This window comes from Humulus lupulus, chromosome 9, assembly GCF_963169125.1.
Source record: "Humulus lupulus chromosome 9, drHumLupu1.1, whole genome shotgun sequence".
Classification (NCBI taxonomy): Eukaryota; Viridiplantae; Streptophyta; class Magnoliopsida; order Rosales; family Cannabaceae; genus Humulus; species Humulus lupulus.
This window is the reverse complement of record NC_084801.1, coordinates 75,877,598-75,949,686: the sequence shown is the minus strand read 5'-3', so window position 1 is coordinate 75,949,686 and position 72,089 is coordinate 75,877,598. Positions and strand designations below refer to the sequence as shown.

The following is a 72,089-nucleotide window of genomic DNA, read 5'->3' as shown; positions in this document are numbered from 1 at the left end:
GCAAATTAGCATTATAAAGAAAGAAGAGAAGCACACAAAAATACATAAAAGAAAAGATCCAGTAAAATGGACAACTTACAGTGTGTTCTTCGACGAAAGAAACAAGCAACGTAGAAGGAGAGTTCTTGAAAAGGTCCTTGGTGATTAGGTTTTCGAAGGTTTCGGTGGCACATGTGTGGGATTTTATGAGAAAAAGACGAAGGGTTTTTGAAGTTCAGAAGAGAGAAAATTAGGAAAAGTTTCCAATGAGAGGTGATGAACACTGAAAATTGCCAGCCCTATTTATACGTAATAAGCATAAAGAAAGGTGGACTGTCCGATCAAGCTAATGTGAGATACGAGGGTCGTGTTTTGAAAGATTAAACGGCGACAAAAAAGGTGGCCAAGCCATTTAATGCTATCCTTGAAATCCGAACAGACGCCAATCGCGGCGTACCACGTGTGTAGTACTTAATTATTGAACAAACATGGATAATCGCAACAGAAGTTTAAAAGTCCCCACCGTGTCAGTCAGAGGATGACGTCATAAGACACGGGCAGGGACTTGGGGGGCAAATGTACGCCCTGATATTCAGCCCAGATCTTTTGTGCAGCTCGAGTACAGCTGGCTAGCTAAGAACAGTACTAAAGGGCCCACAAGTTGATAATAACACAAGTGGAGGAATACGAAGCATTAAGGCACGAGTTGGAGATGGATATAAAATACAGCATCCTGGGCACGAGCTAGTGTTATATTCAGGTTGCAGTACTCTGACAACCTGCCATGTCCAAGAGTTTATTAAGCTAGATACGTTATAGATAAACGTGCGTGATCAGACATCATATGTCTGTTTATCCCTAAATTCACGAACACGTAATATAAACGTGCGTGTTCAAACATCACATGTCCGATTATGCCAGGCGACCCATGATCATGTTTACCTAATGATTAGACCTTACCTTAATATATATTGTAATATTCATCATTTGTAGAAGACAGGTCACAAAAAAGGATGTATATTCATGTGATGACCCCAACACCTATCCTAGGATGGTTCTTCTATAAATACCAAGACCTTGGGTAGAGAAGGGGTTGGGTTTTTTCTGTGTTATACAAATACTCTTTCAAAATATAGAGAGATATACAGTAATAATATGGACTCGTGGATTAGGGGGATTTTATCCTTCGAACCATGTAAAAAAGGAACGAGTATCCTTACTATATCATTCTAAGCATTCTTAAGGGTCATTATCCTTACTACGGTTTATCCTTAAGCACTAGTTTATTTCAGCTAATTTATGTAATCTGCCGTTGGTGTAAAACCGCGTCAACAAAGTGTATAAAACCGAAAATATCAATATTTATGCCACAAATACCCCTTAATATAAACTAGTAAATAGTGTCACACTTCGCACTGTTGTTTGGATATATATGTACCGCTCAATTCTCACAACTAAATATTTAATTGTTGGTTTTATTTGCTTTTGTTTAATTATCAACTCTTTTAACTAAATACTCTAATTAAAAACTAATCAATTTATTTATTTTAAATTCAAATATTGTGTAAACTAATAAATGAAATGCACAAAAATTGGTACATTATATGTAAATGTTACATAGTGGGTATCCATGATTTTTGACTTTTTGGACTCCACAATCAAAACAATATTGACAATACTACAAGTTATAGTGTAAAATAAAGTTGTTACTCTAAATTTTGAAGCTCCTTCATATAGATAGGGAGTTTTAATCTTCACTCATGATAAAATGCTTGCAAAAGATTCATTTGGTATTTTATTTCATACTGTTTGTAAATAGATATACATATTAAAAAAATAATTAGTTCTTATATGTGCTCAAGTTTATTTTACTTCTAATTGCACGTATAAGAGTCCAACAATTCACAAAACAAATCTATCTATGTATTTAGTTTCTTGGACCAAAAAAGATGATTATCATAAAATATTAATTAATAACCATAAATTATAAAATGTTGAATTAAAAAATGAGGAAAAAATTAGAAAATGGACAAAGTGGTTTAGAGATATTTTAAAGTGTCGCATCATCTTTTTTGTGCTCTACATAGATATAAATATAGATATATTATATATATCGTTTAAATGAAATTGTAAAATAAATAATTCCAATTTAAATTATATACAACGTTAAGATATATTCTTGTAAGTATATTTACCTTTTATAAAAACATAAATAATTCCAATAAACTTTTATATATTTATATAAAAGAGAGTGTTGACCCTCGTTTTGGCCAACTGACACGGAGTCAAATGCTTGATGTGATTGAAAGTATTGAATAAGATCTAATGGAAAGAAAGATAGACAACACAACAATTTATAGTGGTTTGGCCCCAATAATTGGTAATGACCTACGTCTGCTTAGGCTATTATTGATATTGATTCTCAAAGGGGTGATCAAAGAACTAGGGTTCTATGAGTTTCACAAAACTTAGAGGGATGAGTAATACAACCGAAAGATAATAGCCAAAATTCTCTTCTAAAGCATAAACAAAAATTAGCCAAAAGTCCCTCCCTTGAGTTATTTCTCTCTATTTATAGGCTCAAGGTGAGTTACATGAATCAATCAAAGATATTTTTACCTAATTAATCAGATAATTAGGTATAAAGGGAAATAATCTCGGATGATTACAACTGTACAATATTACAAAAAAATATACAGAGTATACGAGCAGTCTGGTCGTATATAAAACTTAAATGTTGTGTCAGGGGAACATCCCTGATCGATGGTCAAACAGAATGTAACGCCCTACTTCCTTAGAGCCGTTACTAAGTGAGTTTTTAAGACAAAACAGTGTGCAATGAACTCGCTAACCGAGGTTTTGAAACAAAAGTGTGACTAGTTAAAAGTTAAGGCTGTAATCTTAGAAAATGCGTCGTTTCATTAAAACTTCTATTATTAAACATTTGGGATCCCAAAATAAGGTTTGAAAACTAATTACATCTTGAAATAAGGTTACAATTGAGAAATCATAAAATCATAGGTTATTACAGCCATTTTTGAATAAACCCCCAACCAAAGCAGTCGGGCAGGCCAAACATGTACGCGTCGCTTCACGCTCTCCGTACTCATGGTTGGTTGACTCAGTCCTTGCAACTACCTGCCACACGGAGCACCCGTGAGCCGAAGCCCAGCAAGAAAACCCAAATAACACATAACATATGCAAATCAAATAGCTGGCATAATTCACTGATAAATAGGAAAACCATCATAATAAACAAACACGGCCATGCCGCCCCCAAGGCCTTACCAAAGCCTGGAGTTTCGTCTCACCGCGAGGATAACTCATGTATCCCTTGGGTCCCACCCTGAATATAAGCATCCCATGTGCTGTGTGTTACTTTCGGCCCCACAGCCGCCCCGGCCTACGCCGTACTCGGCCCCACGGCCGCCCCGGCCTACGCCGTACTCGGCCCTTGCCGTTCAATTCATCATAATCACACATATAGTACATTCAAAATAAACATTCACACACATCACGGTTCATTTAAGGTTAAGAATTTACACGTAATACAATCCGGGGCCATGCCCTACAATCACACAGTGGGGCCATGCCCTAATCTCGAGTGTTACGGTTTTCTTACCTGCATTCCGAGCCTCCTGATGCACTAAAACCGCGAGCACGGTCCTCAAGCACGAGCCTCACCAACAACCTAGTCACAACACACAAGAAACATCCCTCATTACTAATCAACCCAAAACCACTTCCCGGGACCAATCCCGCACTCTCGGGACCTCTAAAACCTTAAAACAACACCCCGGAGACATCCCCCGAACCCCCGGCGCAAAGGCCTAAAATTGCCTAAAAATGATGCCCTGAAATTAGCCTTGTGCCGCGGCACCCATCAGTCAGAGGCTCCCTTGCCGCGGCACGAAAAACATGTGTCGCGACACGCCTTCGCAGACCCAGAATTCTGGGTTTTCTCCTGCGTTTTCTCTGAGCTAAAACCTTCCCAAATCAACCCAAACTCACACCCAAGCCCCAAAACCAACTCAAGACTCCAAATAAACCATCCAACAACCCATAAACATCACCAAAGACATCTGAACACCCAATCAAATCCCCAAAATCCACATCCTTGATTTCAATTTCAGAAAAATAAAAAACTCAAACATCAAACTTAACCCATGCTCAAATCTCTTAACCCGTAACATAATGAAGCCTTAAATGTGTATAAAATTCCTTACCTCATATGGAGAATCCATCCCTAAGCTTCCTTCATCTCCTAGGTCTCCAACTTCTCCTTCTCTTCTTCTTCTTCTTCCTCATGCCCTAGCTTTTCCCTCTCTTTTCTCTTCTCTTCAAACTCTATCAAGACCAAAATGGTTAAGCCCCAAACCGTGTACCCCATAAAACCAGCTGCCATTTATCTAATTCCCAACCAAATGACCATTTTGCCCCTCCTTGCCTATCCTTTCCTACCTAAACCTCAAGGGCATTTAAGTCCTTTCATTTCTATTTCATTTCTACCATTTTCTTTCTAAAACTTGTTACTCTCAGCAGTAACTAATGGTTACCCAGGTTACTAAATCTCCAATAACCATTACCCGCTAAATCTCAACTTAACCATAAAATTCCCGAGGTACCCCTAGGCTCCTCCCGAGCCGGTTATAGAAATCCTGTTGTGACTCTTAAGTTAACTAGCTCTCTAGGACCATCTCGGCACGTACATCACAATAATAAAACCACACCCGCGCGGTACAAATCACAGAATACAATTATCACATATCAATACAGTTATGCCCAACATGGCCAAAATTACAATTACGCCCTTCTAACACGATCCGGGCCTACATGCATACTAGAAAACATAGCCATGCATCTCAGTTAAACAAATAGCCAAATAACATGCTTTGAAATCATAACCATGCATTTAACTCACAAAATCATACATAAATCCCAACCTGCCCTCCTGGCACACTAATCAAGGCCCTTAAGCCTTATTAGCGAATTTGGGTCGTTACAACTATCCCCTTCTCATAAAAATTTCGTCCTCGAAATTTACCCAAACACATCAGTCGGCAACCTGACCATAATCTCCAAGGTCCATCGCCTTACTTTAGTTCCTACCAATGCTCTTTCAGGAGAACAATCTTGGCTCGCAAGATCTCGTCTAATAGCCATACCATGATAGCTTCTTGCTTACACCGTAACCCTGCTGAAACCTCAGGGTCTGCTTAGATTAAAATGACCAATTCATTGTCTTATTCTTGATTCTAGAGTTACTCAAAAGTCATCACCTCCACCAGGTGGGATCAACTTGTAGGCCCCACTGGCCTAACCCTTAGTACAACTTCGGAATTTTATGTTGAATCGAGAGTCAGAACTCTCTTTTCTTTCTCTGAACACCTTACAGATCCTCGTCTGTTATTACGCAGAGATGCAACTCTTTCCTTCCGGAGCTTTATTTCCTCATAATTTAACCATTCACAAGCTCTCTACCCTTTCAAATAGGCAGACACTCTTGCCTTAAGAATTCCAACCACTTGTCTGGCTTTCACTCTGAACCAATGCCAAAACGTAGTATTCACTAACCTTCACCTCTTACCATGTCCTATGTCGTGTTTCATTAACCAGACACCAGCAACTGCTACCACGACTAACTCATCAGGGATTACGCTTCCCTTAATACCTCCAGTATTCACCTACTCAGCGCTCAATTCTTTAAGATGTCTGATAAACTTTTAGACTGCCATTCCACTTGCAATCAATTGATAATTCCAGGTTCCCACTCTGCTCTCTTCGTTCTCTAAATCCATTCCAAAATTTAAAATACTATAGGGTCTCCATTCAATATCATCAACGTTCCATCCCGAAACCAGTTCACTTGACCCAACTACACTAACTCGATCAACTGAGCTAAAACTTTTCGTATGCGGATACCTCCCTTAAGGTCTACTGTGGTCTATTCCCGCGATACACCACCACATCACTTAACCCCTCAGGGTCCAAAGGAAATCACTAGATCTTGTCACCCGCTCAACCCTCCCGGTACCGCGTACCCTAGGAGGTGGAATGATTTCCATTCAGAATTCTCATTCATAAACCGAATCTAATTGGATCCTTCATCCATTCCTGGTATCCCAACTTGTACCACCTTAGCAGGGTCCTTCCCTGCTTCAACCGAAGCCGACACTTCGGATTCCACAGCTCAGTGACACTCACCAGCTAATCATACCTACTAGCGTTACGCCAATCTCAGTCGTCGCCTTGTCCGTTCTATTACAGTCTATGGTGCTATCCCCTGACTGACACACGCCTCACAGCTAGGAGTTCCACCCCCCAGTTGTATCCCCCCTCGCTCAATCGAGGATTTCAAACACTGATCATCTGTCTGTTACTTTTCACCACCTCTGTGTCTCAACGCTATCTTTCTTGCTAATACCCAATACTTAAGTACCTTATGCCATGCACAACAGTCGATTTAACGCTCTAAGTGTATCAACCATGATCCATTCAGTCGCCTTCCGCAAGGTTCAATCCATCCTCGCGTCAATTATTCCTGGGCGTGCCCAAATCGTGAGGCACTCCCATAATTCCATAACCCTACCATAGATCAGGTCCTTTATGCAATCACTCTATACTTAACCAAAACATACGCATATTCCAGCATTACCAGATACTAAACAATCTTGCCTTGTCTTCTGAATTTCTTTGGATGTGACACCACTCAGTCTGCCTAATCTCGAGTTTACTGTTCCCCTCGTCTCTGATGTAGTTGCCTCTCGGAGATGCTCGTGCAATAGATGACGCGCTTACCAGTCTTGTTATGCCTTCAATTCTTCGGACGTTCTTCATTAGCTTCTTTGTTACTTCAGATCAAATCTTCTCATACTTGTCCTTTCTTCTTGTAGTTCTAATCTGAGTACTCCTGACGACACTCAAACTAACACTCCGTAGAACCTTACCTGAGACTCTGCCTCCTGGGTGTAAACGTCTTTTGCGTAGTCACTTGCTCACCATTTCCGTCTGGGAGTAATCCACATGCACTGCTCGTGAGCTTGAAGGGGACTTGCCCACACCGTTCATGAATTCTCTGTCTAAAGAACTTACCTGTGCTACTGTAGCTTGAACCATTCCAGAATCTTTGTTACCAACTCCTCACACTCTAGCCGGCGCAAACTAGACAATCCACAAAAATGTCTCTATCCTTGGTTTCCAACTGGCAATAACCAGGTCGTAGATCAACCCTTGGGGACATCGTCCCATCTTGTATCCAACATTGTACTTTTCGTCCTAACCCGACGATACTAGCAATCCTCGCAGTATAACACACTAGCTACACCAGGCTCAGATTCCTTCGATTGCTCCAATAGACTTTCTGTCGGCCAAAACCGTCTTCTACAACATCCCTTAAACCAATCCTATCTGCCAGAGTTTCTAATTCCTTCTCAATAAGTATTACTGTCCTCGGCCTCTCAAATGGCACCTTTGAGGCAACCTCTCTATGTCCATCTCCCTCTCGGAACATTCTCAACACCGAGCCCTTCCAGTTCATTACATGCCCAAAGCATAAGCTCGTCAGTTAAATACTCATCCTTGAGGACTCAGCCTCTAACCTCGAATGTATCGATGCATTCCAGTTCTCCGTTTCCCGCACCATGGGAAATCCATCCTAACATCCCGAGTCATTCTACGTAGAAGTCATGTCCTCACCTGACCTCCTCTCAGGTGGCATCCTCTTCCTCATGTGCATACCAATTAACCTCCTGGTTCCTGTCGCCATCTCGATAACTACCTTTTCGATCAGGCTTCTCTCCAATCTTAATCTAGGTGCCCAAGCACTGTCTGGAATCCTTTTACCTAAAAATTGAGAATCCGACCTCGCTGCGTTCTATCAACAAAAGTACCGTCTTATCAGTCAGACTTTTCCCCTTTTTTCTTGGCAAACCAGAAGCCACAACCCTATCCGGGGTTCTTTTAACTTGATTATCACGAGTCTATCTTTACCAATTCCATCAAAGGAAGCACTGCCCTTGCGGCTCTAGCACTCATGCTCTAATCATCAACCATCAGTCCCTCGACATCATGGCCCTCTCCGCCATCCACATACATACGATAATTCCTTATATCAGGGCGGCCCAAATTCCCTAGACTATTCCAGATCTCATATCCTTAAATGGGTCGCCATCCAATTCCGGATACATCCGTCAGTATAAATTCCCAAATGAATTATCCAATTCACCAAACCCATTGATCTAGGCTGTTGTTACCCCTAACAGTCCAAACCAGACTTATACATTTGCCCGTCTCCACGGTTCTAATCATGTCTTTAAAATCTCTTCTAACCATTCATCATCTAGGTTCTTTCCAACCCAATAAGCCAGTACTTCAGCCCGAGTAATACTTCCAAGCAACTCTCTGCCTCAACATTTAACATAACCCTCTAATCAGGATCTCTCATTCTCTTAACCAAGGGTGGAATTAACTCTGCTCACCTATTGATAAATTCCTTGTCAACTCGAACTCTCCTCAAAACCCGAGGTTAACACCCTTTAAGCCTTTCATGTAATACCCTTATCTGTCCATACCTCACAGTAGACCAACACTGGTAACCTTACTGTTAAAACATCGAAATCAGCTATTTCCCCAGAGAAATTCGCTGTACACTTATCCCATCTCGACTAACAAACTCCACAGCTTACCCACACACTAGTGACCCTCTGTTGCTGCATCCAGGGATAACTGGAGATCTCAACTCCAACTTATATCTAGAATCCCCCTCTCAACACGATATCAGGTCCCCATAACCCTTCAAGGAACCAACAATACGAGTTCACCCGTCAAAACTGACCAAACTCCTGAACTCAGAGGTTCATACCCTGAACCAACTCACAACTAAATCCAACTGACCACAGTTATCATGCACACACAAGCATATAATAGGTTAAATCCACAATGTCATACATTTAGCCACCAAATTTAATCACCACTAAGTACATCCATACTTACCATGCTTCATACAAGCCAATAAACAGATATAACTAATGAATTAATCCAGAAAATTAACCACATACACTCAATATGCGAACCATTATGCCAATATTCACCCATATGCATAATAAAGTCATTCAGCATGCATTAATCTCAACATGCAATAGTCAAGGGCCAGGCCCTATCAGTATCTCATACATATGTTATCTCATTCCTCATGCTCCATATCAACAAGCAGGCAAACAGGGCATTTAAACACATATTCAGGCATGTCAATCAATCATACCAACCAACCCTGAGTCGAGCTTGTCACTGACAGCGAGCGTACATGTTCGGTCAATCTCCAGAACCAATAAACCTTGCCTCGCTCTGATACCAAGTTGTAACGCCCTACTTCCTTAGAGCCGTTACTAAGTGAGTTTTTAAGACAAAACAGTGTGCAATGAACTCGCTAACCGAGGTTTTGAAACAAAAGTGTGACTAGTTAAAAGTTAAGGCTGTAATCTTAGAAAATGCGTCGTTTCATTAAAACTTCTATTATTAAACATTTGGGATCCCAAAATAAGGTTTGAAAACTAATTACATCTTGAAATAAGGTTACAATTGAGAAATCATAAAATCATAGGTTATTACAGCCATTTTTGAATAAACCCCCAACCAAAGCAGTCGGGCAGGCCAAACATGTACGCGTCGCTTCACGCTCTCCGTACTCATGGTTGGTTGACTCAGTCCTTGCAACTACCTGCCACACGGAGCACCCGTGAGCCGAAGCCCAGCAAGAAAACCCAAATAACACATAACATATGCAAATCAAATAGCTGGCATAATTCACTGATAAATAGGAAAACCATCATAATAAACAAACACGACCATGCCGCCCCCAAGGCCTTAACAAAGCCTGGAGTTTCGGTTCTCACCGTGAGGATAACTCATGTATCCCTTGGGTCCCACCTTGAATATAAGCATCCCATGTGCTGTGTGTTACTTTCGGCCCCACGGCCGCCCCGGCCTACGCCGTACTCGGCCCTTGCCGTTCAATTCATCATAATCACACATATAGTACATTCAAAATAAACATTCACACACATCACGGTTCATTTAAGGTTAAGCATTTGCACGTAATACAATCTGGGGCCATGCCCTACAATCACACAGTGGGGCCATGCCCTAATCTCGAGTGTTACGGTTTTCTTACCTGCATTCCGAGCCTCCTGATGCACTAAAGCCGCGAGCACGGTCCTCAAGCACGAGCCTCACCAACAACCTAGTCACAACACACAAGAAACATCCCTCATTACTAATCAACCCAAAACCACTTCCCGGGACCAATCCCGCACTCTCGGGACCTCTAAAACCTTAAAACAACACCCCAGAGACATCCCCCGAACCCCCGGCGTAAAGGCCTAAAATTGCCTAAAAATGATGCCCTGAAATTAGCCTTGTGCCGCGGCACCACATCCTTGTGCCGCGACACCCATCAGTCAGAGGCTCCCTTGTCGCGGCACGAAAAACCTGTGTCGCGGCACGCCTTCGCAGACCCAGAATTCTGGGTTTTCTCCTGCGTTTTCTCCGAGCTAAAACCTTCCCAAATCAACCCAAACTCACACCCAAGCCCCAAAACCAACTCAAGACTCCAAATAAACCATCCAACAACCCATAAACATCACCAAAGACATCTGAACACCCAATCAAATCCCCAAAATCCACATCCTTGATTTCAATTTCAGAAAAATAAAAAACTCAAACATCAAACTTAACCCATGCTCAAATCTCTTAACCCATAACATAATTAAGCCTTAAATTTGTATAAAATTCCTTACCTCATATGGAGAATCCATCCCTAAGCTTCCTTCATCTCCTAGGTCTCCAACTTCTCCTTCTCTTCTTCTTCTTCTTCCTCATGCCCTAGCTTTTCCCTCTCTTTTCTCTTCTCTTCAAACTCTATCAAGACCAAAATGGTTAAGCCCCAAACCGTGTACCCCATAAAACCAGCTGCCATTTATCTAATTCCCAACCAAATGACCATTTTGCCCCTCCTTGCCTATCCTTTCCTACCTGAACCTCAAGGGCATTTAAGTCCTTTCATTTCTATTTCATTTCTACCATTTTCTTTCTAAAACTTGTTACTCTCAGCAGTAACTAATGGTTACCCAGGTTACTAAATCTCCAATAACCATTACCCGCTAAATCTCAACTTAACCATAAAATTCTCGAGGTACCCCTAGGCTCCTCCCGAGCCGGTTATAGAAATCCTGTTGTGACTCTTAAGTTAACTAGCTCTCTAGGACCGTCTCGGCACGTACATCACAATAATAAAACCACACCCGCGCGGTACAAATCAAAGAATACAATTATCACATATCAATACAGTTATGCCCAACATGGCCAAAATTACAATTACGCCCTTCTAACACGATCCGGGCCTACATGCATACTAGAAAACATAGCCATGCATCTCAGTTAAACAAATAGCCAAATAACATGCTTTGAAATCATAACCATGCATTTAACTCACAAAATCATACATAAATCCCAACCTGCCCTCCTGGCACACTAATCAAGGCCCTTAAGCCTTATTAGCGAATTTGGGTCGTTACACAGAATCTCTGCCAGGTGTCAGCCACGTGTTGAAAATATTTGCCATGCCATCCACACTTGCTTTTTGGATAACATTTGCCCTCCAAGTTTATTTATTACGACCAGCAATAAATAAAGTTTAGGAAAATGACCCTTCGAGTACCCCACCAAATCTATCAGAGTAGTTCGTGCCTCCTTGAAAAAAGTGACCTACTCACGTCCAATCATGCCTTTTCGGTTACCAAGTAAACTTTTGATGGCTATCACGCTTCCCCATGCTTCGAAAAAAGGGTAACTTATGATTGCCTCTTTTTAACATTTCTCAGACAATATATATAGCCTTCAAAATTACTTTTTCACCTTTTACTAGCTATCTCTTTGTCAAGACCTCCCAAGATAGAACCCACAAATTTCTCCGAAGATCATCCTTCCTTGTTCCAGGAATCTGCTGCTCGCACGCCTAGAATCCAAGTTTCTCCAGGACTTCTCAATCTTCGTATAGGTAAATTTCAGAACTTTCTCACCCTTTACTATGCTGTGCATGTCTGTTTATGCTAGCTTTTTAGGCTCTGAAACAGTGTCGTGTTCCTGGGTTAAAATATAGGAAAATTAGACGTTTGCCTATTGATGTTAGATATGGTAGAGCATACTTGCTTTGTAGGGGATATGAATCAGTTTGATAGTCGAGATCATAGGTTTAGGACATAAAATCGAAGTAAAAATTCGATTTTTAGGCTAGTTGAAAAACTGGGTTTTTCCGCCCTTACTGGAGTTGAAAAAGCTTTTTCGGAAAAAACTTTTTACATTCACTTTTTGATATGTTTTTCAAAAAGTTCGTATGAAAATTTCAATTTTATGCTATTGGTTGTATAAAAGTTAGACTTTTATACATGAACAACGTTATTCTAACCAACTTCTTAGGCGCTTCCTCCTCACCTCCCCATTTTTTTGTTCGCAGCTTTTAATGCCAGATTTGTGGGGAGGTGAGAGGTCGATAGACGAAGACTTGCTTGCACAGCTGCTCGAGGGTGAAGAGCAACTAGCTCAGTGAATTCAAGAGATTCCCTTTTCGGGAATTTCACCTCCAAGACCTCAACCAACTCCTGTCAGCATGGGTCGTGCCAAGTCTACCGCCAAAAAGAAGAAAAACCCTTCAAATCCTCCAGCCCAGCTTGGCTCGCAGGCTGGGGTTCCCTTGACCAGTGGTCGGGATAATAATGCTCCTGACCCTCACATCCAAGTCAAAGCCCATCCTCGGTATTCAGTTCTTCCCGACGTCGAGTGGTATCTTACCTCACTTAGTCATGTAACCCCTAGGATGCTAGCCAACTACTTTAGAAAATACGGCCTTTCTGGGGTAACCCTCAAACTCCCTACTATGAACAAGTGGACGAATTTGACTGGAGGCGTTTTTAGCGCCTGGTCGAGATATCACATAGAGACTGGGGCTACTCTTCCTCTTCATCCATTCTTCTAGGGGGTGGCGAACTATTTTGGAGTCGCCCCCTTTTAAATCACACGAAATGGATATAGAATGCTTGCTGCACTCTATATCCTTTATAATCACAAAAAATGGCCAGAGCCTACCCCTCACGAGGTCAATTACCTTTTTGACCTTAATTCCAACCCCCAATAGTCTAGTATGGGGTTCTTTCACTTTTGTCACTAGGAGACTAGCCGAACCTTTCTGAGTGACACAATCCACATTTCAAACGTGGGGAAATACAGTTAGGAGTATTTCCTCACGACTGACAAGGTCGCGAATAACCTGGCCTTCACTCGAGGAGGTAAAAATCTTTTTCCACTGGTCGCTGTTTTTACTTAGCATTTTTCCTTTCATTTTTCTGAAACCTCTTGTGTTTTTTAGGCATGGTGTTGAGGTCTGCCATGTTGGCCAGCATGACGGATGTTGAGAATAGCGTCAAATCTTTGGTCACCGAGGCCAACTTGAGCCTAGTTGGCCTCCTGGCCCCTCATTAGGATGTGAGGGAATTCGCAGAAGGAAGTGCCACTGCCGAGGAAAATCCTGAGCCGCAACTGCTAGTGTCTCCTCCTCGACAGAGACAAACTGGGGTTACAATCAGGGAACTCGTTGGCACCCCCCCAGCAGAAAGGTCTTCTGGTCCCAAAGGAAAGGGAAAACAAAAGGCGACCAAGCCCGTCATAGACTTAGATGAGTCCTCTGACGAAAATGGTACAGTTATTTCATTCCTAGATAGCTTGCCAATTCTTTGTCACTTATTTTACGGGGACAAAATTTTTACATATACTCCAAACCTAGGGCCAGAATTCTTCATGCCAGAGAGTGAGTGTATGATTAGTAGAGTCAATAGTATAGCGACCAGTAGTAATAGCTCAGTTATTGGACTTTACAATTTTTCTTTATTTCTTTTCCGATGCAACATCATTTGTCATCTATTTTTGGTTCGCTGTCTGCATGTTTACTTTTATTGCAGAAATGGCCTCTGCCAACATCTTCGACATCTACAGCACTCAGGAAGAAGAAGAAGTCCCCCTGGTTCGCAGGAGGATGTCGTCCAGGTGACATGATGGGGAGTCCAGCCAAATGCCCTCAGCTAAGAGGAATCGAGCCTCGGGCCCTTCGACAGACGGGCCTCTTGCCCAGGACACCGAACAACATCCTCTCGAGCAGGAGCTTCCACCTTCAAACGCTCCAGCTGCCAAAGCTCCATCACCCCCAGCCCCTACCAAACAAACACAACAGGCTGGGGGGGGGGGGGGCTTCTCCCGGGACGAAACTGTCACACCGTGCCCTGAGGTCTACCAAGGATCGCCTGGCCAAAATCCTCAAACATGACCGCTGCAAAGAGGCCATAGCAGGGACAGAGGAAATGGGGGTCGATCAGATCATCAACAGGGCCCTGAATGAGACAGCCAGTGTAATCATCTTACTTTTCTTTACTTACAATCTGATTTTCCTTAAGTCTATCTAACACTTGTTTTTTGCGTAGGCCATGCTGAATTTAACGGCTACCCGTCTACGCTCAAGTACCAGCATCGAGCAGTCTCGTGTTCGGGAGTTGAAGTTGATGGAGGAGCTTAAAGCCGCAGAGGCAAGGCATGCGAGGGAGCTGGAAGTGGTGACCCAGCAGAAGGACGCTTTGTTCGCAGAACTGGTGGAGAAATAGGCCTCTCTGGAAAGTGCTAGAAAACAGAGAGAGGAGTACCAGGAGGCCAGCCGAATCCACTAGCGTGAAGTCAAAAGGCTCAAGGGGGAACAGCTCGCGAAAGACAAAAGCATTGCCAGCTTAAAGAGCCAAGTAGAGCAACTCAAGCTCACGAATGCCAAAGACCTGGAAAGGTACAAGAACGCAACACTTCGATGCTTCTACGATTTTTGGAAGCATAACCAAAGTGCCAACTTCGACTACCTTCCAGAGGATGCTAGGAAAGCTGAGTTGGCTCGCTGCACTGCTCGCCTGGCTGCAGAAGAAACGGCCAGAATTCCTGCTTCCCCTGAAATTTCGTTGGCCACGAGGATGGATGGAGGGGAAGCTGTAGAAGAAACGGTCAACCAAGATGTTCCCCAAGATCCTTCTACTGCCCCTTAGCTAGTTTTTTCCTTGTTTTCTTTTTCTTACATGACCCACGGGTCATGAAGTTAAGACAATATTTATTTTCTTATTGCTGCACGGGCAACTTTTTCTTTTAAACTTAACATTTACATCTGAGCAGTACTGCTCGCGGTGTAAAAGGATTCTTATGATATTATAATATTTTTACTTTATTATAACATCTGTTCGCATGAAAGAACTTAGCATAGTACTTTGGTTTGACTTATCAAAATATAAAATTTTGAAAAATACTCTAAGTACCGTAGCATGCTTTCACTTATTTTACTCATGTGTTTACATATCTTTTGGTATGCTTTGCTTCCTATGTACCTTATATGCCCCCCAAGTGATCGAGGAGCTTTAGGTCCTTGGTCACTTGCCTTGACCAAAACCTGTACAAACATTACTGCTCGGTATATAACATGAAAATTGTAATACAACAAAACAACACACATAATGAGCAAATACTTGTAAAAAATTACAAAGTTTGGCAAGAATGACTGGCTGCGCACAGTCCCTTATAATTCTCCAATTAAATGGACTATACATGTCTTTACGAGTGATCTTAAAAGAGATCTTACACTTATAAGCGATTAGCCATATCTCATGACTAACCCTTTTTCAAAAACTTGTAAAAGGTAAAAATAAATACAAGCCCGTCCATTAAGAAAGACTGTTTACTGATAGTACTTGCGCAGGTGTTCTCCATTCCAATAACGTGGAATGAGATCTCCATTCAAGCGTGAAAGTTTGTAAGTGCCTGGATGAAGGACTTCTTCAATTTGGTAAGGTCCTTCCCAGTTTTGTCCGAGTACTCCAGCAGCTTGGTCGCGGGTGTTTAAGAAAACTCTTCGAAGTACCAAGGCCTTGACGTTGAACTTTCTTTCCTTTACTTTAGAGTTAAAATACCGAGTGACTTTTTGTTGGTACGTAGCTACCGAGCGACTAGGTCTAGGGACTCCATCAACAATTGGCTATTTTGGTCTTGGTCGTATGTTATTCTGCGATGCGAGGGTGGATCTAACTCGACAGGAAACATGGCCTCGTACCCATATGCTAAAGAAAATGGAGTAAGACCTGTTGATGTTCGGTGGGATGTTCTATACGACCAGAGGACTTCAGGTAACTGTTCCGGCCATGCTCCTTTAGCTTCCTCGAGCCTTTTCTTCAGGGTATCTTTCAATGTTTTAGTTACTGCTTCGACTTGCCCATTTGCTTAGGGGTGAGCAATTGAAGAAAAGCTCTTGATGATGCCATGCCTCTCGCAGAAGTCTGTGAACAAGTCACTATCAAACTGGGTGCCATTGTCCGAGACAATCTTTCTTGGCAATCCATATTGACAAACAATGATTTTGATAACAAAATCAAGTACCTTCTTTGTCAGTATGGTTGCGAGCGGCTTAGCCTCGGCCCATTTTGTGAAGTAGTCGATAGCTACCACTTCATATTTCACACCACATTTCCCTGTAGGCAAGGACCCGATTAGATCTATACCCCATACTGTGAAGGGCCATGGACTTTGCATTTGCTTTAACTCGTTGGGAGCTGCTCGTGGGATCTTGGAAAATCGCTGACACTTATCACACTTTCGCACGAACTCTATCGAGTCCTCATTCATCATTGGCCAAATATCCCTGCCTTAGAATCTTTTTTGATAGGCTTTGCCCCCAGCGTGGTCTCCGCAGAAGCCTTCATGTACCTCCTTCATCAGCTCTTTAGCCTTTTCTAGTGTAACACATCTAAGCAGTGACAATGAGTATCCTCTTCAGTATAAAATACCGTCGGCCAGGATATACCTTGCAGACTATCTCTGAAGGGTCCTGCCTTTGTTTCTGTCTACTTGTAGTGTGCCATTCATGAGATACTCTAAGTACGGTGCCATCCATGTATCTGCTAACTGGATCATCATACTAGTTTCGTCTGCTCGTATGCTTGGTGCGCACAGCCGCTCAACTGACACTATATTTAATGTGTCAGCATCTTTTGCACTCGCAAGTTTGGCTAAGGCATCCGCGTTTGAATTATGATCTCGAGGTATTTGCTGGAGGGTATATTTTTCAAATTATGCCAACAGATCCTTTGTTTTGTTCAGATAAGCCACCACTTTTAGGCCTCGTGCTTGGTACTCCCCTAAGACCTGATTCACTACCAGTTGTGAATCACTATAGATATCCAGCACTTTTATGTTCATGTCTTTGGCTAACCTTAATCCAGCTAGTAGGGCTTCATATTCAGCTTCGTTGTTCGAAGTGGTGAAATCAAACCTAATTGCGCAGTGAAATCGATGCCCTTCTGGCGTTATCAATATCACTCCTGCTCCTGCGTGGGATTCGTTTAATGATCCGTCTGTGAATAATTTCCACGATGGAGCTTCAACCTGAGGCTCAGGCGCACTAGGCTTTTCACCCTGCTCGTTATCTGGGAGTTCAGTGAATTCAGCAATGAAGTCAGCCAAGACTTGTCCTTTTATTGCTGCACATGGTGAGTATGTTATATCGAATTGCCCGGGTTCGACTGCCCATTTCAACAAACGACCTGCAGCCTCTGGCATTTGCAAAACTTGCTGAAGGGGCTGGTCAATCAAGACTATGATTGGATGGACTTGGAAGTAAGGACATAACTTCCTTGAGGCCAAAATTAGACAATAGGCTAACATTTTAATGGGGGAATACCTCGATTTGGCTCCGATCAACCTCTTGCTCACATAGTATACCGCCTTTTGTACGCCTTCTTCTTCTCTTACCAACACCGCACTAGCAACATATTCGGTGATTGCCAGGTATATGAACAAACTTTCCCCATCTACAGGCTTTGATAAGAAGGGAGGCTACACCATGTGGGATTTTAAGGCTTGGAAAGCCTATTTGCAGTTTTCAGTCCACTCGAACTTCTTGTTGCTTCTAAGTAGATTGAAGAAAGGAACGCACTTATCTGTTGATTTTGAAATAAATCTACTGAGCGTGGCAATCCTACCAGTCAAACTTTGCACATCTTTGATCTTCATTGGCGATTTCATATCGATCAGGGCCTTGATCTTCTCGGGATTAGCCTCGATTCCTCTCGAATTGACAATGAACCCCAAGAACTTCCCTGATCCTACTCTGAAGGAACATTTGAGAGGATTTAGCTTCATCTAGTATTTGTTCAGAACATTGAAACACTCTTGTATATCCTTCACATGTCCTTCTACCTTTTTCGACTTTACCAGCATGTCATCAACGTACACTTCCATGTTTATCCCGATCAACTCCTTAAACATGTGGTTAACTAGTCACTGGTAAGTCGCACCAGCCTTTTTCAATCCGAAGGGCATTACTTTGTAATAGTATAGCCCTATATCGGTCCGAAAGCTAGTGTGATCCTCATCAGGGGGATGCATACTAATCTGATTGTACCCTAAGTATGCATCCATGAAGGAGAGGATCTCATGGCCTGCAGTTGCATCTACCAGCTGGTCGATCCTTGGGAGTGGGAAGCAATCTTCAGGGAAGGCTTTGTTAAGGTCTGTGAAATTCACGCAAATCCGCCATTTGACATTCGGCTTGGGAACTAGCACTAGATTAGAGATCCATGATGGATAAAACACCACCCCGATGAACCCATTCTCCTTCAGTTTTTCAACTTCTTCCATTAAGGCTTTTGATCTGTCTTTATCGAGCAGCCTTCTTTTCTGTTGCACGGGTGGAAAGCTTTTGTCAACGTTCAGGACATGGCCGATGACTGCAGGATCTATCCCAACCATGTCATTATGCGACCAGGCGAAAACTTCCTGGTTCTTCCTCCAAAATTCCACTAGTGCGTATTTCGTTGTTGTCTCTAATTTTTTGCTGACCTTCACAACTCTGGTTGGATACTCTTTGTCGAATTGGACCTCGTCAAGGTCCCATATCTTCTTCAAAATCCCCAAAGCGAGGATCTAAGTCTCTATCCTCACTTTGGGCAACAACCTATTTGGTGACTTCATCACCTAATTGGGCCTGTACATTAATGGCCATTTGCAACTCTTTTGGGGGAGCAGTCCTCGACATACCCTTCTTGGCCTTAGTGATTGAGGCATTGTAGCACTCCCTTGCTTCCCTCTGGTTTCCCAATACGCGTCCTACCCCTGCGTCTGTTGGTAATTTCATGGCTAAGTGACATATACAGGTGACGGCCCGAAGGTCGACCAGTATTGGCCTTCCAATCACTGCATTGTAGGCCGAAGGACAATCAACTACTATAAAAGTAGTGATTAATGTCCTGTTGGCGGGCGCAGTACCTGCTATCACGGGAAGCCTGATTGACCCTGTTGGAGCGAGTCCCTCACCAGAGAAACCACAAATTGTTTGGTTGCAAGGCTCCAAGTCCTTTGTGGACAACTTCATCCGTTCCAGCGAAGATTTATACAGGATGTTAACTAAACTTCCTGTATCAACCAGTACTCTTTTCACCATCATATTAGCAATCTGAACATCCACGACCAGTGGATTGGAATGTGCGAACCGGACATGTTGGGCATCATTATCATAGAAATTTATTACATCGTCCTTTGTTCGAGCCTTTTTCATTGCCCGATCCTCCACAGTCATCATCTCAATGTCCTGGTCATGGCGTAGGGTCTGAGCGTATCGTTCCCTTGCCTTTCCGCTGTTTCCCGCGAGGTGTGGGCCTCTGCAGATGGTGAGTAAGGTGCCTGCCACAGGATCAGGTTGTAAAGGTGGCGAGCGTTGGCGTGCAGGCGCCTGCTCGTTGCCATTCGGAGCCTCTCGTTGGGAAGCTCCTGCAGTTCGCACGTATTTATTCAAGTGGCCTTGTCTAATAAGGAACTCGATTTCATCCTTCAGCTGGTTACACTCATTCGTATCATGTTCGTAGTCATTGTGAAAGTGACATAACTTGGTTGTATCCCTTTTCGAAATATCCTTTCGACTGGGAGTGGGTCTTTTGTAGGGTACATTGAAACTTGTGGCTTGATACACCTCTGCTTGAGACTCAACAAGGGCAGTATAGTTGGTGAACCTTGGCTCATAACGGTTGCCCTTAGGGCGCTTACTCACGGAGGTAGAGGGTTCGTTATGGGGTCGTTTCCCCCCATTCTTGCCATTGCCATTCCCGTTGCCATTGGGCTTTGACCCATTGGCGGCTTTGGCGGGGTCTTCAGTCCCTTTGTCCTTATTTGGGGGCTTTCCTTCGCTGGAAATTGCATCCTCGAGCTTCATGTATCAATCAGCTCGATCCAAAAACTATTGGGTAGTTTTAACCCCATGCTTCTTGAGGCTACTCCAAAAGGGCGTACGGCGCCTAACTCCTACAGTTAGGGCCATCATTTTGCCTTTGTCTCCCACTGTTTTGGCCCCAGCTGCTGCTCGCATGAAACACTAGACATAATCTTTCAGTGGTTCTCCTTCTTGCTGGCGTATCTCGACTAGCTGGTTTGCCTCAGTGGGGTGCACACGACCCGCGTAGAATTGTCCGTAAAACTCCTTTACGAACATCTCCCAGGATACTATACTTGCAGGAGGGAACTTAAAGAACCACTCTTGTGCAGCATCATAAAGTGTTGTAGGGAAGATTCTGCATCAAGCGTCTTCTGACACCTTCTGAATGTCCATTTGTATCTCAAACTTGTTGACATGAGATACCGGGTCCCCATACCCATCAAATTTTGGAAGTGTGGGCATTTTAAACTTACTGGGGGTTTCAGCCATGGTGATCCTTTGTATGAAAGGGGTGCCCCTTCTCCTATCATACTCGATATGTGATATTCTTCCCCCTTCTCCTGTCATACTCGATATGGGACCAAAGAAGAACGGCCCTAAGAAGACTGCTGGCAGCTCGTCTTCTCAGCAAGCCAAGGGAAAAGAGGTGGTCATGGATTCTCCAATCCTCGTTTTTGGTCCAGCCGTGGAGCAGGAGCTCGAGGTGGGGCTCGACGCTTTCATCGAGGCCGAGAGGATCGTCTCGAAGATCACCAGCCATGGGAAAGTGAATAAGATATTCCTTTCCCATAATATTGAGATTGGGAGGGGTGCCCTAAATGCCCGACCTCCCCTAGAAGGAGAGCGGAGCTGCGCGCCGCTCGATGAGGAATACGCGGCCTGGAGTGATGAGCACTTCAAGGGTGGGGCCTTCCTTCCACTGCACCAGTACTTCGTGGATATTCTCAACTACATGAAGTTGGCTCCTTTCCAGCTCCCCCCTAACTCATATCGTTTGTTAGCGGGGTTGAGATACTTATTCCTGAAGCAGGAATGGGAGGTCCCCACGCCGGCGGACATCCTTTACTTTTTCTGCCTTAAGGCTAGCCTGGAGCAGAGGGGGCGAGGCGACGGGTTCTATTATCTGACCCATTTTCCAAACACGGCTACGGTCATCGAGCTGCCCAGCCACCCCAACGACTTTAAAGACGAGTTCTTCATGTCCAAGGGGTTTCGCAATTACGAACATCACTATTTCAACCGCCCTCGTAAATACCCTTTACTCTTAGCTCGTAAGTTAATTATTAATTAGCTTCCTTTATTAGTTCCTGACTTAGAAACAATCATGCAGCCATTTTCGCGAGAACGGTCAAGTCTGTGACCCTTGGGGGTCAATACGAAACATTGGCGAGGCTGCCCCCCGGCGAAAAGGACTATCGCCAGCTCGTGTCTGACGAGATGATGCTGGCATGCAAGCTAATCTCCCCAGGCCAAACTCTGGCCTTGAGGAGATCGCGGGGCCTTCCTCCAGCTCGCGAGATGAGGCCCATCCCCGAGGAGGAGGCTGAGGGAGAGAAAGAGGACGAGGAGGACGAGGTGCCCCTCGTGCGGCGGAAGCGGGCGCTGGAGGTCGCCCAAGAAACAGATGTGGAGAGGGCCGGTCCGGAGCAGCAGCCGGCCCATCCGGGAAAGGTAATCCTTATATGTTTAGGGACTTAGATAGGGCCACTGCAGACCTTCCGTTAGCTAGGTTCAATCCCAGCCAGCCCATTCATCGCCATCGAAGTGACCTAGACCATGACATAACCTTACTCCAATGCGTCCACCAGCTCGTGCTGGATTACGAAAGTAGCCGCCCTAGGGGCACTGTAGTCGTAGATAACACCATTGCTTTTAGGTCGGTCTTTTTTGAGGAGTATGGGACCAATCTTCGGTCGTGGCCCTCTCTTTGGGAGGGTATAGTAGCTCCGGGTCTTAGGCAGTACGTAGAAGAGTCTAGTCCCGAGCCAGATTCGGACCTAGAGCCCCTTCCAGCATGCGAAGTCGTTATCCTAGATTCCCTCGCACCAGCTCCGGGGCTGGTGGTCGTGACCATAGATTCCTCCTCTAGCTCGGAGGGTAGGATCCCTTTCAATATATACTTGAGATCTGTTTTCCCTTTTATTTTTGTTTTATTGCATAAACATTTTCACTTGTATATTAATGCTTTGTCTTTGTTTTGCCAGAGGATATGTCTCAGCCCGGGAGCAACGATCTGCGAGCTATGTTCCCTAGAGGGAACCCTTCCTCTGGGGCCTCTGGGCCCATGGTGAAAAAGCTTTGACTAGCAAAGAAGGCCATCGAGAGTACCTCTAAGTCCCCTACAAAGGGGAAAAACCAGGCTCCGACAGCTCAGGAGAAAGTGCCTCCGCCCCCTCCTGTAATGAAGATGCCTCCTCCTCCCCCGCGAGTTCCCAACCCTGATCGGGAAATGGAGGTGCCCGTCGGGACCTTGTCGACCATAGCCTCCGAGGTGCGGGTTCCGGTGAATCCTCGGGCTTTGGAGAAGATCCCCGACGTCTTTTGGGGAATGGTCTACGAGATGGCGAGCTACACCGTGGACCATTACTACAATGCCACCGAGGGGGACCTGTGGGCGATCGAGACGAGGAGCCCGGAGAACGTGATGGAGTCTTCGCTGGGGATGGCCCTCACGATAAGTTGGCCTTGACATTGGTATTCCTTGCTCATTATGCATCACAGTTTTGTTTTTTCCTCTAAGGCAATTGCCTTATCATCTTTTGGTCTTGCAGGGTGCCTTGGCTCTCCATCGGAGAATATCCCGATCTAGGGCTCGGCTCAAGGATATGAGGGGCAAGCACCAGAAAACTTTGCCTGCCATTAAGACTGCCCAAAAGTAGGAACAGGATGCCAAGGATGCCTTGGCGACTGTGCAAGCTGAGCTGGACGCATCTCGACCTAAGTTGCAGGAGGCCAAGTGTAACACCTTACTAACTTAGAGCCGTCACTAAGTGAGTTTAAAATGTGCAATTAAATCACTAAGCGAGGTTTTTAGAACAAAAGTGTGATTTAAACAAAAAGACAAGGCTATAATCCTTAAAAGTAATTCATTTCACTAAAAGTTCCAGTTATTTAACATTTGGGATCCAAAAACAAGGTTTGTAAACTATTTACAACTCAAAATAGATACACAGTGGATAAATTATCAAAAACAGAGTTTAGTACAACCATTTCTCAAAAATGCCCCCAACCAAAGCAGTCGGGCAGGCCAAACATGTACGCGCTGCCCCCACGCTCTCCGTACTCATGGCTGGTTGACTTTCTCTTTCCCCTTACCTGCAACACAGAGCACCCGTGAGCCGAAGCCCAGCAAGAAAACTCAAATAGTACATAAGATATGCATAATATATAGTCACTACAGCAGATAGCTCATATCTAATCAGACAGTCCATGAAATCTAACACATATACGACCATGTCGTCCCATAGGCATTACCAAAGCCTGGGATCTCAGTCTATACCATAAGGATATCCCATGTATCCATTGGGGTCTCACCCTAACAACGAGCACTCCATGTGCTAAGTGGTATTCCCGGCCCCACTGCCATTCTCAGCCCTTCGCCGTTCCCGGCCCTTCGCCGTTCATTCTGCTATTACCACATTTAGCATTCTTAAATGACAATCAAATATACAATCATTCATTTTAAGCTATATCCTAACAATGATACAATCTAGGGCAGCGCCCTGCAACAATTCAATGGGCCCAAGCCCTGCTTTACGGGTGCTACAGTTTTCTTACCTGTATCCTAAGCTTTCCGAGGCACCAAGGCCGTAAGCGCGGTCCTCTAACCCGAGCCTCTCCAGAGACCTAGTCACAACACATATAAAACACCCTTTAATACTAACCAATCCAAAACCACTTCTCGGGACCAATCCCACACTCTCGGAATCCCCAAATTCCTATTACGATACATCGGAAACCTCCCCCGAACCCCTGGAGCAAAAGCTCAAAATTGCAAAATCCCATGTTCTGAAAATAGCCTAGCGCCACGGCGCTGCCCTAGAGGGTCGTGACACCCAGCAAGCAAGAAAGTTTCCCCTGCCCAGAAACAGCCTCGCGCCGCGGCGCCCAAGAACAGGGCCGCGGCACTCCTTCGCGAACCCATAAATCTGGGTTTTTCCCCTGCATTTCCCCGAGCCAAAATACTCCCAATTCATCCCAAACTCATACCTAAGCCCCAAAACCAATTCAAAACCCCAAATAGACCATTCAACAACCTATAAACATCATAACCTAGCTCAATAACACAATCACTCCCAAAATTCATACTTATGTTTCAGATTTCAAATACTTAAACCAAAACTTGAGAGAAGTGCAAACCAGACTTCTAGACTCTTAAACCATAATAGTTATGAGATTTCAAACATGTTTAGTACTCTTACCTCAATCAAAAATTCAACTTGAGCTCCCTCCAATCCCAACTTTAAACCAAATTCCTCTTGATAAACTAGCTGAATTCTCATGCAAAACAAGCCATGACCATCTTTCAATTTTCATTCTTACCTTCTAAAATCAAGTTCAAAACTTAACAAAACAGGGGATAAATCCTTACCTCAGAGTATTCCTTGACCTGAGTTTGATTCCACACCCTTAAGCTCTTCACTAGCCTCAAAGAACTCAGCTCACTTCCTCTTCCACTTTGCCTTCTAGGTTCTTAGTTTTTCCTTTTCCTTCTTGATTTCTCTAGACCTCCAAAACTTGGCTTCAGTCATACTTAGCATAAAGTATCGTGTATATTCATTTCCCTCTGCTAAAGCTATCTAAGCCTCTGCCAAAAGACCATCTTACCCCTCCATCAAAATCCCTTCCTAACTAAACCTCAAGGGCACTCTTGTCCTTTCACCTATATTGCAATTCTACCATTTCTTCCACCTAAACTTGTTACTCTCAGCAGTAACTAATGGTTACCCAGGTTACTCAATCACCAATAACCATTAACCACAAATTCTCAACTCAACTCACAAAATTCCCCAAAGTACCCCTAGGCTCCTCCTGAGGCGGGTATAAAATCTTGTTGTGACTTTTGAGTTATCTAGCTCTCTAGGACCGTCTCGGCACGTGCATCACATTAATATCATCACACCCACGTGGTACAAACCACATAATACAATTATAATATTTATGCCCTCAAAGGGCTAAAATTACCAATTTACCCCTTTCATGCAAACGGGGCCCACATGCATATTTATACCACCTAAACATGCATTCTAATCACATATTCATTCAAATTCATATATTAACATGTTAACTCATTTATTGCCCTCCAGGCACGCTAATCAAGGTCCTAAACCTTATTAGCAAATTGGGCTGTTACACCGAGGCTACCAAGGCTGCCCTAGCCGCTGCGAGGACCGATCTTGAGGAGGCCAGGGCTGCTTGGGTCGCACTGGACACCGCGAAAGCCGAGGATGAGGAGGCCAAGGCTGCCCTGGTGACGGAGAGGGCAGCCTCTAGCTACTCCATGGAGGCTATGCTGTACTATTGCTGGGTCTATAACCCAGATGGTGACTTCTCCTTTCGGGGGGCCGGCGCATGGGACAGCTTCCTAGAGAAGTTCAAAGCTCGCCTTCAGCAAGAGGCACCCTCCGAGACTGGGGAGACCTCTGCAGCCGCCGAGCAAGAGGGTGAGGTGGTGACCTCATCGGAGCAGCCTGGCGGGGGCTAGGACTTCTTTTCCTTTTACCATTCGAACATTTTTTTTGTGACTTCGTATGAGGTTTTCTAACCTCGAGACAATTGGCTTTATCAACTTTTTGTTTCTAATTGATTTACATCCTTTTGCCTCTATGCATTTTGGTAATAGTCTCAGTTTTTGTTGGTGGTGTGATTGATATTTTACGCTTTTCTAGGAAAAAACATGCTAACCAATTTTGAACCAACTTCTAAGACAAGTCTTGGTTGCATCCTGGACATTAATTTAAAAACTTAGTTCGCCTTAATTTTCAATTAATACCTCGTGCTTTTTAAGAAAAGCAACGATCAATCAATTTGAATTAACTTCTAAGTTTTAGGACCTGGTTACATCAAGGACGTTAATTTGAAAACTTAGTTCGCGTTAATTCTTGATTAATATCTTGTGCTTTTTAAGAAAAACACTGATCAATCAATTTGAACTAACTTTTAAGTTTTAGGACCTGGTTACATCCAGGATGTTAATTTGAAAACTTAGTTTGCGTTAATTCTTGATTAATATCTTGTGCTTTTTAAGAAAAACACCGATCAATAAATTTGAACTAACTTCTAAGTTTTAGGACCTAGTTACATCCAGGACGTTAATTTGAAAACTTAGTTCGCGTTAATAATTGATTAATATCTTGTGCTTTTTAAGAAAAACACCGATTAATCAATTTGAACTAACTTCTAAGTTTTAGGACGACCTGGTTATATCCAGGATACGACTTAGTTCGTGTTAATCCTTTATCAATATCTCGTGATTTAAAAAAAAAAAATCGATCAATCGATTTAAATCAACTTCTAAGTCTTTAAGGCGACCTGGTTGTGTCCAGGCACCATATGCCCCCCAAGTAATTAGGAAAGGGTCTTTCATGGTTACTTAAGATTACATTCGCAAATATACACAATAATGAAAAAAGATTTAATTCTCATTGCTTAATAAACAAAAAATGGCCTTTCTGAGTAAGCCTTACAAGGGTATTACTGATTATATTTCTTCAAATGGATGGCGTTCCAGGTTCGAGGGACTGCTTCTCCATTAAGCCGAGCTAATCTGTAGGTTCCTTCCTTTATGACCTCGGTTACTTGGTATGGCCCTTCCCAGTTCAGTCTCAATACTCCGTCTTTGGGGTCCTTACTGGCTAAAAAGACTCTCCTGAGGACTAGGTCGCCAATGCTGAAGGCACATTTTCTGACCCTTGAGTTGAAATAACGAGTGATTTTTTGTTGATAATGCGCGAGCTGGAGCTGCGAATCTTCTCGTCTTTCCTCAATCAGGTCGAGGGACGCGCAAAGCAGTTCGTGATTGCAGTCCTAGTCATACGCCTGGACTCTATGCGAAGATACCTGTATCTCGACAGGAAGGACTGCCTCACTCCCAAAAGCTAGGGAGAAAGGAGTATGACTAGTAGGAGTTCGATGCGAGGTCCGATATGCCCACAGTACCTGGGGGAGCTGTTCTGGCCAGACTCCCTTGGCTTCGTCCAGTCTCTTCTTAAGGCTCGCCTTTAGTGTCTTATTGATGGCCTCGACCTGCCCATTTTCCTGGGGGTAGGCCACGGAGGAGAAGCTTTTCACAATGTCGTACCTTTCACAGAATTCGGTGAAGAGGTTGCTGTCGAACTGCATCCCATTGTTTGATACAATTTTCTTTGGCAGGCCGAACCGGCAGATAATGCTTTTCACCACGAAGTCGAGGACTCTCTTGGAAGTGATTGTTGCCAAGGGTTCTGCCTCAGCCCACTTGGTGAAGTAGTCGATAGCCACCACCGCGTAACGGACCCCTCCCTTTCCAGTAGGGAGGGTGCCAACCAGGTCGATTCCCCAGACCGCGAATGGCCACGGGGACAAGATCATCTTCAGCTTGACTGGGGGAGCTCGGGCAACTATGGCGAATCACTGGCACTTGTCACATTTCTTGACGTAAGAGATCGAGTCCTTTGACAGAGTGGGCCAGTAATTTCCTTGCCTTAAGATTTTTAGGGCCAAACTTTGTCCCCCAGTGTGATCTCCGCAAAAACCCTCATGCACCTCTTGCAAAATGGTCTTTGCTGCGCCTGGCAGAACACATCGCAGGAGAGGCAAGGAGTGCCCACGCCGATATAATAGACCATCTACCATCGTATATCTTGGAGCTTGGTAAAGTACCTGCCTTGCGTCATTACGCTTTTCCAGTAACTTTCCTTCGGTGAGATATTCGAGGATGGGGGTCATCCAGGTCAGTCTGGCATCGATCATCTCGACCTCCGCCCCAACTTCTATGCTTGGTTTTTCCAAGAACTCTACCGGTACTAACCCCAAAGTCTCCGTTTCCCCGGAGGTAGCGAGCTTTACGAGGGCGTCTGCGTGTGCATTCTGCTCCCGAGGTATCTGCTCGACTGAGCCCCGTTCGAATGCAGACAGCTCGACTTTTACCTTGGCCAGGTAAGCAGCCATCTTAGTTCCCCATGATTGATATTCACCCAGCACCTGGTTTACCATGAGCTGGGAATCGCTGAAGCATTGAACGGACCTGGCCTTCAGCTCCTGGGCCACCCTTAGCCCGACCAGTAAAGCTTCGTATTTGGCCTCGTTGTTGGATGCCTTGAATCTGAATCTCAGAGCCGAGTGGAATCTATGTCCTTCTGGGGATATCAAAATGATTCCAGCCCCGGAGTCCTTCTCATTAGATGAGCCATCTACAAAGATCTTCCATGACGCCTGGGCCGAGGTGACCTTGGGTGAATCTTCCACAGGATCTTCCCGGAATCCTGTGCATTCTGCCACAAAATCAGCCAGGGCCTGGCTTTTTATTGCAGTTTGCGGATTGTATAAAATCTCGAACTGGCTGAGCTCAATAGCCTGTTTCAACAGACGTTCCGATGCTTCAGGTTTTTGCAAAACCTGCCTTAAAGGTTGATCGGTTATGACGTGTATTGAGTGGGATTGGAAATACGGCCTGAGCTTTTGGGAGGCCGTGATGAGATAGAACACCATCTTTTCCATCAACGGATATCGGGTCTCAGCCCCGAGAAGCCTCTTGCTGATGTAGTAGACTAGTTTTTGAACCCGGTCATCTTCTCGGACCAATACGGCACTAGCTGCATCTTTTGTGACAGCTAGGTAAAGGAAAAGAGGCTCTCCTGCCGTTGGTTTCGAAAATATGGGCGGCTTGGCTAGATGTGCTTTCAGGTCGAGAAAGGCACGTTCGCACTCCTCTGTCCATTTGAACTTCTTATTCCCCCGGAGTAGGTTGTAGAATGGCAGGCACTTGTCGGTGGATTTAGAGATAAACCGATTTAGGGCTGCCACCCTTCCTGTCAGGCCTTGAACGTCCTTTCGCGACCGAGGTGAGGGCAGCTCGAGCAACGACCTGATCTTATCGGGGTTCACTTCGATTCCTCTAGTGTTGACAATGAAACCCAGGAATTTTCCAGATGCGACCCCGAAAGTGCACTTCTGCGGGTTAAGCCTCATGCCGTACTCTCTTAGTATCTTGAAGCATTCCTCCAGGTCGAAAACATGGTTATCGACAGTTTTTTACTTGACGAGCATGTCGTCAACGTACACTTCCATGTTCTTCCCGATCTAGTTGGCAAACATCCTGTTCACCAATCTCTGGTAGGTAGCATCGGCGTTCTTCAGCCCGAACGGCATGACCTTGTAACAATAGACGTTAGTTGGGGTCATGAAGCTAGTGTGCTCCTGGTCCCCTGGATTCATGGCGATCTGATTATAGCCCAATTACGCATCCATAAAGGACATGAGCGAAGAGCCTTTTTGCTAAGAGCCTTCAAGAACCATATTTCAGAGCCTAGAACATCGAAGTTTTCAGACGCTCTGTCGAGGATCTTTCGTCTGCAAACCCAAAGCTTCTATTTTTCAGGATCTCCAATCTTTGTTCAGGTAAATCTTCTTTGACGTTTGACCTTTTGAGATGCCATGTATGATGCTTCTGTGCTCTGAAACTTTTTGCGTTCTTGGTTAGAAATTTGTGAAGATTTTGTATAAACCGTTTCATGCTTGATAGGGTAGTGTACTTTTGCTCTATAAAAGTTAGTAATCAGTTTGATAGTCAGGATCATAGGTTTAGGGTGTAAAATTGACGTAAAAATTCAATTTTTAGGCTAGTTGAAAAAGTGGGTTTTTCCTGCCCTTTTGGAGTTGAAAAAGCTTCTTTTCAGAAAACTTTTTACTTTCACTTTTTTATCCGTTTTTCAAACTGCTAGCATAAAACTTAGTGTTTCGGTTAGAATGTTGCTGGTCGATAGACGCGAGCAACGTTATTCCAACTTTCAACATAAGCTCCCAGGTTGTGCGTCTTATCTCCTCCTTTGTCTATTTGCAGTTCATATGCAAGACCCGTGGGGAGGAGAAAGACCCATCGACGATGATCTGTTGGCTCAAATGCTCGAGGACGAAGAACAACCCTCGATATTGATTCCTGATATTCCTTTTTCTCGCATTAACCTAAACACTTCCCCAGTTTTGACTAAAAATATGGCTCGTACCAAAACCAAAGCTCGAAAAAGAAAAAACTCCAACAATTCTCATCAGCCTACTGCTGATGCTCCCTCGACCAGTGGTCGAGAAGAAAATGCCCTCGATCCAAATGTCCAAAGGCATGCCCGCCCTCAACACGCTATTCAGCCGGATGTCGAGTGGCATGTAGTTGCTGAGAGTAGTAGGGTGACGGTCAGAATGATTGCCAACTACTTAAGAAAATACAATCTGACGGGGGTGACCCTAGTCAAACCTAACCCAGACCAAAGGGCTAATCTGCCTGGAGGTGCTTACAGCACCTGGTCGCGGTTTCATGTTGAGGCAGGAGCCACTTTGCCTCTTCATGCATTCTTTCAGGGGGTGACCAACTATTTTGGAGTTGCCCCCTTCCAAATTACCCCAAACAGATATAGAATGCTTGCTGCACTCTATATCGTGTATAGCAAGAAAAAATGGCCCGTGTCGTCGCCACATGAGGTCAACTACCTGTTCGACCTCAAGTCTAACCCCTTAATTCGAAATCATTTTTGATCCTATCAAAATAGGAAGGCACGGGGTTCTTCTGTTAGGAGTGTGTCCTAAAAGCATGTAAAGACATTTGTTTTTTCTATGAATAAATAAATACAATAGTTTATTATTATTGTCATATTTAGATTGTTAAATTATTGTTTGACTAATTTTGTAAATATCAGAAAAATTCCATATTCATTATTGAGGATGTGATCTTGTATTAGTATGAGAGAATTAAGATCACATGAATGAATAAAAATAGTCAACAACAACAAATTAAAGTTATGGAATTCTTTAATTGGAGTTGTAAGTACGGTTTACTGAGTATCATAATGATACATATAATCTAGATTCGGATTATTGATGTGGAAAGACATCTCGGTAAAGGTGCTTTATATAATATGATTACATATGACATGGACCGATATGAATTAAAGTCTTTATCCAGAAACCATTTAACAATAAAGACATGTAATTCATATCGTAACTGATGATCATTTATAGATCAACCTAAAGCCTAAGTGTTCATGAACTCCTGTTCATGTTTATTAAATCTTTTGATTTATTCGTTAAGGTCTCTTCAAAGAATGAGGCTAATGACTTTTGTTTTGGAGATTTAATATCATGGATGGCTGGGAACATGTATCAACAATACGGAATCTAATCTTTCATAACGGATCGTATATTAGTTCCCTTAAGGGTTAATTCTGGAACTGAATGATTTTGAGCTCCAATCTATAATTAGATTATAGATTAATTATTCACTAGTGAATTAATGGTACTTAAGGAATAAGAAGTAAATTAGAAAGGTAAAATGGTAATTCTTCCATTCTAATTGATGAACTAATTAATTAAAGGGTTGAACTATTGAAAGATGGTTATATCAATGGACGACTTAAGAAAAGATTTCTGTAAAAGTATATCTATAACATAAAGAGTGCAATTCTGAATTTATAGTGGAGTAATATCAGAATTAATAAATTAACTATTATAATTAAAGAGTTTAATTATTTAGTTTCAATTTATTGGAGCTTAATGTTATAGGTCCATGGTCCCCGAAATGGCTAAAACAATCACTGACAAAGGTAAACACAAAAATTGGCAAAAAGGACTTATGTGATAAGTAAAATATTTTTCTATGTATCAAACATAATTATTGTTTAATTATTTGTAATTAATTAATTAAGAATTAATTAATTATTTGATTTAACAAAAATATAATTAATTTTGAATTAATTTATTTTTGGGATTTTTGGTATTTAAATAATAATAAAAATTGGGAAAAAACATATGCCATCACAGCCATGTGGTACACGTGTAGCACAGTGCACAGTCACTGCACTACACGCATAAGAGAGTGTGTTCAGTCTCTTGATTCCACAATTTTAGTTATTTAAATATTAAATAAATAATGAGATATTTTAATATGATTAAAATATTATTATTTAAACAAAAATCTGATAACTGATCAGTTATTTTGAATTTGTTTAAAATAACAAATATTTTAATATATTGTATATATTAAATATAGGATATCAGTTTATAGAACGTAACTTTTCAGGGATAGAAAAATATGTAGGAATCTCTCTCAGAGAAAGAGAACAGTGACATAAACAAAACTCATTATTCTTCACAAAACCTAGGTCCAAAACTTTATCAGATCTCATGTGTTGAGAACATCTGATAAATAGTTTATTGCCTATTATTTGTATAGCGAGCCCACACTCGTTCTTTGTGTGCCTGAGAACATTTTGGAAGATCTCGGTTTGAGATCTCGAGGATTTAGCCATACGAAAAGATAGCAGCTAGGAAGGACCTGAGGTAATTTTTCTGTTCATGTCCTTGATTCAATATATATATGTATGTGAAGAAGTAGATCTAGAAATCTTATAGGATTAATCTAACAATTTGATTGTTGTTCCACTGTGTATAATCTCTGATTTGATCAATAAAAACCAACATCTTCCATCTTTGTCATCAGGAAACTGGGCGCACATTCCTAACTGACATGACCCACATCTCGAACGTGGGGAGGTACCACCAGGAGTATTTCCTTACGCCTGACCTGGTCGCAGACAACTTGGCTTCCGCACGAGGAGGTAAAACTTTCACATCACTAGCTGGCTTCTTCACTTAGTGTTTTTCCACCACAATGTCTTAAACATTTAATGTGTTCCAGGCCCATGGCTGCTACCAAACCCAACTCCAGGGTTGGAGTCAAGAGCGGCACTCTTAGCCAGCATGTCAGATGCTGAGAAGAGTGTCAAAATTCTACTTACAGAGGCTAACCTTAAGTTGGCTGGCCTCTGGGGCCCTCAACCAAATATGAGTGGTCCTTCGGCAGGGAGTGCTCGCGCCAAAGTGGAACTCGAGCAGCAACCCCAAGCGTCTCCTCCACAGAGGAGACCAACTGGGGATACAATCAGGGAACCTGCTAGCACTCATCGAGCAGAGAGGCCCTCAGCTCCCAAAGGAAAAGGAAAGCAGAAGGCCGTCGAACTCTCTGACGATTCGTCGGATGACAACGGTATAGTAATTTCGCTTTTAAACAATTTGCCAATTCCCTATCATCTGTTTGACGGGGATGGAAACTTTAAGAATGCTCCAATCTTAAATTCAGATTTCTTCCAGGCAGTAAGTAGTTCAGTAAATAATGTAGCGACCAATAGTTGTAGCTCGGGTACTTTACTTGTAATCTCTTCACTTTCATTTTTTTGCCCTGTTTGAAAATCTTGTCTTACTGCCTGCGTTGTTTCCTTTTGTGCAGATATGGACTCTAAGGACGTGTTCGAGCATTACAGGGCTGCTGCCGCCTCTTCTGGCTAGAAGAAGAACAGCAAGAGGGCTCGAGGGGAGAGCAGTAAAATTACCTCAAAGAAGGCCCGAACTGAAGACCCTCCGGCTACCGCCCCTTCAAAGGAGAATTCACCACCTCCATTGCCACTCGAGCAGCTGGCCTCAACTCCTTCAGTTGATCAAACTTCCAATGCTGCAACACTCGTCGACCAGCAGCCTTCTCCTAAGGTTCCTAGTGGCCAAACATTGCGTACTTAGCCTGAAGGCTCCCTGTTCAATATTGTGGTCAGCTCTGCCAGGGAGAGAATATACAAGCTCTCCAAGCATAAACGCAGTCAGGCAGCTATTACTGAAACTTCCTCTATGGAGACTGATCAAGTTATCAATAGAGGGCTGAATAAGATAGTTAGCGTGAGTCAACTCTTGATGATGTAACATTTATTTTTGATTCCCTGCCTTTACTCTATCTTTTTCAATCTGACTTCAGGGACTACTGACCATAACCGCTGGCTGGCACCGTGCTGGGGCGTTGGTGTCTCGGGGCAGAAATTTCGATACCAGGCTCGCCGAGACTAAGAAAGCACTCGAAGCTAAAAACAACAAGCTTACTAAACAGAATGGCGAGTTTCTTGAGGAGAAAACGGAGCTGTCTATGCAGAAAGAATAACTGTTTGAGCAAAAAGCTACTCTGACCAAGGAGCTGCTAGAAACCCGGAACGCCCTGAAGAAATCCAACAAAGCCAGGGAAAAATTCAGGGAAAGAGCCACACTCAACTATCAACAAGCTGTACAGATCGAGCTTGATCTGATCGCAAGCAGGTCGGAGGCGGAGGAACTCGGAAAACGAGTGAAAGAGCTTGAGGAAGTTCCAGCAAGAACTTGGTGAAATACAAGGAAGCCACTCATCTTTGCTTCTGCGAGTTCTGGAAGCACAACCGGGAGGCTAACTTCAACTATCTGTCAGAACTCTTGAGGAGGACTTTAATGTCGCAGTGTGCCATTCGCCTGGAAGAAGAAGAGAGAGCTGAAGTGCCTGCCTCCCCAAAGATTTCTCTGACAGCAGGGATAGATGGTGCAGACACTGAAGATGGCACATCCGTCGACCAAGATGTTCCTCAAGACCCTCCAGCTCCTTAACCTTTTTTTCCTGTTATTTCAACTACACGACCCAGGGGTCACAATGTAAAGACAATATTTTTTATTACTGCAAGGGCAGCCATTTTACTTTTACTTGAACAGTTACATCTGAGTAGTACTGCTCGCGGTGTAAAAGGATTCCTTTTACATTATAATATTTTTGCTTTATTATAACATCTGTTCGCATGACCGAACCTAGCATAGTACTTTGGCTTGATTTAACAAAATATAATTTTTGAAAAATACTCTAAGTACCGTAGCATGCTTTCACTTATTTTGTTCATGTGTTTACATACCTCTTGGTATGCTTTGCTTTCTATGTGCCTTATATGCCCCCCCAAGTGACTGAGGAGATTTAGGTCCTTGGTCACTTGCCTTGACCACAACCTGTACGAACATTACTGCTTGGTATAAAATGCAAAACTTATAATACAGCAAAACAACACACGTAATGAACAAATACTTGTAAAAAGTTACAAAGTTTGGCAAGAATAACTAGCTGCGCACAGTCATTTATAATTCTCATATTTAAATGGACTAAGCGTGTCTTTACGAGTGATATTTGAAAGATCTTACACTTATAAGCGATTAGCCATATAACATGACTAACCCTTTTTCAAAACTTGTAAAAAGTAAAAATTAATACAAGCCAGTCCTTTAAGAAGGACTGTTTATTGATAATACTTGCGCAGGTGTTCTCCATTCTAATAACGTGGAACGAGATCTCCATTTAAGCGTGCAAGTTTATAGGTGCCTGGATGGAGGACTTCTTCAATCTGGTAAGGTCCTTCCCAGTTTGGTCCGAGTACACCAGCAGCTTGGTCGCAGGTGTTTAAGAAAACTCTTCGAAGTACTAAGTCTCCGACACTGAACTTTATTTCTTTTACTTTGGAGTTAAAATACCGAGCGACTTTTTGTTGGTACGCAGCTACTCGGAGTTGCGCTTTTTCTCGTTTCTCCTCGATCAGGTCTAGGGACTCCATCAACAGTTGGCTATTTTGGTCTTGGTCGTATGTAATTCTGTGATGCGAGGGCGGATCTAACTCAATAGGCAACATGGCTTCATACCCATATGCTAAGGAAAATGGGGTACGACCTGTTGTTGTTCGGTGAGAAGTTCTATACGACCAGAGTACTTCAGGCAGCTATTCTGGCCATGCTCCTTTAGCTTCCTCGAGCATTTTCTTCAGGGTATCCTTCAATGTCTTATTTACTTTTTCAACTTGCCCATTTTCGTGCGGATGAGCAACTGAAGAAAAGCTCTTGATGATGCCATGCCTTTTGCAGAAGTCTGTGAACATGTCACTATCAAACTGGGTGCCATTGTCCGAAACAATATTTCTTGGCAATCCATATCGACAAACAATGTTCTTGATGAAAAAATCAAGTAGTTTCTTTGTCGTTATGGTTGCGAGTGGTTCAGCCTCGGTCCATTTGGTGAAGTAGTCAACCGCCACCACTGCATATTTCACCCCACCTTTTCCTATCGGCAAGGATCCGATTAAATCAATACCCCATACTGCGAAGGGCCATGGGCTTTACATCTGCTTTAACTCATTAGAAGCTGCCTGTGGGATCTTGGAAAACCTCTGACACTTATCACACTTTTGCAAAAACTCCATCGAGTCTTCGTTCATGGTTGGCCAGAAATAACCCTGCCTTAGAATCTTCTTTGATAAGCTCTGGCCCCCAGCGTGGTCTCCACAGAAGCCTTCATGTACCTCTTTCATCAGCTCTTTAGCCTTTTTTGGTGTAACACACCTGAGCAGTGGCATTGAGTATCCTCTTCGGTAAAGAACACCATCGACCAGGATATTCCTAACAGCTTGTCTCTGAAGGGTCCTAGCTTTGTTTCTATCTACTGGTAGTATACCGCTCATGAGATACTCCAAGTATGGTGCCATCCATGTATCTGCTAACCGGACCTCCATATTTGTTTCTTCTGGTCGTATGCTTGGCTCGTGTAGCCATTCAACTGGCACTATATTCAAAGTGTCAGCATCTTTTGCACTCGTGAGTTTGGCTAAGGCATCTGCGTTTGAATTATGATCTCGGGGTATTTGCTGGAGGGTATATTTTTCAAATTGTGCCAACAGGTCTTTTGTTTTGTTCAGATAGGCCACCATTTTTAGGCCACGTGCTTGATACTCCCCTAAGGCCTGATTCACTACCAGCTGTGAATCACTGTAAATATCCAGCACTTTAATGTTCATGTCTTTGGCTAACCTTAACCCAGTGATTAGGGCTTCAAACTCAGCTTCGTTGTTCGAAGCGGCAAAATCAAACCTAATTGCGCAGTGAAATCGATGCCCTTCCGGCGTTATCAATATCACTCCTGCTCCTGCATGAGATTCAATGGATGATCCATTTGTGAATAGCTTCCACGAGGGTGCTTCAACTTGAGGCTCAGGCGCACTAGGCTTTTCACCTTGCTCGCTGTCTGGGAATTCAGTAAATTCAACAATAAAATCAGCCAAGACTTGTCCTTCTATTGCTGCTCGCGGTGAGTATGTTATATCGAACTGCCCGAGTTCGACTGCCCATTTCAACAAATGACCAGTAACCTCTGGCTCTTGCAAAACTTGTTGAAGGGGTTGGTCAATCAAGACTGTGATTGGATGGGCTTGGAAGTAAGGACGTAACTTCCTCGAGGCCAAAATTAGGCAATAGGCTAATCTTTCGATGGGCGGATATCTCAATTCGTGTCCGATTAACCTCTTGCTCACATAATATACTGCCTTTTGTACGCCTTCTTCTTCTCTTACTAACACCGCACTAGCAGCATATTCAGTGATCTCTAGGTATATGAACAAAGTATCCCCATCTACAGGCTTTGATAAGACGGGAGGCTGCGCCATGTGGGCTTTTAAGGCATGGAAAGCCTGTTCGCAGTCTTCAGCCACTCAAACTTTTTGTTGCCCTAAGTAGATTAAAGAAAGGGACGTACTTATCTGTTAATTTTGAAATAAATCTACTAAGTACGGCAATCCTTCCAGTCAAACTTTGCACATCTTTGATCTTTACTGGCAATTTCATATCGATCAGGGCCTTGATCTTTATGGGATTAGCCTCGATTCTTCTAGAATTAACGATGAACCCTAAAAACTTCCCTGATCCTACTCCGAAGGAACACTTGAGAGGATTTAGCTTCATTTGATATTTTTTCAGAACATTGAAACACTCTTGTAAATCCTTCACATGTCCTTCTGCCTTTTCTGACTTTACCAGCATGTCATCAACGTACACCTCCATGTTTACCCTGATCAACTCCTTGAATATGTGGTTAACTAGTCGCTGGTAAGTCACACCAACGTTTTTCAATCCGAAGGGCATTACTTTGTAATAGTATAGCCCTGTATCGCTCTGAAAGCTAGTGTGATCCTCGTCAAGGGGATGCATACTAATGTGATTGTACCCTGAGTATGCATCCATGAAGGAGAGGATTTCATGGCCTGCAGTTGCATCGACCAGCTGGTCGATCCTTGGGAGTGGGAAGCAATCTTTAGGGCAGGCTTTATTAAGGTCTATGAAATCCACACAGGTCCGCCATTTTCCATTCGGCTTGGGAACCAGTACTGGATTAGAGACCCATGATGGATAAAACGCCACCCTGATGGACCCATTCTCCTTTAGTTTTTCAACTTCCTCCTTCAAGGCTTTTGATCTGTCTTTATCAAGCAACCTTCTTTTATGTTGCACGGGTGGAAAGCTTTTGTTGACGTTCAGGACATGACTGATGATTGCAGGATCTATCCCAGCCATGTCTTTATGTGACCAGGCGAAAACTTCCTGGTTCTTCCTCAAAAATTCCACCAGTGCGTGTTTGCACTACTTTAAAAAAGACTTTTAAGGACTAGCATTGCGAGTCCTCTATTAGAGAGCCTTAAAATTGAGGTTTTTTAGGACTCTCAGTGCGAGTCCTAAAAGAATGTTTTTAGGACTCACATTGAGAGTCCTAAAAGAATGTTTTTAGGACTCACAACGCTAGTCCTAAAAACTCTCGTTGAGTGCCTTTAAATAAGTTTTTAGGACTCGCGTTGCGAGTCCTAAAAGAAAGTATTTAGGACTAGCAATGCAAGTCCTAAAAAATCGGGTTGAGTGCCCGCGAGTCCTAAAAGAATGTTTTTAGGACTCGCAATGCAAGTCCTAAAAGATCCCGTTGAGTGTCTTTAAATTAAGATTTTAGGACTCGCTTTGCATGCCCTTAAAATAATATATTTTTTTTAAAATGCAGTTACAATTTTCATTTTGATTTAAAAAAATATATCCCTTTGAGTATCTAAAATGTATTATATATGTTAGATTTCTAAAATTTCAAAAGAAAATACTACAAAAACACAAAAAAAAAATCAAAAGAAATTTAAAGTTCTCATTAACATATAATGTAAGCTAACTTATAACATCTTTCAACATTATCAATAAAAATAAAAAAAATAAATACATAAAAAAACTCAACCCACCTCTAAGTCCTAATAACAATCTAAATATTTTAATTTGATACTCTATTAATGGATCTTACAATAAAATTGTTCTAATTTTACATTATTCATAAAAAGGACAAACCAAATGATATATGAGAAGCGTGTGTGACACTTTTACCCTTCTCTCCAACAGATACATTAGCTCTTCCTTCAGCTTCTCTCGCAGAAAGAGCTCCAATGCCAGTTGATGGCAAAACTGTAAATAAATAAATCATCAATATCATGCATGCTATGAGAGATCTAAAATTCCCTATGAGAGAAAAATATAGATGCTAAGCCCAACTACGGATTCATATATGAAATTGGTTTCTCAAATAAATTTCACGGATATTGCTAAGCTAATACAACTTGATTTTTTTTAAAAAAAGCTAATACAAGACTTAATCGACACAATTGTTTCAGAAATTGCATTCATGAATGTAACAAAATATTTTTTGCACCTACATTAGCAAGCACTTCGTACAAAAATATTCTGCAACTTACACAATATATAATAAATTGTAGAAAAAAGTAAGGTTTTCATGTATTTAGAAATACAAAAATAACTACATTAAAAAATGGTGCATCTTCACCATCCAGAAATCCGACTGAAAGTCAGTGTCTCACATTGTCTACTTCTAATCATTGAAGTTGAGATAAGCTTCTTCATTCCCCTAGGTATGCTTGTGATTGTACAAGAGAGCCAAATTTTGGCCTTTTTTTTAAATAATTAAAATAAAAGCTAATATTGTTAATGATACTAGAATCTTAGAAAGAAAATCGAGCAACACAAATTCCCGAAACCAACGACATCAACTCAAAAAATGTATCAAGTACGAAATTGTTGTCAGCCAAAAAAACTAGTGATGTGTTTCCAGGTGTAAAAAGAGATGTGTTGACCCACGATTTAGCCAACTGACACTGAGTCAAAATATGAATGATGTAGACGAATAGATAGAGAATAACGTAATGACAAAAGTAAAGAAAACACAGTAATTTATAGTTGTTCGGCCCCAGGATCTGGTAATGACCTACGTCCACTTAGAATGATATTGATATGGGATCAAAAGTGTGATCAGAGAACTTGGGTTCAATGAGTTTCAACACTTCTGATAAACAATACAAGTTTTTCTCAGATAAATTCTATAATCTCAATGATTCCCAAGCTCCAAAAGTCCCTTCCCATGAGCCATCTCTTGCTATTTATAGGCTCATGGAGGGTTGCCCAATATTGTTACAGATATTATCCCCTGAATCATGGGATATTCAGAAGATTGCATGAGATAAATTCGGGATTTATAAGATCTTCCCATAAATGTTGCTTTGCCAGCGGAACCACCGACCAGACTGGTCGTGGTAAAGATAGGCTTGTCCTGCTTCTGGTGTGTCTCCTGGTCGATACTCTAGCAGACGCTTCAGGTATCAGCCACGTGTCAAGAGATTATTCGCCACGTCACAAATCCTAATTTATTGGATAACATTTGCCCCCCAAAGTTTATTTACCACGAACAGTAAATAAACTTTGAACGAACGACTCTTCGGTAACCCCTCCTGACGTGTCAGAGCACTTCGTGCGTCTTCGAAAAAAGCAAACCACTCCTGTCTAATCAGGGCTTTTCAGTTTCCCAGAAACAATTTTGACGGCCATCACGTTTCCCCGTACTTCGAAAAAGGAAAACTAATGATCACGCCTTTTGAATATCAAAGACAAACTTATATAAGATTACTTGAGCCACTTCTTTCCTTTTCACGCACGCCACCTCTCTGCCGAAAACCCTAAAAACCAGAGCTTTACTTTCTCCGGCGAACTTTCCTTTGTGCTGTCTAGGCTCAGACGGTGGGCTCATTGACTCCCGAAGCTCTCACTTCCATCTTCACGACCATTTTCCTCGGTAAGTTATTTTGAAACTCCATGCTTCTGACTTTTCGTGGTGCATGTTTTTAAATGGTGTACTGTTTGAGTCTCTTGGTTTCTGGTTTTTTAAACGCCTGTAGATAGGATATTTTTGTAGGCAAAGTAGGCTTATGAGTAGGTTTAAAACCCAGGATCAGTGCTTTTTAGGACGTAGGATCGAAGTAGCATTTCGATTTCTTAAGCCAGTTAGAAATAATTTTTTCCCGCCGTAAGGGGAGTCGAAAAAGCTTTTCAGGAAAACTTTTCACTTTCACCCTTTGATCCGTTTTTTAAACTGTTTGCACAGAGAGACTTAGTTAGAATGCTGTTATATAAAGGCTTAGCTTTTATACTCGACCAGCGTTATTCTAAAAGCCTTTTAGACTCCTCTGACCTCGCCTCCCCATTCTTCTGTTTGCAGATTTTAATGCCAGATTTGTGGGGAGGCGAGAGACCCATCGACGACGACCTCCTCGCCCAACTGCTCAAGGGAGAAGAACAACCAGCCAACCGCATCCATCAGATACCTTTCCCACGAGCCTCTTCCAGACCGCACCCTTTTCCTTCAATGGCCCGTTCAAAATCCTCTGGCAAGAAAAGGCCCGAATCTGAAAGTAACCCTTCCTCTTCTGCCCAGCCTGACTCGCAGGCGGGGGCTCCCTCGACCAGTGGTCGAGAGAATCTTGTTCCTGACCCTAATATCCAAACTAGGGCTCGTCCTCGTCATCGGAATCCGCCTGATGTCGAGTGGTACACTCCCCCAGCCAGTTCGATGACCCCTCGGATGGTCGCCAACTGCTTCAGAAAATACCCCCTAACGGGGGTAACCATTACACGTCCTACTGCGGAGCAGAGGGCTAATCGTCCAGGAGGAGCAAACAGCGCCTGGTCCCGGTATCACATTGAAGCGGGGGCTTATCTCCCTCTTCATCCTTTCTTTGTGGGGGTGGCCAATTATTTCGGCGTCGCTCCCTTTCAAATAACCCCTAACGGATATAGGATGTTGGCTGCACTCTACGTCCTGTATAAACTTAACAAATGGCCAGAACCTTCACCTCATGAGGTTAACTACCTCTTTGACCTCAAGTCCAATCCTCAACACAACGGGAGGGGGTTTTTTCACTTCTGTCACCAGGAAACCGGCCGGACAATTTTGAGTGGCACTACCCATATATCGAACGTGGGACATTACAACAAGGAGTACTTCTTTACTCCGGATATATCCAGTAACAACTTGGCATTCGCGAGAGGAGGTACAAATTTGTCTTCGTCTTGGTCGATACTTTATCATAAAGTATTTCCTTTCGTTGTCTCTCAAACTTGTTCTGCTTTTCAGGCCCTTGGTCACGTCCGACCCCAACACCAGACATGGAGTTGAGGTCTAACGCTCTGGCCAGGATGTCTGCTGTAGCCAAATGTGTCAAGACCCTGACACTAGAAAAGAATTTAAGGTCGTCTGGCCTTCTGGCTCCTCGCCATGAAAATAGAGGATCCGTAGCGGACGAACCCACTGTCGAGGGGGTTCCCGAGCAGCAACCTCCTATGCCCTCTCCAAGGAGGAGGCCAACAGGAGTTACGATCAGGGAACCCACGGGCAGCCCTTCTGCAGAAAGGCCTTCTGCTCCCCAAGGCAAGGGGAAAGAAAAGGCCACAGAACCTGTTGTTGACTTGGAAGAGTCTTCTGATGACAATGGTAACGTTATTTCGCTTTTAAATGGTTTGCCAATCCCTTGTCATATGTTTGACGGGGACGGTAACTTTACATATGCTCCAAATCTAGGGCCAAACTTCTTCATGCCAGAAAATGAGTATATGATTAATAGAGTCAGTAGTATAGCGACCAGTAGTTATAGCTCGGGTATTCACTTTATTATCTTCTTTCTGTTGTATTACTTACTTTCACCTCTCTCTTCCCTTACTAACCTCTTGTGTTTGTTTTCATGCAGATATGTCGACTCCCAATATTTTTGACACGTACCAGGCCGAAGAGGAAGAGGAAGTCCCTCAACTTCGACAGAGGTCAAAGAAGCGAACTGGTGAAACCAGTCAAGGCCCTTCAGCCAAGAAGAGTCGACCAGAAGACCTTCCTCAGGGTACACCAACTGGGCAAAGTCCTGCGCCAACTGGGCGAACTCCTACCCCTCCTCCAGCTTCTTCTGAACAGCAAAACACTCCTGCTCGGTCCAATCCTCCACCTGCGCCTGCTAGGGAGCAGCTTTCTTGCGAAGAGGCCCATGGGGCCAGGCTTGTGAGTCGTGCCATCCGATCCGCTAAGGACCGACTTGAATGCATAGGCAAAGGTGAGCGTGTTGGGAATGCCATGATCCAAGCTGAAGAGCTACCGGTCGATCAGATCCTGAACAGGGCTCTGAACGAGATTTCCAGCGTAAGTATTTCTTTATTCTTCGAGTCTTTGTTTTTTCAGACCTCGTGATAAGTCTTGACCTCTTTTTCTTTCGTTTACAGGCCTTACTTTCTGCCACTACTGCTCGTACCCGAGCCCAGGCCTACTTTGAGCAGGTTGAGGCCAAAGTTCTCGAGAAACATCAGGTGAAGGTGGCCGAGGAGCTTTCGGCTGCTGAGGCTAAACATGCTGAGGAGTTGGAGACGGTGGTCCGAGAGAGGGATGCACCGGTGACCAAACTGTCCGCGGCTGAAGCTGCAAAAGATGCAGCGGTTAAGTTGAGGGAAGAGTACCGGTCGTACAACAAAACTCATCTCCGCGAAATCAAGCATCTGGAGGGGGTAGTCAAGTCTAAGGACGAGACTATTGCCACTCTCGAGGGCAAGGTGCAGCAATTGGAGCTTGACAACTCCAAGAATCTGGAAAAGTACAAAAGGACGACACTCCGATGTTTCTATAACTTCTGGAAACACAATCAGGGTGCTGACTTTAGCTACCCTTCAGAGGAAGTCAGAGATGCGGAGTTGGCCCGGTGCGCTGCTCAACTGGTTGAAGAGGAGGCAAGAGCTGTGACTCCTGCAACCCCAAGCGTCGTTGGTTTGGAAGAAGAAACCATCGAGGAAGAGACTGTCCAGGTTGTTGCCCAGGACCCTCCTGCCCCCCATGCCTCTTAATTTATTTAACTGTTTTTCTTTCTTTTTGAACATGCGACCCACGGGTCGCGATGTACAGACAATAGTTTCTTTTTAAACTTTGCTGCACGGGCAGTAAATCTTTTTGTTCGAACAATTACATTCAAGCAGCAATGCTTGCGGTGTAAAAGCTTAACTCTTGGTGCTATAATATTTTTACCTATTATAACATTTGTCCGTATGACTGAACTTAGCATAGTACTTTGGCCTGATTTAACAAAACATACATTTTGAAAAATACTCTAAGTACTTGTAGCATGCTTTCACTCATTTTGTTCTTGTGTTTATATACCTTGAGAGTATGCTTTGCTATCGATGTGCCTTATATGCCCCCCAAGTGATCGAGGAGCTTTAGGTCCTTGGTCACTTGCCTTGACCATGGCCTTTTCGAACATTCCTGTTCATGTGGAAAAATGATACTTGTAATACAGCAAAACAACACACGTAATGAACAAATACTTGCAAATGTAAATTCACAAAGGTTGGCAAGAATGACTGGTTGAGCTCAGTCCCTTATAATTTCGTATTAAAAATGGACTAATCATGTCTTTACGATCAATTCTGAAATAGAATCTTACATATACGAGCAGTTAGCAACACAACGTGGCTAACCCTCTTTGCAAAACTTGTAAAAGAAAATTTAAACAAGCCAGTCCTTTAAGAAGGGCTGTTCATTGATAATACTTGCGCAGGTGTTCTCCATTCCAATAGCGTGGAATGAGATCTCCGTTTAAGCGCGTGAGTTTGTAGGTGCCTGGGTGAAGGACTTCTTCAATTTGGTAAGGCCCTTCCCAGTTAGGTCCGAGCACTCCAGCTGTGGGGTCGCGGGTATTCAAGAAAACTCGTCGTAACACCAAGTCTCCGACGTTGAATCTTCTTTCTTTAACTTTGGAGTTAAAGTTCCGGGCGACTTTTTGCTGATAAGCAGCAACTCGGAGTTGAGATTTTTCTCGTATCTCGTCAATTGAGTCTAAGGACTCCATCATTAGCTGACTGTTTTGGTCTTGATCGTACGTCAAACACCGATGCGAGGGGGGATCTATCTCGACGGGTAACATGGCCTCATACCCATAAGCTAAGGAAAATGGGGTACGTCCTGTTGCTGTTCGATGAGATGTTCTATACGACCATAGGACTTCAGGCACTTGTTCTGGCCATGCTCCTTTAGCTTCTTCAAGTCTTTTCTTCAGGGTGTCTTTGAGGGTTTTGTTTACAGCTTCGACTTGCCCATTTGCTTGGGGGTGTGCGACTGAAGAAAAGCTCTTAATTACCCCATGCCTCTCGCAGAAATCGGTGAACAGGTCGCTGTCAAATTGGGTTCCGTTGTCTGATACTATCTTTCTGGGCAAACCATACCGGCACACAATGTTCTTGATGACAAAGTCAAGAACTTTCTTGGTTGTGATGGTTGCGAGTGGTTCAGCTTCGACCCATTTTGTGAAGTAATCGACTGCCACAACTGCGTACTTTACTCCTCCATTTCCTGTTGGCAGTGATCCAATTAAGTGTATTCCCCATATTGCGAAAGGCCACAGGCTCTGCATCTGCTTTAGCTCGTTTGGGGCTGCTCGTGGGATTTTGGAGAACCTCTGACATTTATCACACCTTCGTACGTACTCCATTGAATCCTTGTTCATCGTTGGCCAGAAATAGCCCTGTCGGAGAACTTTTTTCGCCAAACTCTGCCCCCCTGCGTGATCTCCGTAGAAGCCTTCATGCACCTCTTTCATGAGTTCCTTAGCTTTTTCTGATGTAATGCACCTGAGCAGTGGCATTGAATATCCTCTTCGGTACATAACACCGTCGAGCAGTATGTACCCAGCAGCTTGTCTTTGCAGAGTTCTGGCCTTGTTTCTATCTGCTGGCAATGTCCCATTTGTCAGATACTCCAGGTAAGGCGCCATCCATGTATCTTCTATTCGAATTTCCATGCTGGCTTCGGCCGCATCAATGCTTGGTTCACTTAATCTCTCTACTGGGACTATGTTCAAGGTGTCAGCATCTTTAGCACTAGCAAGTTTGGCCAAGGCGTCTGCATTCGAATTTTGGTCTCGCGGAATCTGCTGGAGGGTGTACTTTGTAAACTGTGCTAGCAAATCTTTTGTTTTGTTAAGGTAGGCCATCATTTTTAACCCTCGCGCTTGATATTCTCCCAGGACTTGATTCACGACCAGCTGAGAATCGCTGTAAATGTCGAGCGCTTTTATATTCATATCCCTGGCCATTCTCAGTCCAGCGAGGAGTGCTTCGTATTCCGCTTCATTGTTTGACGCTGCGAAGTCAAACCTGATTGCGCAGTGAAATCGATGCCCTTCGGGCGTTATCAATATCACTCCCGCTCCAGCGTGAGATTCATTAGATGATCCATCTGTGAATAGCTTCCATGAAGGAGTCTTGTCTTGAGGCATGGGCGCTTCAGGCTGTTTGCACAGCTCGTTGCTGGGGAGTTCGGTGAACTCCGCAATAAAATCGGCTAAGGCTTGCCCTTTTATTGCTGCTCGCGGTGAATAAGTTATGTCGAACTGTCCCAATTCGACCGCCCATTTTAACAGTCGTCCAGCCGCCTCAGGTTTTTGGAGGACTTGCCGAAGGGGCTGGTCGGTCAGAACTGTGATAGGATGGGCTTGGAAGTACGGACGCAACTTTCGGGAGGCTAGAATTAGGCAATATGCTAATCTTTCGATCAGTGGATATTTTAATTCTGCACCGATAAGCCTTTTGCTGACGTAGTAAGCAGCTTTCTGCACGCCTTCTTCCTCCCGTATCAGTACCGCACTAGCAGCAACTTCGGTAATCGCCAGATAAATATACAAAGTCTCTCCTTCGATTGGTTTTGATAGGATGGGAGGTTGCGACATATGAGCCTTTAATGTCTGGAATGCTTGCTCGCAGTCTTCCCCTAAGTAGATTGAAGAATGGAACGCACTTGTCAGTTGGTTTTGAGATGAATCTACTAAGGGCAGCTATCCTTCCGGTCAGGCTTTGGACATCCTTGATCTTTTCTGGCGACTTCATGTCGATCAGGGCTTTTATCTTGTCGGGGTTGGCCTCGATTCCCCTTGAATTCACTATAAACCCCAAAAACTTTCCTGACCCGACTCCAAAGGAACATTTGAGGGGATTCAACTTCATTTGGTACTTGTTTAACACATCAAAGCACCTTCGCAAATCCCTCACATGTCCTTCAGCCTTCTTGGACTTTACCAGCATGTCATCCACATATACGTCCATGCTTACTCCGATCAGTTCCTTGAACATGTGGTTGACCAGTCGTTGGTAAGTCGCACCTGCGTTTTTCAGTCCGAAGGGCATTACTTTATAACAATATAAGTTCGTATCGGTCCGAAAGCTGGTATGATCCTCATCAGGGGGATGCATGCTGATCTGATTGTAGCCTGAATATGCGTCCATGAACGAGAGGATCTCATGTCCAGCAGTTGCATCGACTAGCTGGTCGATCCTCGGGAGTGGGAAGCAGTCTTTTGGGCAGGCTTTATTGAGGTCTGTAAAATCCACACAGGTCTGCCATTTGCCGTTAGGCTTGGGGACCAGCACCGGATTGGAGACCCATGATGGATAAAACGCCACCCTGATGAACCCATTTTCTTTAAGTCTTTCGACTTCTTCTTTCAAGGCTCTTGATCTGTCTTTATCGAGTAGCCTTCTTTTTTGTTGCACTGGTGGAAAGACTTTGTTTATGTTCAGGACATGGCTGATCACTGCAGGATCTATCCCGACCATGTCTTTATGCGACCAGGCAAAAACTTCCTGGTTCTCTTGCAGGAATTCCACCAGCGCCTGCTTTGCGGTAGGTTCTAAATTCTTCCCAACCCTTACGATTCGGGTCGGGTCTTTTTCATCGAGCTGGACCTCCTCCAGGTCCTCGACGGGTCCAACATTTTCTTCAAAATCCCCAAAGCGAGGATCCAAATCTATATCCTCACTTTGGGCAACACCCTATTTGGTGACTTTTCAACCTGATTGGGTTTGTCTGTCTTCTGTCATCTGCAATCGTTCTGGGGTAGCGCTCCTCGACGCTCCACTTTTTGCCTTTGTGATCGAGGCGTTATAGCACTCCCTGGCTTCCCTTTGGTTTCCCAAAACGCCTCCTACCCCTGCGTCCGTTGGGAACTTCATGGCTAGATGCCACATGGAGATGATGGCCCTCAGTTCAACCAGTATGGGTCTTCCAATAACGGCGTTATATGCTGAAGGACAATCGACCACTACAAAAGTGGCGAGTAATGTCCTTGAGGCAGGCGCTGTACCCGTTGTCACTGGGAGTTTGATCATTCCGGCTGGTTCAAGTCCTTCTCCAGAGAAGCCGTATATGGTTTGATTTCAGGGCTCCAAGTCCTTCACGGACAGCTTCATGCGTTCCAGCGTTGATTTATACAGGATGTTCACTGAACTTCCTGTATCGACCAGTACTCTTTTTACCATCATAATGGCCATTTGGATATCCACGACCAGCGGATCGGAATGTGGGAACCGGACGTGTTGGGCATCGCCCTCAGAGAAGGAAATCCCGCACTCCTCTGAGCGGGCCTTTTTCGGCGCTCGGTCCTCCACAGTCATCATCTCGATATCCTGGTCGTGGCGTAGAGTTCGAGCATATCGTTCTCTAGCCTTTCCGCTATTTCCTGCGAGGTGCGGACCTCCACAGATGGTTAAAAGTGTTTCGGCTACGGGGGCAGGCTGTAATGGTGGCGAGTGTTGGCATGTGGACGCCTGCTCGTTGCCACTTGGAGCTTCTCGTTGGGAAGTTCCCGAGGCCCGTACGTACCTTCTCAAGTGTTCTTGTCTAATGAGGAACTCAATTTCGTCTTTTAGCTGGTTGCATTCATTAGTGTCATGTCCGTAGTCGTTATGGTAATGACATAATTTGGTAGTGTCTCTTTTTGAAATGTCCTTTCGAATGGGCCCAGGTTTCTTGTAGGGCACACTAGAGCTTGTGGCCTGGTAAACCTCTCCTCGAGACTCAACGAGGGCAGTGTAGTTAGTGAACCTAGGTTCATAACGATTACCCTTGGCTCGTATATTGTCGGAGGTGGAAGGCTCATTGTGTGGCCGTTTCCCACCATTCTTGCCATTACCGTTGCCATTTCCGTTGCCCTTGCCGTTGCCATTTGGTTTGGTGCCATTGGCGGCTTTGGCGGGTTCAGCAGCCTTCTTACCCTTGTTCGAGGATTTTCCATCATCGGCAATGGCTTCTTCGAGCTTGATATACCGATCATCTTGGTCTAAGAACTCCTGGGTGGTACTAACCCCATCCTTACGAAGACTTTTCCATAGGGGCGAACGGCGCCTCACTCCCGCGGTTATAGCCATCATTTTTCCTTCGTCCCCGACTGTCTTTGCTCCGGCTGCCGCTCGCATAAAGCGCTGGATGTAATCCTTCAGTGATTCTCCATCCTGCTGGCGGATCTCGACCAGTTGGTTTGCTTCGGTCGGGTGGACACGACCTGCGTAGAACTGTCCGTAGAACTCCCTTACGAACATTTCCCAGGAAACTATGCTTGCAGGTGGGAACTTAAAGAACCATTCCTGCGCGGCTTCAGAAAGTGTTGCAGGAAAGATCCTGCACCGAGCGTCTTCGGACACTTTCTGAATGTCCATCTGGATTTCAAACTTATTCACATGCAAGACGGGATCCCCGTATCCATCAAAGTTTGGGAGCGTAGGCATCTTGAACTTGCTGGGAGTCTCTGCGTTGGCTATTCTTTGGATAAATGGAGTGCCTTTTCTTCTATCGTGGTCGATGTAAGAGGTCCTTCCTCCGACCAGCTGTTGCACAGCCTGATTTAGTGCGTCTATCTGGGCTTGCAACGCAGTAGGAATAGCTACGGTCTCTGCTGCTGGGGGGATGTTCTCACCATGCTTCTCTCGACGATCATTGAGTATGTCTCTTAGATCTTCCTCTCTTCTCCGTTGCTCGCTACCTCCGAGCCGGTTGAAGACATTATTTTGCCTGGGTTGCCCCCCAGCATCTTGTCTATTTGGTTGATCATCTTGAGGTATTTGGCTCCTGCTCTTACCTCTATTTCCGTTCCTCCCATCAGCATTGTCCTTGCATGAGTCAGCCTCGTTGTAGCCGTGACCATCTTTGAACTTTGACTGGCTGTGGTAAGACTGGTTGTTCCCTCTATTCCCGTCTCTGGCAGAAACACCCCGAGCGTTAGAGGGTGGCCTGCGCTGGTCGCGATGTCCCCGTGCATTATCATGCCGTTGGGGTCCACGGACCGCAGAGCCTAACTCCAAGTCTCTCCTGTTACCAGGAGGGTAGTGACCCCTGTTCGCTTGGTGTGGCCCATCATTCTCGCGGCGTCTAGGACTACGAGGCTGTCGCTCGACCCTATTCTGCCTTTGCTGCGGGGGATTACCTCGAGCAGCTTGGGATGGTGGATCTGCCTCGGGGTCCAGTGGGACGTCGTCATGGGGCATCTGGGGCTGTTCGGGCCTTTGCGGACTTGAAGGATGGATCGGTGGACTAGGATTGGGACCTCCCTGGGGTGGCCCATTTTCAGGTTGGTTAGGCTGCGAGGCAGGCGCGGCCTGATTTCTGGCCAACAGCAAGGCCGCTTCAAGGGCTGCCATGGCCTCGGTCTGGCGGCGATCCACCTCCGCTTGTCTCTCGCTTAACTCCGCCCGCTGATGATCAAGTTCCTGCTGCTGCCTTGCCATAGCTTCTGCGGCAGTCTCTTGATTGGCTCTCAGACTAGCCAACTCTTCCTGCAACGTGCCCAAGGTGCTCCTCAAAGTCGCATCGTCCATTTCCTCCTCTTCAAAATCTAGTTGTGGCTCATCTTCCGCCATGCTTGCAGGTGGAGGAGGAGGTGGCGGATTCGACGGTGCAGCGGCGGCGGTCTGAGCAGCTTTCTTCCCTGCTTTCGCCATTAGTTTTATCAACAACGATGAATCGTCCTCTCAATGAAAGCACCAGAATGTTGACCCATGATTTAGCCAACTGACACTGAGTCAAAATATGAATGATGTAGACGAATAGATAGAGAATAACGAATGACAAAAGTAAAGAAAACACAGTAATTTATAGTGGTTCGGCCCCAGGATCTGGTAATGACCTACGTCCACTTAGAATGATATTGATATGGGATCAAAAGTGTGATCAGAGAACTTGGATTCAATGAGTTTCAACACTTCTGATAAACAATACAAGTTTTTCTCAGATAAATTCTATAATCTCAATGATTCCCAGGCTCCAAAAGTCCCTTCCCATGAGCCATCTCTTTCTATTTATAGGCTCATGGAGGGTTGCCCAATATTGTTACAGATATTATCCCCTGAATCATGGGATATTCAGAAGATTGCATGAGATAAATTCGGGGTTTATAAGATCTTCCCATAAATGTTGCTTTGCCAGCGGAACCACCGACCAGACAGGTCGTGGTAAAGATAGGCTTGTCCTGCTTCTGGTGTGTCTCCTGGTCGATACTCTAGCAGCCGCTTCAGGTATCAGCCACGTGTCAAGAGATTATTCGCCACGTCACAAATGCTAATTTATTGGATAACAAGATGAGTCAGAGATAGAGAGAGAGGGAGCCGAGAGAGACAAAGAGAGCAGAAAAAAAAATGTAGAAAAAAAATACAAACCTGAAAATGGGACAAATCTTAAGCTGAAATGGGTTTGCGTGACAGATATTACAAAATAAATCAATTCAATGGCAAACTTTTACATGGAAACTTATACTCGTGTTTACTATGAAATTTATATTTCAGAATGTGAATTAGCATAAGCTTTACATGTCTTGTAAAGTAAAAATAAAGAAGAAGACTCACCTATATTTACATGTACAGCATCCCACAAAGCAGCAACAGTAGCAAAATATATTTTTGTCTTGCCAGACAATTCAAGGTAACCTTCAACGTGGTCCTGCTCACAACATTGTAAATATTTTCCTTTATGAGTTATTGAAAAAAAAATACCAAACTAAATTGATAATGTTTTGCACCAAGGGTACAATGTAGAAGAAGAATAAAATTTACCAGTCTTAGAATATCTCCATGTTTCTTATCCTCTGCTTCAATAGCTCTGTCTAGAATACCCCCTGATGTGGCACTAAATGTGGAGAAAAAGAAAAGTTTACAAAATTAATTAAGCAAAAATCTGTCAAAAGAACAACTGAATTGAAGAAAAGATGAATTTTGCACAGGAGTTTCATTAAATTGCAAAGTGGGAACTCAAAGGGCTGTCCACAAGGAAATGAATCACCCCCTCAACGAAATATAATCACCAAGAAAGAGGTAAAATCACATCATTGCTACCGCCTTTAGTTCTCATTGCTCGACTATTAATCACTCACCTATGACCAATGATAAATCGAATGATAATGCCCTTCTCCTCCTCAAGCCCCTTTCTTTACTCGCCTATTTTACATGTTTGTCAGAAAGATCAGACGACAGATTTACACAAGTAACATAGCATAAGTATGGCAAAACCAATGTTTATATTTGAATTAATAATGATCATGATTTTCTAGTGATATTATTTTCTAGATAAACAATTGTGTTCAAGAATAGATAGCCAAACCAATAGAATAATTATGGCTTTTATATCTAACATGCCAATAGATAATTTCAAACATTACCAAAAACGAATCCTGATCGAACAAGTAATATATATCTAACAATTGAACCATACTTTTGGGGAAATGTAGTGTGCAATAATAATACAATTACAACTTGAGTACTAAATAATATTCTATTGCATGCAACTGCCAGTATACCCAACGACTAGAACATGGATGATGAAATAAGGGACTTACCTGAAGAATTGTCGTCAAAAGCAAGAGACAGAGATCCAAATTCAATGAAATAAAGTTTTGCCAACATCTGAAGGTTCTAAGCAGTCTTGACAGATTTAAATTTAGGATGGCAAAGTGGTGAAGAAACTGAAATGGACAATGCACTATTAAGTGAAGAGTCTGGCTGGCTAAGTACTCCTGGCATCTCAAGCAAATCAACCAAATATTCCCTGGAAGATTACACAAATATATCCAATGCTATTTATCATTCATGAAGAAACATATAACATTTCTAAAGTTTCTTTTAAAATCATAATAAACAAAGCAAACAGTTTTCTATGTAGCCAAAAGATAATTGGCCTTTCATAATACACTTTTTCTTGACCTTGCATGCCTAAATTAAAACCACCCAAAAATAATAGCTAGAACCGTGTGATCTATTTTTAAAAATATTAAACGAGACAACAAAGGTTCATCCAAATGATGGTGGTTACATAGTCTATTTTATATTCAAGTAATGTTTATATAAATGTCTGCCAAGTAGAGAGGTCGCCTTAATTATATGTAATATATAACATTTCGATTGACTATATAAAACATGCTGAAAGGTATCTCAAAACCTTTAGATTTTGGAGCCTAATATTAAGATTATAGGATAAAACTTGGGACTTTCATCAAACATGTGCTATGCAAGAAAATTGTAGAACATGCATCAATTGCTATAATGATATAATCACACAATATAATCTGACTGAGCAAAGCACAACATCAATTAACAGAAATATACTACATGAAAATTTAACAAAAAAATAGGTTACAAAAAAAATATATATTACATGAAAACTAAAACATAATAAAATACACATCTTGCACTGAAAATAGAAGAAAAAGAGAAAAGCCAACATGTCACCATCTATAGAAAATCGGACAACATATCCCCTAATTTACTAGCCTAGCCATCTAACACATTCAATACCAACATGTCAAACAAATCAAACAGCACACATGTTTTCATCCATATATCACCGCAGCACACAAAATTCTCAGAACCTACTTCACTAAGACATGCAAGTTCTCAATCTTCCGTTATCACCACAACACACAGAATTCACAGAACCTACTTCACTACGGATGAATATCTAAGATATTCAAACTCCACTAAAGTAATACAATTATCATTCAAAATTGTAAAATATTGAAAATTAAAAAAAAAATCAAATGCAACATACCTCTTGTAATTAGCTACTGATCAAATGTTTAAGACCAATCAAAATATTAACCTAAACATCATTATTAACATTATAAAAAATAAAAAAGTTAGATGTATCTTCCATATCATGTTATTACCCCAAGTCATGTTATTTAAAATTCTATAATCAACTTAATTATTAATTAGACAGTCAAATGTTAAGGTTATAGGAAAAAATGTGATGAAGTAGTCCATGAAAATCCACAATAAACTAATAAGGCTATTTAAAATGGAAAAAGTCAATAAATCAAGTAAATGATTAGACTATTTTTGGCTAACTAGAACTAGAACTAGAACTATATGTTAATCAAGTATAAAATTCTAATAGTATTGTATCATTATTTCAATTTCTTCTTGACTTCGGATTAAGCTAAAAGTCAATAATGGAAATAGCTTAGAATATAACAAAAATATAGTTTAGCAAACTTTGCTGATGTAAAATATAATTCATAAAACATTGTACTCCATATTTATTCCATTCAATACTCTAAGGAATACATTCCAAAATCCTAAACTTGTGCAAAAAAAAGTATATATTTTATTAAGTGTACCACATAGTTTAATTTCTACATTTGTTACAATGTTGTACCACATAGTTCATGGTACTTTCAATTAGATACCGACAATTTTTATATACAAGACACTGAAATATAGAAAAACTTGACAAACCTTTGAATCATTTTGTATGTACTAAGCATATACTTGAGAACAAACAAACAATCATGGACTAAAGAAATAGAATTACACAAATATGACCATTCTATTATACAAGAAACTAGCTATATATGCATCTAGCATTTTTGTATTTATTGTATATTTTCTAAAAATGTTCTAATCTATAGTCTTAAAGGCATCAATTAATTTGTTGATATGCTCATAATCATCATCTCTATCATCATATATAATTATTGTCAAAACCAATCGGAACATAACCATTAAATAGATACAAACAATTGAGACTATCAATCTTTTTCAGCATTAAATCATGAGACTAAAAGTTGACCAATTAAAAATATATTACTTGAGTAGTTTTCTGCAATTAATAACACACACAAAATACAAAAACAAAAAAAGAAAGAAAGAAAGAGAAAAAAATGGTCATTTACTCAATTTTTTTCTCCATTTTCAATAAACATGTAATTTTTTTATTTATACATCTATAATATCTATCACAATACCTTAAAACTTAAATTTGCTAATAACAAAATTAGCTTTGACTCCTTGACCACTCTGTCGGGTTCCCTAAAACCATACCAAACAAGAAGTAAAATAAATCAACACCAAATTTCTTACACGCCAAATTATCAGAAGCCTGCCCATGAACCCAAATTTGAGTTGCTGGATATTGTTAATGGAAACATTAAAAAATATTGTTTTCATAGATATGAAAGATTGTTATACACTGTGAAAACTAGAACAAAAAGCGTAGATTATTTAAAGATTTACCTCTAAAAATAGCAGTAAAATCATTCAATAATGTGTTGTTCTTTGAAACATTCAGCCCCGAAGCCAAACAACCCTCTGCCCAGCCCCTGCGCCATCGAGCCCAGACCTAAAACTTCCCCACCCGCCATCGAGCCCAGCCTCGAACCACCAGTCGTTGCTGTCGAGCCCAGCCCTGAGCCCCCTGCCGCCGAAAAGCCCGACCCCCCTGCAGCCGTCGACCACCATTCCCCGAGCCCCTGCCCTCGTCGTTCGGGCCTAGCAGAGAGCATGCGAGAGAGAGAGAGGGAGAAACGAAGATCAGGTAGGGATGAGAGAGGGAGAAAGGGGTTTGGCTATTATATATATTTATAAATAAAAATCAGATTATATTATTTAGATAAAAAAAATCTGATTATAAAACTCCCAATTTTATACTCCTCATACTATAAAAAATAATTTAAAAAATCCCAACTATATAAATTTTATTTAGATAAAAAAAATGTGATTATAAAACTCCCAATTTTATACTCCTAATACTATAAAAAATAATTTTAAAAATCACAACTATAAAAATTCTCTTCAAACTTATAATAATTGTTATTTGAAACTTAAACTGCTATTTAATTTAAATACTAAGTAAAAGTGCACTTTAGTTAACTTTATTTTAAAAATATATTAATTTATTTTTATTAATATGTTTTTGATTTTCATATAAATTTTAAATATATAAACAATGACATATATTATAAAAATTATAACTAGTAAATTTATATATTATTATTATTTTACAATATTTTTCCAATCAATAAAACAACTTATTTTTAATTAATACTAATTTTATAAATATGTTAAACAATAAGTGGTTTTATGTTCTGTTACTTAACAATTTTAAAGACTTGCTTTGGGAGTCCTTAAATACTCTTTTAGGACTCGCAAAGCAAGTCCTTAAAAGTAATCATTCCTAATTTTTGAGCTCAGGTGTTTTTAGGACTCGCAAAGCGAGCCCTAAAAGAGTATTAAGGACTCCCAAAACAAGTCCTTAAAATTGTTAAGTAAAACACCCATTTTTTAGCCCAGATTTTTTTAGGACTCGCTTATTTTTTTAGGACACTCATTGCGAGTCCTAAATTGTGTTTTCTCAAGACTCTCAATAAGTGTCCTAAAAACTCCATAAATATTTTTAAGGACTCACATTTATGTGCGTGTCCTAAAAAAGTGTCTTGTAAAGGGTATTTTGTAGTAGTGTTTGTTGTTGCTTCTAAATTTCTGCCGACCTTTACAACTCTGGTCGGAAACTCTTCGTCAAGCTGGACCTCCTCAAGGTCCTCGACAGGTCCTACATCTTCTTCAAAATCCCCAAAGCGATGATCTAAGTCTCTATCCTCACTTTGGGCAACACCCTATTTGGTGAGTTCATCACCTGATTGGGCTTGTACATCAATGGCCATCTGCAACTTTTCTGGGGGAGCGCTCCTCGACATACCCTTCTTGGCCTTAGTGATTGAGGCATTGTAGCACTCACTTGCTTCCCTATGGTTTCCCAATACGCGTCCTACCCCTGCGTTTGTTGGGAATTTCATGGCCAGGTGCCATATAGAGGTGACGGCCCGAAGGTCGACCAGTATGGGCCTTCCAATTACAGCATTTTAGGCCGAAGGACAATCAACTACTATGAAAGTAGTGAGTAATGTCCTGGTAGCAGGCGCTGTACTTGCTATTACTGGAAGCATGATTGACCCTGTTGGAGCGAGTCTCTCACCAGAGAAACCATAAATTGTTTGGTTGTAGGGCTCCAAGTCCTTGACGGACAACTTCATTCGTTCCAGCGAAGATTTATACAGGACGTTAACTGAACTTTCTGTATCGACCAGTACTCTTTTCACCATCATGTTGGAAATCTGAACATCCATGACCAACGGATCGGAATGTGGGAACCTGTAACGCCCCAACTCCAGGGACCGCTACAGTGCACATTGCAAACAGTGATAAACTCTCTAATCGAGTCGTTTGGCCAAAAACGTGTAACTAAGCATGATTAGCAGTTTAGGGGTTAAAAACTTTGGTTAAGGTATAACGTTTCACTAGAACGTTTAATATATACATTGGGATCCCAAAAAATATAATTTCAGAGTTTATTACAAGAAAGTGTTTACAACAAGCCATTCTAAGCGGCAAAACAGGGTTCAGCCCTAGTTCCACTTTCAAACCTCGCCCAAGTATTGGTCGAGCAGCTGCATATGTACACGTCATTACCTAAGCTCTCCAACTCAAGGATGGTCCAGCTTTCTTTTGCCTTTACCTGCACCACAAAGCACCCGTGAGACGAAGCCCAGCAAGAAAAATCATATGCTCATAAACAGTCATATCATGATATCAAATCATATCTGGCATGCCTAGCAATCATAGCTCTATTCAGCATGCAAATGAATTCCAACAAATGATGAGGTATCCAGGATAAGAAATCCTGGCCTTCTGACTGGAGGACTATTAAGTCAATCCTAATCAGATGAGTGTCGCAACACTTGAGGTTCCGATAAACCATGCTGAGTGACCGACAAGCGAGTCACTAATTCAAGTGGAAGGGTGGCTTTTGGGTAAACCTCTAACCTTCAACAGGTTCTGGTAAACCATACTGAGTGACTGACAAGCAAGTCACTAATTCAAATGGAAGGCTGGCTGTTGGGTAAGCCTCTATCCTTCAACAGGTTCTGGTAAACCATGCTGAGTGACCAACAAGCAAGTCACTGGGGCCTCAGTGCCCAAAGCCATGCATATGATGATCAAAATGATCATACAGAGCTCATAGCTCTGATCAGATGGGTGAATATCACTTTGAGGTTCTGGTAAACCATTATCTAGGCTTTCCTGCAATGGCTCTTATCAAATGAGTGACTCACAAGCATGTCACTAAGGGGCCGGTACCCATAGCCATGTGACCTAACAGTCACTGGGATCGCTGGCCCTGGCTCTAAATGACTAGCCTTTAGCTAGATAAACGCTTGTTTATATTCATCGAACTTGAGGTCGGTCCTGCATTAATGCTCTTTGAGTCATTCAATATAGAAGGTCGATTAGGTCTAATTGACATAGCTTGCACTAAAACACTAGGGTTGTCCTGACTAGTGAGTTAGCACAATGTGACCAGTGCCCAGTACCATTGCCGAACCTGACTAGTGAGTCACAGCTTCACAGTTGATACTAACACCTTTGCCAAATCTGATTAATTAGTCAGTACCATGCACATGTAAGCAACGCTATCAATGCGTATCATATGCCAATTATCCAAAGTAGGGCATTTAGCATGCTTACCTAATAGTTGCCAATATAGCCATGACTGTGCACAAACACAGAGACTCAACCTCTGACCAATGCCATATTCATCATTCATGGCATGCCATAATCACATGTTTCTCGTGCATCACATGCATCACACTTAATCATCCAGCATGCCTCAATAATAATCATATACAAATGGGAAAAAATTGCCAAGCATTCATTATGCTATCAATGTTCACATTTAAACATCCATCATGCATCAATCATAGCCGTGCATGTCACACATGGGGTTCAGTTTTCTTACCTCGGGTTCGAGCAAGAATTAGTAAAAGAACGACCCTTGAGAATGATCAGTCCTTTGGTCGTTTAGCGGTCACCTAGTCATAACCAAATATGGAATCCCATCAATAAAATAAATCATAGAAAGGTTTATAATCTAAAACCTCACTCCCGGGATCCATCCCACACTCTTGGGACTCTCAATCCACCCAAACGGGGTAAAGGAACCAACCCCCGAGCCTTAAAAGTCCTCCCAAGCCCTAAAATATGCTTGCTGGAAAGTGCACTAGCGCTGGGGCGCTGCCCCAAAGTCAGAGAGCTCCAGAGACAGCTCTGCCTAGCGCTGGGGCGCCATCAGCAGACCAGAAACTTTTCTGGTCTTCTCCCCTGCGATTTCCCTTGAAAAACAAACCTCCAAATCAACCGCAAACATCATCAAAACATCAAACTCAACCCCCAACCCTCATCTACACCACACCCTCATCAAAACCCAAGCAATCTTACACAAGAACTTCCATGAATTCTCACAACTAACATCTCAAATTCCCAACTGAAAACTAACTTGTAAAACAGGGTAAAGCTTAAGTTCTTGGATGAAACCTTACCTCAAGTTGGATTTGAGTCCTCTTCAATGTTTGAACTAAGTTCCTAAGCCCCCACCTTTGATCTCCTAGCTTGGTTCTACAAGTTGGCTTCAAAAATTCCAAAGGATGGAAGAGGAGAAATGGTGTACGGGAAGGAGAGAAGGACTGAAGATGAGGATGCTTTGGTTTACACTTTTCCACAGCCTTCTAAACTAAATGGGCTGATATATATCTTAGGGGTGAAAAGACCATTTTGCCCCTAGGTCAAATTAAAGCTTCTAAAAACTCCCAAGGGTAAAATCGTCCTTTCCCGCCTGTCTCGTTAATTATAATTAACACCCTCCATTTCCCGTTATTCTCAAAATTATCAAGTACCAACAAATCATATCCTATTACCCTTTAATTCCCGGTAATGTTCTAATCATCAAAATGACCCCGAGACTCACCCCGAGCCTCGAACTTAATCCCACTATGACTAGACCGAAAACTTGCATTCCCATGATCGTCTCATGTCGAATGGCTTGAACCAATCCACATATAATGTGGTAAAATTATAATTCACCCATATGCATGAAATTACACAATCACGCCCCCAACGCCCAAATTACCAAAATGCCCTTGCAATTAAAATATGAGCCCATATGCATGCATTCACCATCATATAATAATATAATTCACATAAACATGCATATAATCATTAAATACTATAATAAATCAATTATGGCCCTCCCGGCCTCCTAATCAAGGTCCTAAACCTTATTAGGAAATTTGGGGCATTACTACTATCCCCTCCTTACAGAAATTTTGTCCTCGAAATTTATCTGAATAGCCCGTAATATGAATTCCGCACAACTTATTCCAATTTCCCAGGTCGTTCTCTCGACCTCACTATTTCTGTAACATACCTTAAATCAAGGTATACTTTATTCCTGAGAGTCTCACAACTCAATTCATGAGTTCTTTCAACCCATGCCCGCTGCATAGAAGTACATAACACAATGTACAACCGACAAAGCCAAAGCTATGGCCCAACAAAAGATAGTCTGACCAGCCCTATTCAGGACTCAAGCTGCCATACCACTTTAGGCTCAACTTCCCTTTACTCATCACCCCTTCCACGGTGATTCTTTAGGAAGACATAACTTCCTACTCGGAAATCCATGTTTTTACTTTTCAATTCAGTAACACTTTTCCCATTTACTCTGGGAAGTGAGCATCCAAGCTCCAACCTCTGCTAATCTCAATGGTCCCCTGAACCATCGCATGATCCAGATATAACATCTCACCCCTCTTACTTCCAATGAACAGGTGACGAACATGTTCTACCATACCTTATCTCATAAGGTATCTGTTCAACTCTGGATAATTCTCCCTCTGATTACCATCAGCCTGAGAACAATTAACTGTACGAAATTCCATCTGTATATTCATCGCCTTCCCTTCACCTTTCCATACCCTGAAAGTAACAATAAAGTCTTCATCTAATAAGATAGACCTTTAATCCTCAAGAAGGCAAATTATCTCTTTCACATAAAGATCTGGACACTGGTCCACAAGAGCCCAAATAAAAAATGCTGACCCACTTTCCTGGGTAGCCCCACCGGGAAACCCATCACGATGCTTTCTTATTCCCACTGCAAAATACTCAAAGGCTGCAACGACCTTACTGATTTCCTGATACCTTGTCTGAATCTGCTAACAGATTAAGAACTTTATCACGCATTCCATTATGCCCCGCTCCATCTCAGGCCATCACCATAAAGCTCTCATACACTAGTACATTGACATGATGCCTGAATGAAGAGAAAAGAAAGTAACATGAGATTCATCCAGAATCTCCCATTTAATCTCAGTGCCCATCAGACCCCAAGTCTGATCTTTATGACCCTTACATCACAACAGATTCATACCTGACACTGTATCACCCTTAGCTAATCCAGCTAAGACTTCCATTCAATCTTTCCTATCTGAGATTCACTTAGTCATCTTTCCTTTTTAGCTCCTCTGAGATAATAATCTCAAGCACAGAACTGGCCTTTGTCCCACCAGAAACTTTACTCTAGTTCTGGTCAAGTTCTTTCACCAACGTGTTACATAAGTAATATTTTCTTTGTATCACTGAGGTGTCATAACAACCTACCAATTGATTCTGATCTGTAAACAGAAACTCAGAACTCTTTCCACAAAACACATATAATACCATGCCCATCCAAGGACACTCCCACCTTTTAAGGTAACCCTTGACCTTAGCGAATTCCACAGAGAATACATCACGATACCATCATCCCAGACGATCACAAATTCCCATTCAAATAATCCCTTTAACGCTCTGTTCATCTGATCCATAAACACTTATTGTTAAACAAACCCTCAAAATACAATCCAGCACTTCCTAGTGCTCTTTATCTATAAAAAACACAGCCTTTTGCATATCTTTTTCCCCTGATCCCTAACTGGTACTAACCAGATCGAAGATCAACTCTTGAGAATTCCTTCTCACTCAGTATCTAAGCCTCGAGTTCTTACAACTCTACTAAGCCATTCAATACAATGCCCTCAATTCAACTCTATCCTTGGCACTAATCAAACCACCATTTTATCTCTTCGTATTACGGAAATCCCGACTAATCCCCTGAAAACACATCCGAGAACTCACAGACTAGTCCAGCCTGTCGTGATCCCACTGACCCAATCCAAGTGGTATCCACCACACTAGCTAAGAGTTCTATGCATTTCTCTGCCATAAAACTCTAGCTCTCCGTACAGATGTCATTAGCATGTCCACTTTATGCCTCTATATATGCAATAAACAAAGGAACAACATGGTACCAAAATCAATCAACACAACTCAGAAATAAAAACTAGAAAACTGACCTGCCACTCCTGAGGAGCTAGTCTCAGTCCCAGACTCTGTCTGCTCTGGAATAAACACTCGAGCTGGAGTCGAGCTGTCTATCCTCCTTTGCTCAAGCTCCCTTAGCCTTGGGCAGTCCTTCTTGAGATGTCCAACCATGCCACAAGCAAAACATGACCTTGCTCGGCATTCTCCCAGATGATGCCTCTTACACCGAGCGCACTCTAGGTAAGGCTTCTAGCTTTTCTTCTTGCTTGCTCCAATAAGTGGAGGTACCACTATCTGAGCTCCATGTCTCGTGGCACTCTTTTCCTCATCTCTGATGCTCTCAACAGCAAGAGCCTTCTCTACCACCTAAGCATAGGTAGAGACTTCATGCACTGGGGCAACTCTGATGCCCTGAGCTATTCCAGGATTCAATCCTTGAACAAACTTTTCCTTCCGAGCTACATCTGTGGGTACCATGTCTAAAGAAAACTTGGTCAACCCATTAAATTTATTAACAAACTCGGTTACTGATGCCTTTCCCTGAAAGAGATTCAGAAACTCATTCATCTTAGCAGTCTTGGCCACATCACAGTAATAATTTTCATTAAACAGCTGCCTAAATTCTTTCCAATCCATCACAGTCGTGTCTCGTATCTGGGATATCACTTCCTACCATGTCTGGGCATCATCCCGCAGTACAAATATAGCACATATCACCCTATCATGACCTACCAGCCCCATACTGTCAAGAATGGAACTGATCATGCCCATCCACTACTCAGCTTTGAATGGATCTAGGCCTCCCTCAAAAACTGGAGGGTAATATTCCTGGAATCTTCCACAGAGAAATTCCCATCTGCTCTCAACCCTAGGCTGAGCCAACCCTGGTGCCACTCCTGGCACAACATAGGAAGACGTGCTCCCCAACAGATTCTATTGTCGCCTCAAACACCTGATCTCTTTCTCATGCCTCTGCAATCTTGATTGCAAATCTGTGACTATCTGTTGAAAACTCTGAGGGGCAGATGAAGAACTCAACCCCTGGCTGAAATTCCCAGCCACTGAATAACCACCACCAGGCCTCATTATCTGCCTTGGCTATAAACCTACTCTGCAGTCAATAACTTGACCCATTAGACACAATGAGCATATCATGAGCTTTCCCCATGGGATCAATCTTACCACACCACATTCACAAATCACTACAGTGCTATAAACATTCCCATGGAATTCATACCTCAATCAAAATCCCTGCTCTTGCAACATTCACACCATGCCTCAACTCCAGCATGCAAATATCACAATTATGTAACCACAAAGCAGGTAATCAAATGATCATGTTCATAAACATATTCATGGAGCATATAATCAAATAGTCAAGAGCCAAGCTCTATCAGAATCTCATGCTCCCTAATGCAATGTGCAGGTAAAGCATTCACAATCTATTAAAGCAGCTAAGCACATAACTATGAAAATAGTTACCATTCCTTGAGTGAAGCTATCTTCAGTGATGAGTGTACATGCCCAGCTCATCTTCAGGAACACATAAACCATGGCATTCTATGATACCAAAATTGTAACACCCCAACTCCAGGGACCGCTACAGTGCACATTGCAAACAGTGCTAAACTCGCTAATCGAGTCGTTTGGCCAAAAACGTGTAACTAAGCATGATTAGCAGTTTAGGGGTTAAAAACTTTGGTTAAGGTATAACGTTTCACTAGAATGTTTAATATATACATTGGGATCCCAAAAAATATAATTTCAGAGTTTATTACAAGAAAGTGTTTACAACAAGCCGTTCTAAGCGAAAAAACAGGGTTCAGCCCTAGTTCAACTTTCAAACCTCGCCCAAGTATTGGTCGAGCAGCTGCATATGTACACGTCATCACCTAAGCTCTCCAACTCAAGGATGGTCACACTTTCTTTTGCCTTTACCTGCACCACAAAGCACCCGTGAGCCGAAGCCCAGCAATAAATCTCATATGCTCATAAACAGTCATATCATGATATCAAATCTTATCTGGCATGCCTAGCAATCATAGCTCTATTCAGCATGCAAATGACTTCCAACAAATGATGAGGTATCCAGGATAAGAAATCCTGGCCTTCTAACTGGAGGACTATCAAGTCAATCCTAATCAGATGAGTGTTGCAACACTTGAAGTTCCGATAAACCATGCTGAGTGACCGACAAGCGAGTCACTAATTCAAGTGGAAGGGTGGCTTTTGGGTAAACCTCTAACCTTCAACAGGTTCTGGTAAACCATACTGAGTGACTGACAAGCAAGTCACTAATTCAAATGGAAGGCTGGCTGTTGGGTAAGCCTCTATCCTTCAACAGGTTCTGGTAAACCATGCTGAGTGACCAACAAACAAGTCACTGGGGCCTCAGTGCCCAAAGCCATGCATATGATGATCAAAATGATCATATAGAGCTCATAGCTCTGATCAGATGGGTGAATATCACTTTGAGGTTCTGTTAAACCATTATCTAGGCTTTCCTGCAATGGCTCTTATCAAATGAGTGACTCAAAAGCATGTCACTAAGGGGCCGGTACCCATAGCCATGTGACCTAACAGTCACGGGGCTCGCTGGCCCTGGCTCTAAATGACTAGCCTTTGGCTAGATAAATGCTTGCTTATATTTATCGAACTTGAGGTCGGTCCTGCATTAATGCTCTTTGAGTCATTCAATATAGAAGGTCGATTAGGTCTAATCGACATAGCTTGCACTAAACACACTAGGGTTGTCCTGACTAGTGAGTTAGCACAATGTGACCAGTGCCCAGTACCACTGCTGAACCTGACTAGTGAGTCACAGCTTCACAGTTGATACTAACACCTTTGCCAAATCTGACTAATTACTCAGTACCATGCACATGTAAGCAACTCTATCAATGCGTATCATATGCCAATTATCCAAAGTAGGGCATTTAGCATGCGTACCTAACAGTTGCCATTATAACCATGACTGTGCACAAACACAAAGACTCAACCTCTGACCAATGCCATATTCATCATTCATGGCATGCCATAATCACATGTTTCTCATGCATCACATGCATCACACTTAATCATCCAGCATGCCTCAATAATAATCATATACAAATGGAAAAAAATTGCTAAGCATTCATTATGCTATCAATGTTCACATTTAAACATCCATCATGCATCAATCATAGCCGTGCATGTCACACATGGGGTGCAGTTTTCTTACCTCGGGTTCGAGCAAGAATTAGTAAAAGAACGACCCTTGAGAATGATCAATCCTTTGGTCGTTTAGCGGTCACCTAGTCATAACCAAATATGGAATCCCATCAATAAAATAAATCATAGAAAGGTTTATAATCTAAAACCTCACTCCCGGGATCCATCCCACACTCTCGGGACTCTCAATCCACCCAAACGGGGTAAAGGAACCAACCCCCGAGCCTTAAAAGTCCTCCCAAGCCCTAAAATATGCTTGCTGGAAAGTGCACTAGCGCTGGGGCGCTGCCCCAAAGTCAGAGAGCTCCAGAGACAGCTCTGCCTAGCGCTGGGGCGCCATCAGCAGACCAGAAACTTTTCTGGTCTTTTCCCCTGCGATTTCCCTTGAAAAACAAACCTCCAAATCAACCGCAAACATCATCAAAACATTAAACTCAACCCCCAACCCTCATCTACACCACACCCTCATCAAAACCCAAGCAATCTTACACAAGAACTTCCATGAATTCTCACAACTAACATCTCAAATTCCCAACTGAAAACTAACTTGTAAAACAGGGTAAAGCTTAAGTTCTTGGATGAAACCTTACCTCAAGTTGGATTTGAGTCCTCTTCAATGTTTGAACTAAGTTCCTAAGCCCCCACCTTTGATCTCCTAGCTTGGTTCTTCAAGTTGGCTTCAAAAATTCCAAAGGATGGAAGAGGAGAAATGGTGTACGGGAAGGAGAGAAGGACTGAAGATGAGGATGCTCTGGTTTACACTTTTCCACAGCCTTCTAAACTAAATGGGCTGATATATATCTTAGGGGTGAAAAGACCATTTTGCCCCTAGGTCAAATTAAAGCTTCTAAACACTCCCAAGGGTAAAATCATCCTTTCCCGCCTGTCTCGTTAATTATAATTAACACCCTCCATTTCCCGTTATTCTCAAAATTATCAAGTACCAACAAATCATATCCCATTACCCTTTAATTCCCGGTAATGTTCTAATCATCAAAATGACCCCGAGACTCACCCCGAGCCTCGAACTTAATCCCGCTATGACTAGACCGAAAACTTGCATTCCCATGATCGTCTCATGTCGAATGGCTTGAACCAATCCACATATAATGTGGTAAAATTATAATTCACCCATATGCATGAAATTACACAATCACGCCCCCAACGGCCAAATTTCTAAAATGCCCTTGCAATTAAAATATGAGCCCATATGCATGCATTCACCATCATATAATAATATAATTCACATAAACATGCATATAATCATTGAATACTATAATAAATCAATTATGGCTCTCCCGGCCTCCTAATCAAGATCCTAAACCGTATTAGGAAATTTGGGGCATTACAGAACTGAACATGCTGGGCATCGCAATCAGAGAAGGTTATTTCACCGTCCTCTGTCCGAGCCTTCTTTGATGCTCGATCCTCCACAGTCATCATCTCGATGTCCTGGTCGTGACATACGGTCTGAGCGTATCGTTCCCTTGCCTTTCCGCTATTTCCTGCAAGGTGTGGGCCTCCGCAGATGGTGAGTAAGGTGCCAACCACGGGGTCTGGTTGTAAAGGTGGCGAGCGCTGGCGTGTAGGCGCCTACTCATTGTCACCTGGAGCCTCTCGATGGGAAGCTCCCATGGCTCGCACGTATCACCTCAAGTGTCCTTGTCTAATAAGGAACTCGATTTCATCCTTCAGCAGGTTACCCTCGTTCGTATCATGCCCGTAATCGTAGTGAAAACGACAGAACTTGGTCGTATCCCTTTTCGAAATATCCTTTTGAATGTCAGCGGGTCTTTTGTAAGGCACACTGGAACTTGTGGCCTGATACACCTCTACTCGAGACTCAACAAGGGCAGTGTAGTTGGTGAACCTTGGCTCATAACGATTGCCCTCAGTGCACTTACTCTCTGAGGTTGAGGGTTCATTATGGGGCCTCTTCCATCCATTCTTGTCATTTCCATTCCCATTTCCTTTGCCGTTGTCATTGGGTTTTGACCCATTGGCGGCTTTCGCGGGGTCTTCAGTCCCCTTATCTTTACTTGGGGTCTTTCCCTTGCTGGCAATTGCATCCTCGAGATTGATGTATTGATTAGGTCGATCCAAAAATTCTTGGGTAGTTTTAACCCCATGCTTCCTGAGGCTACTCCAAAGAGGCGTATGGTGCCTAACTCCTACAGTTAGGGCCATCATTTTGCCTTCGTCCCCCACTGTTTTGGCCCCAGCCGCTGTTCGCATGAAACGCTGGACGTAGTCTTTCAGTGGCTCTCCTTCTTGCTGGCGTATCTCGACTAGCTGGTTTGCCTCAGTTGGGTGCACACGACCCACATAGAATTGTCTGTAAAACTCCTTTACTAACATCTCCCAAGATACAATACTTGTAGGAGGGAACTTAAAGAACCACTCCTGTGCAGCATCAGAAAGTGTTGCAGGAAAGATCTTGCACCGAGAGTCTTCGGACACTTTCTGAATGTCCATTTGTATCTCAAATTTGTTGACATGAGATACCAGGTAACCATACCCATCAAAGTTCGGAACGGTGGGCATTTTAAACTTACGGGGAGTCTCTGCCACAGCAATCCTCTTGATGAAAGGAGTGCCTCTTCTCCTGTCGTACTCGATGTGAGACGTTCTTCCCCCGACCAGCTGTTGCACTGCTTGGTTCAGGGCATCTATTTGGGCCTGAACGGCTTCAGGAATTTCCGGGGCCTCTGGTGCTGGGGGAATGTACTCGTCGTGCCATTCTCGGTGGTCGTTGAGTACATCCCTTAGATCTTCGTCTCTCCGCCGTTGCTCACTGGCTCTGAGCCGGCTAAAGACGTTGTTTTGTCTGGGCTGCCCCCCAGCATTACGTCTTGCTTGTTGGTCTTCTCTAGGTGGTGGGCTTCTGCCTCCACCTCTTTCCTCGTTCCTCCGACCAGCATTCCCTCTGCCTTAGTCGGCCTCATTGTTGCCATGGCCATCTCTGAACCTCGATTGGCTATGGTGGGACCGACTGTCTCCTCGGTTGCCTTGGGCTGGAACTTCCCGAGCATTAGGGGGAGGACTGCGCTGGTCGGTAGGTTCCCGTGCATTATCATGTCGTGGGGTGGCCCTGATCGCAGAGCCTATTTCTGAGTTCCTCCTGTTGCTAGAAGGACGCTGCCCCCTGCTCGGTGGGTGCGGCTCTTCACCCCTTGGGCGCCTAGGGCTGCTGCCCAGCCCTATTCTGCTTCGGATGTGGGGGATTTCCTCGACCAGCCTGGGATGGAGGCTGCGCCTCAGGGTCCCTATGTGGGACATCATCCTGAGGCATTGGCGGGTGCTCCAGCCTTTGAGGGCTTGTTGGCTGGATTGGAGGGCTAGGATTCGGAACCCTTTGAGGTGGCCCATTTGAGGGTTGATCAGGCTGCGAGGTAGGTGTAGCTTGATTCCTAGCCAATTGGAGGGCTGCCAAGGCCTCCCTCTGACGACGATCCATCTCCGCATGTCTTTCACTAAGCTCTTGGCACTGGTGCTCTATTTCTTGCTGCTGTCGCGCCATGGTCTCCGCATCACTTTCTTGACTGGCCCTCAGATTGGCCAATTCATCTTGCAATACTCCCAGAGTATTTCTTAGCATTTTGGAGTCCAGTTCCTCCTCATCAAACTCCAAGTATGGCTCATTCTCAGCCATGTTCGGGGGAGGAGGTTGAGATGGTGCAGCGTCAGTAGCCTGCCCAGTCTTCCTGGTTGTCTTTGCCATTAGTACTTCAACCGCTTCGTCTCAAGCTCTCAATGAAAGAACCAGAATGTTGACCCTCGTTTTGGTCAACTGACATGGAGTCAAATGCTTGATGTGACAAAAAATATTGAAATAAGTCTAATGGAAAGAACAGTAAATGACACAACAAATTATAGTGGTTCGGCCCCACGAATCGGTAATGACCTACGTCCACTTAAGCTATTATTGATATTGATTCTCAAAGGAGTGATTAAAGAACTAGGGTTCTCCGAGTTTCACAAGCCTTAGAGGGATCAATAATACAATCGAAAGGTAATAGCTATAATTCTCTTGTAAAGCATAAACTTAAATTAGCCAAAAGTCCCTTCCTTAAGCTATTTGTCTCTGTTTATAGGCTCAAGGAGGATTACATGAATTTGTTACAGATATTCTTTCCTAATTAATCGAATAATCAGGAATAGGGAGATAATCTCGGATATGATTACAATTGCACAAGATCATCTCAAAATATCCGGAGTATACGACCGAGCTGGTCGTATATAAAATCCAAATGTTATGTCAGGGGAATCTCCCTGGTCGATGGTCGAACAGAACCTTCTGCCAGGTGTCAACCAGGTGTTAAAAAGGTTTGCCACATCATCCACGCCTGCTCTTTGGATAACACATGCCCTAAGCATGTCCTCCAGTATCTGAATCGTCATCTCATACTGCCTGTCTGTTTGAGCATGAAAAGCTATATTGAACTTCCACTAAGTCACCATAGCCTTCTGTAAGCTAACCCAAAACTTGGAGGTAAAAATGGGATCCCGGTCCGACACTATAGATTTTGGAACCCCATGGAGACGTAAAATCTCCCTCACATACAGCTCTCCATACTAGTCCACACTATAGTTTGTCCTCACCGGCAGAAAATGAGCTAACTTGGTATATCTGTCCACTATCACCCATACCGAGGCATGTTGCCCCATTGTCCTGGGAAAGCCTCCAACAAAATCCATAGTAATATCTTCCCATTTCCTCTCGGGAATACCTAACGGCTGTAACAACCTTGTTGGTCGCTTGTGCTTAGCCTGTCCCAGCTAACAGGTTAAACACTTCTCTACATAGTTGACCACGTCCTTCTTCATCCTAGGCCACCAGTACAACAATCAAAAATCCTGATACATCTTCGTGGTGCCTTGATGTAATAAATATGGTGTAGCATGAGATTCATCAATAATCTCTCGTCCAATACCTATATCCATTGGAACACAAATATGATCATTATATCTCAACAAACCCATCTTTAAAATAGAATAGTCTTTAGGTACTCTAGCTAAAACATCCTCTCTAAGCTTCACCATATGTCTATCACTCATCTGGCCTTATTTTATTCTCTCCAAGTGGGCGGACTAAAAATTAATATTAGCAAACAGGCCCACTACCAACTCTATCTTCGCTCTAGTCACGTGTTCTGCCAATTCCTTAGATATTTCCTTTGAACTGAACAACTGTCCTGGGCCCCTTTGGCTCAAAGCTTCACCATATGTCTAGCCAACGTCTTTGTCTCATGTTTATGTCCTTCTGGGTGAGGAAATACTTCAGGCTCTTGTGATCTGTATATGTTACAAACTTCTCTCCATATAAATAGTGTCGCCACACTCTCAGGGAAAATACAACGCTGCTAGTTCCAAATCATGAGTAGGGTACCGCTGCTCATATTCCTTCAGTTATCGCGATTCGTAGGCAATAACCTTCCTACTCTGCATCAACATACATCCTAACCCAAGTCTCGATGCGTCGCAATATACGATGAACTTATCCCCATCAGAAGGGAGACTAAGCACTGGAGAAGTAATCAACCTTCTCTTTAGCTCCTGGAAACTACTCTCACATCTGTCTGACCACACAAACATTAGAATTTTACGCGTCAACATTGTTAATGGTGTTACAATCTTTGAAAATTCTTCCACGAATCGCTTGTAATACCCTTCCAACCCAAGGAAACTCCTAACTTCTGAAGCATTCCTTGGCCTCGAACAATCTCTAACTACTTCTACCTTGGCCGAATCTGCCCTAATCCTGTCTCCACTGACAATGTGGCCTAAGAATGCCACCTGCGGTAACCAAAACTCGCACTTCTTAAACTTGGTGTATAATCGATGCTCCCTCAATCTCTGCAAAACAAACTGGAGATGTTGCTCATGCTCTTCCTCTGAACAAGCGTAAACCAAGATGTCATCAATGAAGACAATCACGAACTGATCCAAATAATCTTTGAACATCCTTTTCATTAAATGCATGAATGATGCTAAGGCATTGGTCAACCCAAATGACATGACCAGGAACTCTGTAGTGCCTCAAAATTTTACTTAGTTAGATAATATTATCTTA

The 72,089-nt window shown here is 42.9% G+C and overlaps 1 protein-coding gene across 1 annotated transcript; it reads right to left on the bottom strand.

Moving 5' to 3' along the window:
* Positions 1–39,485: 39,485 nt before the first annotated feature.
* Positions 39,486–56,163, bottom strand: LOC133799810 (RNA polymerase II degradation factor 1-like). Its single transcript, XM_062237803.1, has 10 exons — positions 55,847–56,163; positions 55,579–55,642; positions 53,173–53,381; positions 52,711–52,774; positions 52,394–52,466; positions 52,187–52,280; positions 49,982–51,902; positions 39,993–40,114; positions 39,796–39,860; positions 39,486–39,616 (listed from the first exon to the last, which is right to left on the bottom strand). Exons 7-10 carry the CDS (start codon positions 51,284–51,286, stop codon positions 39,486–39,488), a joined length of 1,623 nt encoding a protein of 540 aa, XP_062093787.1. The 5' UTR covers positions 51,287–51,902; positions 52,187–52,280; positions 52,394–52,466; positions 52,711–52,774; positions 53,173–53,381; positions 55,579–55,642; positions 55,847–56,163.
* Positions 56,164–72,089: the final 15,926 nt, after the last annotated feature.

Coding starts and splice junctions, on each gene's coding strand:
- LOC133799810 (XM_062237803.1), bottom strand. CDS start 51,286: ATGGCGAAAGCAGGGAAGAAAGCTGCTCAGACCGCCGCCGCTGCACCG. Junction 40,115..49,981: donor TTCAGAAAGTGTCCGAAGAC/GCTCGGTGCAGG, acceptor TTTAAAAAAAAG/GCCAAAATTTGGCTCTCTTG. Junction 39,617..39,795: donor AATTGTGTCGATTAAGTCTT/GTATTAGCTTTT, acceptor ATTTATTTACAG/TTTTGCCATCAACTGGCATT.